This window comes from Pleuronectes platessa, chromosome 13, assembly GCF_947347685.1.
Source record: "Pleuronectes platessa chromosome 13, fPlePla1.1, whole genome shotgun sequence".
Taxonomy (NCBI): domain Eukaryota; kingdom Metazoa; phylum Chordata; class Actinopteri; order Pleuronectiformes; family Pleuronectidae; genus Pleuronectes; species Pleuronectes platessa.
Genome location: NC_070638.1, coordinates 25,129,303 through 25,201,391, shown reverse-complemented (window position 1 = coordinate 25,201,391; position 72,089 = coordinate 25,129,303). Strand labels below are relative to the sequence as shown.

The following is a 72,089-nucleotide window of genomic DNA, read 5'->3' as shown; positions in this document are numbered from 1 at the left end:
AACAGTTTGTAGCATAATGGAAGGTACATTTGTCTTCTGCACAAGAAGACATTACCATTACTGTCTTCTGCATAAGAAGGCGTTTCTTTTACAAGGGTAGGAAACGCAGCGCAAGTAGGTGTCTGAGATTTAACTATCGAAATGTATAGATCTGATCGAGGGGTTGATCGCTTTAATATAGAGGGCAGCACTCAAGGGACAGCCCTGCTTCATCCATCTTTCCACTTCAAAACTTTTTGTATGTACCCTGTTAACATTTATACATATTAATTGGTTGATTGGTTTGGTATACAGATATATTATCATATCGATGAAACTGTCAGGAAAACCATAAGCGCTTAATAATCTCTGGAAATATAGTCAAATGGTCTTTATTTGATCCAGTCCAATGATATAAAAACTTTTTTCTCCTTTAGGTTTGTGTATTATTTATCTTAAGATGTAAATGTTGTCCTACATAATATGACCTTTAATAACGCATGTTTGCTCTTTATCTATCATTTCATCAAATATATGATTTACTATATTCATAATTATCTTAGCAAAAATGTTATAATCAGTATTCATCATAGTCAGATGTCTGTAATTATCAATATCAGACATATCACCTATTTTAACCACTAAACACTTTGTAGACCATTGTTATACATGGACGTTAGCAGGTTTATGACATCAACTAGATAAAAATCATATTACTCAGTTGGCAGGCGAGCTGTAATGAGGGGACGTTCTCTAAGAAGGAGTTCACAGTTACTTGCTTCATAAATCCCTAATAGCATCTCTTTTCATATAGTCTTAAAATACAAAACAATATTTCCAGCTTTGTGTATAATATATTTAATAAAGTTGCTTTGAAGTTGTGTAATGATGTATAAAATGATGTTTTAATAGTGTAAATGAGTTTCCTCTTTTATCCATTTTTGATTTTATTAAATAAGTTGTGATTAAAGTTATCTATTTAATTCGTAACATTTTTTTTAATCATTTCTTCAGTGTCCATAGATCTATCTATCATTTGTTTTAGATTAGAAAGTAAGAACAAGGTTGAATGATGGCATTTTGTTTAATTTAAAGGAATTGTCTCTAAATCTGTCTGCAATTTCAGTCTTTACTCCAACAGGCAACATAATTAGCATGAGAGATTTTTACTTTCTGTGAAAATGGGCCGTAGAAATTAAAGTTGTAGAGATCAACTGAAATATTTATGTCAGCTGAAACCTGAATATAATGAATGACAAAATATTTGGTCATTTAAGGACCTATTGGGGCATTATAAATGTTGGACCGAGCAAGGCTATCAGACATGATAATATCTTGCCATGAGAAGGGTCTCCATGGTAATAGGAGGCCTATATAATGACCATCCCCTTTGCTTATTTACCAAAAATGTTGGACCGAGCAATGCTAGTTTTTACACCAGTAGCATCTATGGTTAATAAGCAAAGAGGCTGGTCACTACATGGACCTACTATTACCAGATGATAGTTTCTCATGAAATATTACATGTATACATTTTTCTTGAGGATCCCAAGCAATCCCAAATTTATATCTAAGAAAACCATAGTGGACCAAGTAGGAAAGAGACCAAATCAAAAGTGTCTGGTTGGAAGATGGAACTACAGTGGAAGATTACATAAGAAACAGTGATCAAAATTTAGACTTCTCACAAATAAAAACTCAAGACCGGCAACTGATGAACAAGAGGCAATTACTGTACTAGTCTTTACAAGTCTCAACAAGACTCAAAACATCACACATTTCAATTTCAATAATTGCACCAGGGGCAACGAGCCCGCATATAATGAGCCACATGGGTATTTTTGCCTGAACGTGTGACATCCTGTTGTCGTTTGATTCAGGCTTAATTTAAATGAAAATGTTGGAACAAAAACATGTTAGCATGCTATTAAAAAATGTTTCTTACTATTATATTTTGCATAGCTTGTGACTGTGTGCCTGGGAGGAGCACACTGGTCTTTGTGTATTGTACTTTTGAGTCGATTATGAATGTCGAGGATTGCGGAGATACATGTACAAACAGTATGGAGGAATGTTGTGGTTGTTTGTTGTTGTTTTATTACATCTGAAGAAGAGGTCGCCTTGGCTGAAACACTGTTTACCCCTGAAAATGTTTTTTGGACTTAAACACTTCACCCACCCCTCCATTGGCATAGTGTTGAGTAGATAATGACAGAATTTTCATTTTTCGTTGAACTATCCCTTAAAACTCCTGAGGATATATGGTTTAAAGTTTTTCAGTTTGTTTCACTATTTACGAACTACAACCTAATCATCAGTAATATTTGATGTTGTACAGCAAACAGGAACTGTTAATAGCAACTTTGACAAGTAATTTTACGGAATGAAAACAAATAGCTTAAAAGGGATTCATGTTTTGCCCAGTGGAGCATGTGTGAAAGGCAAACTGTCAGGACCCAATTCTGTGGAGTTCCTCTGCAGGTCATGTCTGAAAATGGCTTCATTGAGCTTTCAGTTGCTGGTAACTGGATTGTGTTACTGTCGGACTGAGTCAGGCCAATTTAACTGCTGTTTTCAGTCCTTATACTTATAAGTTTATCAGCTGCTGGCTGCAGACTCATATTTACCAAACAGACATAAAAGTCATCAATCTCTTCATCTGATTTGAACAGAAAGTGATATCTTTTTGATATACAGAGAATATGAAAAACTCAGCAGATACTTGTCAACTGAAAAATAAAGTAGCATTACTCAACAGTCTTTCACTTTGGCTGATAGACATCCAAGAATCAAATTGAATCTGCCTGTAGCCACCTACCTCTCCACAAGCCTCCTCCAGTTCCTCCACTAACTGAGCCCTCAACAAACCCTCTGAGGCTGACTGAACGCTTTCACATGTAGAATGCAGTATATTTCCATTCAAGTGTCTATAAATGCTGTAAATAGAGCAGACAACCTCCTGTCCCTGCACGTCACAGGCCATTTTAAGACTCTCTCCCTCACTTGATGGCAATTGAAGGTGCATTCACAGCACAGAGGGAAGACCAGTGTCGCCCTATTTTTATGAGGAAGTTCGGCTGATAAAAGTCATGATTTGCTACAAATTATTTATTTCACCTTTTCACCTTAATATCAAGAGTTACTGCTGAATGGTCGATTCAGAGTCTCCTAGTTTTTCTTTTGAAGGCGTACAACTTGTTTTTTCTTCTCATCTCTTTGTATTTATTTTGTCATTATACTGTAGGATGGCTTGTTGCCGCCATCTAGTGTTACAAATGTACTACTACACTACTACAACTTCAAGGCAGGTTGCACTAGTCTAGGTCTACACATTTGATTTGATCCATAAATCAACACACAACAAACATACATATAAAAAAATATTAAGTTGAGGACAAACAAACTGTAATGTATGATACGTTAGCATACCTATCGTAAAAACAGTAAAAGTTCATATTTTTGTATCAAAGACTGCTGTGTTATGGACATACATGTTAGTCATGACATACAGTCCCTGACAAAAGGCTTGTCGCTTGGGTACAAGTTGACCTTAAGTGCCCCTCAAATATATTTGTAATAAAAAAATGTTTACAAGAAATGGCTAATTTCAATCCCAACAGCTTTTGAAATAATATTTTGGTGCCAAACCAAACTGCTGAAAAGCATTCTTACGTTCACAACTTGGTAAAGCCCACTGAGTCCGTTTTTGCAAGGACAAAATTCTTGTCCCCTTGTCATATGATGCACCCAATCCTAGATTACAGCCTCACCTGTGATCAATAATTTATCAATCAATTAGTGGGTGTGTATAAAAAGAACCCCAGTACACCAGACCTTTACATCAACTGCAACTTGACCTCTGACTAAGATTCACCCTGAGACCAAAGCGTTAATTATCAAGAGGCTGAAGACCAGATCCACTGCTGAGGTGGCTGACACCTTCAATGTGTCTCAGCGTCAAGTACAAAGAATAAGAAAAGTATTTGAAGAGACTGGAGATGTTTTTGACAAACCCAGGTCCGGCAGACCCCGCAAGACAACTGCTCGGGAGGACCGTTTGTTGGCTCGAAAATCCATGGCCAGCCCCTTTTCCACTGCGGCAGAGCTCCACCAGGCCTGGTCACCTCAAGTCCCCGTGTCAAAGAGGACAGTTTCTAGAACTCTGTCTCGAAATGGCCTCCATGGTCGAATCAGTGCCCAGAAGCCAGCACTAAACAAAAGGCAATTAAAAAAACGTGTGGCATTTGCCAAGGCCCACAGCCTGCTAAAAGGATGGACGCTGGAAAAGTGGCAGAAGGTGGATTTCTCAGATTAATCTTTGGTTGAATTACATCACAGCCGCCGCAAATATTGCAGGAGACCTACTGGAGCCTGCATGGATCCGAGATTCACCCAGAAAACCGTTAAGTTTGGTGGCGGAAAAATCATGGTCTGGGGTTACATCCAGTACGGGGGTGTGCGAGAGATTTGCAGGGTGGAAGGCAATATCAATAGCCTAAAATATCAAGAAGTATTAGCTACCTCTTACATTCCCAACCATAAAAGGGGTCACATTTTGCAGCAGAATGGTGCTCCCTTGCATACTTCCATCTCTACATCAAAGTTCCTCAAGGCGAAGAAGATCAAGGTGCTCCAGGACTGGCCAGCCCAGTCACCAGACATGAACATCATTGAGCATGTCTGGGGTAGAATGAAAGAGGAAGCATGGAAGACGAAACCAAAGAATCTTGATGAACTCGGGGAGGCATGTAAGACTGCTTTCTTTGCTATTCCTGATGACTTCATCAATAAATTGTATGAATCATTGTCGAACCGCATGGATGCAGTCCTTCAAGCTCATGGAAGTCATATACAAGATATTAAATATGGATCTCACAGCACCATTACTTATTTCACTGATGTTATGCGACATATTTTTATATTTGAAATAAGCTATTTGCTCAATTTTCACATTACTCTCTGTAGGTGACAAAACTTTTGTCTTGCCAAAATCTGACCTTTCTGTGTTCATTAAATGATCAATCTTTCTTCAGTGAAGCCAATTTATTTTATATATTAAACATAATTTGGGAGGGTTTTAGATTTCATATGAGCCATTTCTAAAACCAATGGATTAATTAAAAGTCAGGTTATAAGCTGTTGTTTCTACAAAATGGATAAATGACAAGACTTTTGTCAGGGACTGTACATTATCATTATAGATAGTAATGAATGATAGTAATAAATGAATGAATACATAATACATTGTTTAACTGGAATTAAAGTCGAGAAAACAACAGACACACTTGAAAATTCAAAAACAAGGAATCATGGAATTTCTTTCTTTACTTTTTAATGAGTTTTAAAGGGGAGATATTATGAAAATTCCACTTTTGTAGTGCTTCTACACGTTCATTTGGGGTATCTGACATGTCTACCGTCCCAAAAACTCGGGAAAAATACAACTCCCGCGATTTGTTGTGGTTCCTCTATGTCAGAAACGATACGCTAGAGTGCGTCGAATGGGATTACGACCGAAATAAACGTCATAGTCCCACCATGCCCATTTAGGGAGTCTCGCTACTTAGCCTTGGACGAGCGAGCTACTGCAACCGGCTCCACCGGCCCGGTTAGCTCGCGAGCTGACGCTAACCGGGGAGCCGGGTTTGAGAGCTCATGAGCTAACCGGGTCGGTGGAGCCCGGCTAGCGTTAGCTCGCTAGCCAGGCTCAACGCAGCCAGGCTCAGCGGGGGTGAGGGGGGTGGGGCACTCAAAACAGATCAATCTGAGGAGGGCTATTTTAGACAGGGTAAAAAGGGTGCTGTTTAAAATTATCCTTGTGGTATTTTGACCAAAATATGTTACAGACATTTCATTAAGACCCCAAGGAACCATATCAACTGTGGTAAAATGGGCATAATATGTCCCCTTTAAGACCCCAAGGAACCATATCAACTTGTGGTAAAATGGGCATAATATGTCCCCTTTTAACAAAAACTGCTCAACGCACAGATCCCCCACCCCAGCCATACAACTTATCCAAACACAAAGTATAAATAAGTTACTCAAACCTAAACAGACGTTTAATATGTCAATTAATAAAATTTGTACAAAACAAAATGTTTCCGGTCCGTTTCATGCATGTGGGTTACCAGTCATCAGAACCCATATCACCATCATTCAATCAAACAAATCACAGATTTCTAAATAGGGCTAAACAAGGTGCAACATCCTTTGCACCTTCGGCTATACAAATAAAATTTGATTGATTGATCGATTTGCCCTTAACCCTCCATAATAGCAAGTAAAAGGACAAGTGACCAAATATTCATAAACAGCTTGTCTTTACTATTTAAGCCAGTAACATTTCAATGGCGGAAGGAGGAAAAAATCTTCCTCTACCAAAGGGTAATATTTGGCCGGGTGGGTTTAATCCTATTGTGCAAAATGCAGTTTCAAGCAATTAAAGAGAGCTTCTCAAGAAGTTTGTAGTGCAGTGTAGGTAAATGTAATTTGCATATAGGGAAAGCCTAAGAGAAAAACACAAGGGGGTTTATTTATCTTTTCCTTAAATATTAAACTACTTACCAGACAAATAAATGTCAAGAATCGGAATAATACAAACCCTGCAGTAGAACATCTACAACATCTTTGTTACACATTCCAAATGTACAAGGAATTATGTAAGACGAATGGCTTGCCTAACCAAGCCCTACCGTTTACCACACCTGTGTTGTCATGGATCGGTTGATAGTTTAGTCAGTTGATAGAGCTGCCTAAAAGTTGGAGAAGGACTGTAGATGATGAATATTTGACCGTCATGACCATTTATGGTGAAACCCACAAGGAGAGGGATCCCCAAAGTTTTCCATGCCAAGGACCCCCATATAGCATTTGGCTCTGGCGGGGAATCCCCTTTTGCAAACTTTCTAAAATTACTTAAACATTATGATGGCAAATAACAATAATCTGATGGTTCATAAGATTTGTTGGCAAGGAATTTGAGGCAGATACAGATTTGGGCACATCACGGCCGTAATTACTTGACGCGGGAAGCTGAGTCATCACAAATCAGGAAAACATATGATATGCGTAATAGAGGATCCAATCTTGATGGCGGATCATGATCTTGCTGGCTGCTGACCATAGACTATGATTGCAGCAGGACTGCTTGACATATAGTATTGAAGTTATCCTTCAAAATGTTTACCCTCATCAATGCTGCTAAAAACTTTAATCTTGATGATGTTTTCCTACACCTGACATCTATTGCACTTCTGTCCGTCCTGGGAGAGGGATCCCTCACATGTGGCTCTCTCTAAGGTTTCTACGTATTTTTACCCTGTTAAAAGGGTTTTTAGTCGTTTTTCCTTACTCTTGCTGAGGGTTAAGGACAGAGGATGACACACCATGGTAAAGCCCTATGAGACGAAATGTGATTTGTGAATATGGGCTATACAAATAAAATTTGATTGATTGTTTGATTGAAATGTTGTTTATGTTGAATATACAAACAGTCCCTGGCAACCCAGAGACAACGGACAGCTCCATGGCCGGGAGAAAATGCAAAGCCTGGACGCAGAGTCAACAAGTCCGGGGCAGAACCAAGGGAGCCGAGCACAGCTCCACTATGTCCACTCACAGTCTTTTCATACATGTTTGGACCATAGACTGTATATAAAGATGGAAGTAGTGTCCTTGACGTCACCTGTTGGTTTTTGAAGAGTGAAGATAAGGCTCTCAGTGGGCGTTTCACCCAGCGCCATCTTGCTGGTGCTGACTCCTCCTTGCCGGTGCTGATAAATGTGCATAGAGGTGGAGTGAGAGTGGAGCTGAGGTGGGCTTTAGGGACGACTGACAACTGAGCCCACAGAGATCAACGTTACCTGGTTAACTCATGCTAAGGAGCTAGGCTACATGCTACCTGCTGCTGCTAACCGGCCAGCGCTGCGGTCTGTATGCATCTGGATGGTCACGGTCTTCACAATGAACTTAACAATGGGTAAGTTACCCTGAAACTTTACAACAACAAAACCTATTGATCTCTCTATTATTATAATCAAACTACCTATTCTTACATGCCTCAAGTGGTTTTTAATATGTAATTGTTTCAATTTACTCGTTATTTCATCTAATGAACACATTGAAGCAAGTTTACTATCTGAGTCTGAGTTTTCACATCACTTTAGTAGAGCTGTGTGTTCATTTGATTGTAATTAGGGCCTGAGCACCGACAGTGGGAGGCCCTTTTGAAATTGTTAGGATTCTTATTATTATTCTCTGCCAAATTAATTGGCTTTTTGAAGGCTTTAACATGCTCAAATCATCACCAAAATTTTCAGGAAATTCTAAATCTTGAGCAGGAGTAATTTGAAATGGGCGTGGAGAAATGGCTCAACAGCGCCACCTTTACACAGCCCCTGAGGTCAGTTTGACCGATCTTCACGAAAAATGTATCCACAGGTGTATGTTCATGCTCATCACGTTTAGACGCACAAAAAAGTCTCTAGGAGCATTATGAAAAACGCAACAGGAAGCATGTCATTTTGCATTTAAAGTGGCCATTTAGGCCATATTCCAAATTTTTACTTTGACGTACTTGTCCCAGGGCATCAACTTCAAATTGAGATGAGCGTCATCACAACAAGATCAAAACTGACTCAAAGATACATTTTTTGTCACACCGTGTGACCGTGGCATGGTGTAAAAGTTTGATTACACGCCAAAAACACGAGGTTCTGCATCTCGGACATACATTGTCCAATCGAGTCCAAACTGGACATGTAAGACATGAGTCCCGGTCTGATGACATCTACACAGAAATCATCAAGACGCCCCCTGGTGGCAACAGGAAATGTCTTGTTTTCTAATCGTCTTACACTAGACGAAAAGCAGAATTTCAGTCAAAGGAAATCTTTTGTAAATCACCTAATCCCCTGCAGTTTGTGCCTATTTACAGAACGTGAGTTCTGCGTTCTTCTGCGACGATAACCTTAGTGGAGCGGAGTAAACAAACTGCATGGAGGGGGTCTGGAGAACACGGGGAAAGTTGTGGAGCCGCGGAGCGAAGGTGTGATCTAATTAGCATATGACTCCGGAGCGAAGCCGCTGCTAAGAGTCTCTCGATTCACCATTGGAGGAAACCAAAGACCCTTGAAACGAAAAGTCACTCGTGATTGGCTGCTAGAAGTGTTGCTATTGGTTGTAGTTTTTACTAATAATATATATAATAATATATATTATAATTAATTAGTAAGCCTTTACCAAAAGCACTGCAGTTAATTAAGACATATACATTCATTCATCAATCAATCAATCAAATTGTATTCTCATAGGGCTTTAACAGGGTGTGACATCCTCTGTCCTTAACCCTCAGCAAGAGTAAGGAAAAACTACTAAAAACCCTTTTGACAGGGTAAAAATACGTAGAAACCTCAGAGAGAGCCACATGTGAGGGATCCCTCTCCCTGGACGGACAGAAGTGCAATAGATGCCACGTGTTCATGTGATGCTTGATGTTATATGTGAACATATTATACAGGGAAAAAAACATGAACGAGGTATATGTTTAGTCAAAGCTTTATTTACATACAGCACAAATATTGTACAAACACAACTTGCCTAGCCAGTGAAAAACTAATCAGGTGAAGCTTGAAATGTCTCTTTGCAGCCTCTGGGTCATACGTTCTTTGGGGGACTCTGTCTGAATCTGCCCCAGTGTGTAGACGTCTGTGGTGTGTAGCTGTGAGATCCAGTGTAGCTTCTAGTCTAATTTGAAGTGTGGTACACAGGTCGGTGAGCTCCTGGCTTTGGAAGGATGGATCCAATTCATCTGTCCCGCTTCAATCAGCTGTAAACACAATCAGTACAATTAGCACAGTTCAAAGACAAAGCTCTGTAGCGGGGTCTCACCTTAATTTAGGACTGTGCGCCCGTCTTCTCCGCCTCGACTCCTCCACACCGGGCCCTTCTTCCCCCCTTCTTCCTGTTGAGCGGATTGCTGGTAGATGTGTGGTTAACACATCCACTGTGCATTTAACCAGCACAGTTGAAAAAGTGTACATTACACGGTCTGACCGTGGTGTGCTGTGAAATAATTCACCAAAAAAGAAGGATTTATTTTAACTCTCTCACATTCACAGTCCCGCCCTGATCAGATCTATTTGTCAATATTAATTCATCATTACAGCTCCACCTGCTGGCGACAGGAAGTGACATGTTTAATACTTTGATGCACTGCTCCTGGCTGCTTTACAATACACAGCTCATAAGAGCTCAGTCAAGTCATAGGTTCATGGTCAGAATTGTGACATTTCCTCAAACCGTAAATGTTGAGGTGCGCCGATGGATCATCCTTCGCCAAAGGAGAAGATGTTGTCATAACTTCAGTGTGCATTGTCCTATCACCACCAAACTTCTGTCTCATGATCAGAGTTCAAGCCTGAACAGCTCTATATGTCAATATTTCCTCACTGTCATAATGCCACCTATTGATTCACCATAAAACAGGGAGTTCTTTGTAAATCCTATTATCCAACCGGCTCCGAACTACTGACCTTTGATCACATTCCTGACCTGAACAGCTCCATTAATTAATATTAGTTCAGGGTCATAGCGCCACCTAATGATCAGTGTGAAAATGAAGTTGTGGTATCATTGTCCAATTGACACAAAATTGCTCACTCTACATCAGAGCCCCTACTTGAACAGATCTATTAGTCTATATGTAATAATAGTGATGGATCCTACTGGTAAGCTTTGTTTTACAACCATCATTCGATTTACATAACATTTTCACAGTGTGATGTGCAATTGATAGCTTGGACCGTAATGAGCAATTGGCAGGCAAGGATTGACATCGCTTGACCTGTCCATAAAGTGATAATTATTCATGATTTTAAACCTTTATATAATTTAAACGAGTGAACTCATTCTGAATAAAGATTAAACGGTAGCAAGTCAGAGACGACAGCAGAGAGTGTGTGTCTCACACACACACACACACAAATTAAGTTTTCTCTTCTTATTCTCTTCTGCTGACAATGATTCGCTGACGGAAAATACTGTCAATGATATGAATGTCTTTAATATTTATCCAAGGCAGCAGGGTTCATCTACACGGCCGAATATATTATTGTATTGTCATATCATATATAGCAGTTTTCTTGCTGTCTTTTGCGATATGTCTACGACCATAAATGGACATCAACATATGGAAGGGGTTTGACCATTTTCTTTCAAACTGTCTTAATAGTGGATTCAACAGACTCTGGCTCTAGCACAAGATGGCATTGTTCATATTTAAGCCATACACATTATATTTATCATATTCATAATTATTGAACATAACCAATAATGACAGAGGTGGCAGATCAGAAAGTACTGAAATTAGCTATTTTAAGAAAGCATTTGCAAAGGTATTGATTTGTTTATTATTTATTATTGAAATTAGGACTTGTTAATGGTGGACTCATTAAACGTGTTTTTTTTAATCCAGTTCGAGTAGAGAAGATAAGTTTGTGGAATTTGTGTATGCCAGTTGCATTCTGGTGTAGTGTTCAATATGTACAATAGGACTACAAAGTATTAACATTAGGTTAAATTGAAAGTGAATGCAAAGAAATCCAAGTGTACTTTTTACGTGGGGATAAGGATGTCAAACATATACACTTTTTCAGTGAAACTCATGACAGCAGATCTGCTATTACCCAGTTTGTAGTATTTCCCCTTTTAGTTTTAGAGTGAGATACTGAAGGTCTGAAACATGACATAGTGTGTGTATTTGGAAAAACAAAATGTGACCATCAAAGCTGGCTGCTGAAGAGAGTAAAAAGGCTCTAGCTTTATATAGAGACGTTTAGTCAGTACTGAATTTAAATGACCAAGAAAGATCGTTGGAAGGTTTGAGCAGAAAACTGAGTTACTCTGAGCTGTACACAAATTATTCGGGGGAGTTGAAATGTTGCTTTTCTTAACTTTTTGTCAGTGCAGACAGCAAAGAATACAGTTACTTTTGTTATGATGTTTGTTGTATTTACAGGTGTGACTATTGTTAATCAACTTAGTAATGTAGTTTAAAGTAATATGTGAGTTCAGATCAGACCACTGGAGGTGAGCTCCACAATTTATCTGAACATCCAGTGAGAACATACCTCTGTCTGCCAGACCATATCCAGTGCTGCCACCTCTTTTGGCACAGGACACTGATTTGTAGATTGTGTCATGCTATTACAAGACCTCAAACAGAGCAAGCCACTGTGTCAGCCCTAAATGAATATTAGACTTTAATGGGATTTAAGTCTGAGTTTTATTTGCTAAAGCAGATTCGAATTGTAATTGTGAAATAAGTTTCTAAAAAGCAAGTGTCCTCTGATCTACATCTGTTGCAACATTTTCTATTTCAACCAGCCAAAGTCCTAACATTGCCTTATCTAGAGAATTCAATATTTATTTGGCATGGAAGAAGATCCAGAGATCCAGAGAGGTTTCATCTTTGCTGCAATAATATTTAGAGTCAGGGGTGTGTTTGTGCACACTAAATAATGGTCACCTAATGTGAGCATACAACTCACATAACGAGCTGTTACTACGTTAGTTTAAACAAGCCAACATTACCCATGTTGTGCGGAGCAGTTGATGCTGTTAAATAATAAAGAAAATTATGATAATATTAATATTGAGTTGCCTCTAAGTTTCTGTAGTTGTTACATCAGAGATAAAAAAATTATAACCATGGATTAAAATAATTATACCTTTATATACCTTTTAGTCAAAAGCAAGACTCAGACGAGGAAAATTCAAAAGTCAAAGCTTTTTACTCAAACACTTAAGAGCGGTACACAAAAGAGCAGTCTGAACACAGGCAAAGATTTCCAAGGGGTAAACTTAAGGCTAAACAATTATCAAAAGTCAGATTCGGTACAGGTTGTTACAAGACTACCAGTAGGAAAAACCTGCTGGCCATTTACACAGGAGTAAACTACATTGTGGCAACGAAAAAAGGGAAGGACACAGACTAAATATACACAAGGGAAAGGATTTCACACAGTGGGACAACCAAGAACAGGTTAGGGTGGGGAAGGTAATCAACAGGAGGTAAACCTGACAGGACGTTGGATCTGAAATGAGAGACACAAGCTGCCAAAATCCAACAGCAAAGCACAGAGTGAATAATAAAACATAACGTAATCATCTCAAATACATCTCAGGAAATCAGCTCTTGTACAAACTCATGCAAATTCACAGTAGTCAATTAAAATTGTATATATGTAACCAAATATCACAAATCACAATTTTTACTCAAGGGGTTTAACAATCCATACTGCATACAAAACTACCTGTCCTTTGATACTTCACAATCCAAGAAGAAAACATTCCCAAAAACACTTTGGATGTGGTAGATGGAGGAATGTCGTTGCTGGAACTCTGTGTGATGTTGAATGAATCTAAGGGAGCTATTTTATAATGTAAAAGTTAAGTATGAAAACAAGTTAAAGTGCAGTGTATAGTATGTCACAGAGTTATCCCACAACAGGTAGCGGCTCTTATCAGACCTTTTATCAAGACAGGTGTGAGACTAAACAACAATGTCACGCACACACATTCTAATTTCAAGATTAACACTACGCAGCAAAGGTTATTTATAAATAATTTGTGTGAAGGACTAATATCTGGCCCAAACTGCTCCTGCCCCCACCCTCCTTTCATTTGTTTAGAGTTTCAGTTCCATAAACATCTTCTCAGAGACAGAAAGAAGCTAACATTTAAAATCCCAACAGGAAACTTTGGGAAGAGCAACAGGGATGCGATCCTTCGTCTGGGATAAATTATATAAGATGCACAGGAGGAGGGTTGGTGTGCTGTCGGGGGTAGAGTGGTCGTACTCTAAAAAGAGGGTCGGGCAGCTTGATCCTAAAGTCTGCCCCATTCCGCATGTCAAAGTGTCCTTGGTCAAAAAAACTGAACACCAAAATTGCCCCATCTCACTGGGGAAGTGTTGCACATGGATAGATGTACTGCATGACTGTGAGTGTGGGAATGGGTGAATGGCAAAACTACAGTACTGTAAAGTGCATTGAATGGAAAAGTAAATGTTAAATGGTTAAATGGATTTGTATTAACAGTATATAGTGCTTTTCTAGTCTTGATGCACTCAAAGTGCTTTACAGTACAGTTTGCCATTCACCCATTCACACACTTAATCTATTAGTAGCACTTTCTTTTTGTTCTATGAGGGGATGTTCAGGGTTCAGCATCTTGCCCAAGGACACTTCAGCATGCAGATGGGGAAGACTGGGGATCGAACAGCTGACCTTCTGGAGGACAACCGCGCTAACCCTCAGCCACAGCCGCCCCCAAAGTACTGTATAAATACAGACTATTTACCATTTACAGAACAGGTTTAGTGAATACAAAATCAGGAGCGACACACATCCCTGAGAAGGATACAAATACAGAGGGGGAAAGACTGAAGGAAGGGGGCTGGAAATCCTGGAGGATGAAGATCAATATCTTAGAGGGAGGAAATGGAGGGACTCTGAGGCTCTGGGAAAGAAAATGCTGTCTGTGCCAAAACATCTGAAGTACCTGGCGCTCTGCATTGATGGTAAGAGCATCTGGCCTACCCCTCTAAAGTAAGCATATGAGCTACAGCCGGCTATTGCAGTCTGACAGCCAAACATATTCAGACTACCCATCGGGACAAATAGGCTATTTGAGCAGCCCACATAATTGCTGTCTGCCTACTTCGATTGGTTACCAGCAAACAGTGTGCACAGTTACAAAAAGAGGAAGGGCAGAGCGGAAAAATGCAAAAGAGAAAAATAAATATTTCACTGTCGTGGCAATTCTACAATCCCACTCTGACAACGAGGAGGAGAGACAAATTTATTGCAGTATTGTAATGCTCTGAGCATTAAAGTGTGACAATTCTGTAGAGATTTGTTTCTTGTTCCTCGTTGTCAGTGGGATTGCAGAATTGCCAAAACATCGACAAGGTTGGTTTATTATATGCAACACCGATGGGAAGCAGTTCTTTCTCTTTATACATTTGGCTCCTTCCCCCCCTTCTGGTTGAGGATTAGGGTTTCTAAGCCAAAGCTTGGGATCTTTTGATGACCTCAAGGCAACAATACCTTAGTTTAGACAATCAGGCCTAGATGCATTCAGTTGTACAGGATACAGCATGATCATGGTTACATTGTATAAGATTCAATGATGATCAACCAATGGGGGAAATTACATGATTACATACTGCATGATCAAAATGTTACATTCCCCTCACAATCCCCCCTTTTGATCATGTTTGATCAACCATAAAAGTAAACACTTAGAGGGAGGGGAATTCAAGGGGGCAAAGTGATCCACTTACTTTTTCCAGTTTAGAACTACCATAACAACACATGTTGTATTAGTTAAAATCCTGACAGCTAGATTGACAACCACACATTCCAAAACTAATATCGGACTTGTAACAGAATCATGGGGATTGGGCAATTAAGCAGATTTATGATTATAATGATTCATGTGATCTCTTGCACACCCTAGCTTACCTGCACATTGTTTCTCTGTCCATTTAGCAGGGACAGGGATATTGTTTTTCTCTCCGTATTCAAATGCCAGTTCACTGCACTTAACTGGAGCAAGGCCATGGAACTGGTCAGCTAGTTGTTTCAAGTGTTTGGCAAGCTCCTCCTCCATCTCATCTGTGAATATTCTCTTTGCCTCAGCTACTGCACCCCAGGCTACTGATTTTACTTCCCCTTTCTCTTTTTTCTTTATGAATCTTTTGAGGGTTGTCTTGTCGATTTTTCTATCCCTTCCAGCCTCAGGACTTCTTTCCTTGCATGACCTCAGCGGCTGCACTCTCCATCTCTGCGAGGGGTGTTTGGCCCCAGGTTGTCTTCCTGGTGTAGTTTCTTGGCATGATGGCTTTTCTACAATGTTTATGATATTACAAAATAAAACATATGTAATGTAATATTACACTAAAATATGTTTAAGACTAAACTTAACTTGTGCTTCATGTCTCACTTTACCCCACAGCCAACATTTGAAAAAACAACATCTCTTAGCAACTCAGGCTAATATTCAGGTTGCATCAATCACATGGTGTTATATGTTGGAAGATCATCAACATGTATGATACACGTTTTCTACCTGAATCAATTTGTTTTGACACAAGAGTGGTTTAAGTTTAAAGCAAGAAAATTTACTTTTACATGCAAAAAACAAATTTTTGTGAAAAAACAATTACCACAGCACCAGCACCAACTTCCTGGGGCGCACATCTGCGCACATCGTCCTGCGGCGCAAATCGTCCTGTGGCGCACATCATCCTGTGGCGCACATCATCCTGTGGCGCACATCGTCCTGTGGCGCACTTCATCCTGCAGCGCACATCATCCTGCGGCGCACATGCTCATGCAACATTATCCTGCGGCACACATCATCGTGCGCCGCACATCCACCTGCGGCGCACATCGTCCTGTGGCGCACTTCATCCTGCAGCGCACATCATCCTGGGGCACATCATCATGGGGCGCACATCGGCGCACATCGTCCTGCAGCGCACATCGTCCTGCGGTGCACATCATCCTGCAGTGCACATCATTCTGCAGCGCACATGGTCCTGTGGCGCACTTCATCCTGGCGCACATCATCCTGCGGCGCACATGATCCTGCGGCGCACATCATCCTGGGGCGCACATCGACGCACATCGTCTTGCGGCACATCATCCTGCGGTGCACATCATCCTGCAGCGCACATCATCATGCAGCACACATCATGCAGCACACATCATCCTGGGGCGCACATCGTCCTGCGGCACACATCATCCTGCAGCGCACATCGTCCTGCGGCACATCATCCTGTGGCACACTTCATCCTGCGGAGCCGAACATCATCCTGCGGCACACATCATCCTGCGGCGCACATCATCACGCACATCATCCTGAGGCGCACATCATCCTGCAGCGCACATGATCCTGCAGCGCACATCATCCTGGGGCTCACATCGGCGCACATCGTCCTGCGGCGCACATCATCCTGCAGCGCACATCATCACCGCACATCATCCTGAGGCGCACATCATCCTGCAGTGCACATGATCCGGGAGCGCACATCATCCTGGGGCTCACATCGGCGCACATCGTCCTGCGGCGCACATCATCCTGCGGCGCACATCGTCCTGTGGCCGTGCGGCGCACATCATCCTGCTGCCCACTTCATCATGCGGCGCACATCATCCTGCGGTGAAAATCATAATCACGGCACATCATCGTGCGGCGCACATCATCCTGGGGCTCACATCGGTGCACATCGTCCTGCGGTGCACATTGTCCTGCGGTGCACATCATCCTGCGGCGCACATTGTCCTGCGGCCGTGCGGCGCACATCATCCTGCTTCGCACTTCATCCTGCCGCGCACATCAGCCTGCGGTGAACATCATCCTGCGGCGCACATCATCCTGCGGCGCAAATCATCATCACGGCACATCATCTGGCGGCGCACATCATCCTGCGGCGCACATCATTGTGAAGCGCACATCATCCTGCGGCGCACATCGGCGCACATCATCCTGCGGCGCACATCGTCCTGTGGCGCACTTCATCCTGCGGCATACATCATCCTGCGGCGCACATCATCCTACGCACATCATCCTGCAGCGCACATCATCCTGCGGCGCACATCGGCGCACATCGTCCTGCGTTGCACATCGTCCTGCAGCGCACATCCGTTTTTGACCTCAAGCTCAAGCGCACTTGGGTTATGCAGCAGGACAATGATCCGAAACACACCAGCATGTCCACCTCTGAATGGCAAAAAAAAGCCCAAATGAAGGATTTGGAGTGGCCTAGTCAAAGTCAGGACTTAAATCCGATTGAGATGCTGTGGCATTAAACAAGCCGTTTATACTAAAAAACCCTACAATGTGGCTGAATTATAACTACTCTGCACAGAAGAGTGGGCCAAAATTCCTCCACAGCAATATGAAAATCTCATTGCCAGTTATCGCAAATGCTTGATTGCAGCTGTTACCGCCAAGGGTGGCACAAGCAGTTATTAAGTTTTGGGGGCAATTACTTTTCACAAAGGACCAGGTAGGTCTGGATAGCTTTTTTCCCTTAATAAGTGAAATCATGATTTAAAAACTGCATTTTGTATTTACTTTGGTTATCTTTGTCTAATATTACAATTTGTTTGATGATCTGAATAATTAAAGTGTGACAAATATGCCAAAAAATAAAAAATCTGGAAGGGGGCTAATACTTTTTCACAGCACTGTATATGCTTTTTATATTTCATGTTATGTCTGTTAATTTCTCTCCAAAGAGGATTAGAAGAATTTAATCTCTCTCTGAAACCTAGTTAATTTTCAGCTAAAATAAAGTTCTCAGTCACCACCATTGTTCATGTTATTCTCTTTGTAACAACACGGGGTTGTGTGTGTGCACACACACATATATATATATATGACATTGCTGATCACTGCTTAACCTCTTCAAGAATGAAAAGGTTATGAATAAATTTGTTTTAGTTTGCTAGAAGTCATTAAAAATCAGGAAAGTTGTGTAATTTAAAAGCAAGCATTTTATAGCCTATATAGAAAGTGAACCATTGTTTTGGGGATATATTGACGTAGGTAATGATTGGATTTGTATTTTGAATTTAAAGATATACTCTATACTACAAATAATTAGCCAATGGTGTTCTCCTATCCGGGTAACGTCTGTAGCTCTCATGCATTTACTTTGAAAGTCAAACAGGAAGCCTTGTTCAGTTTGACCACGGATAACTTTGCAGACACTACGGTTTGGGGAGAGTGGTCTGTTGCTCAGCCGCGGAGCGACCGGCCGCCTCTCAACCCTCCTTCACCCCTCTCAGAGGAACCGCACCGCTCTGCCGATGCGCCCAGCAGCCGCCGTCCCTCCCCGCTCCCTCACACCTGTACGCAGAGCTCGTCTCTTCACCGGGGCTTCGCTCTCAAAACTTTCCCCCAGCACACTCTGTATTTCACTGTAAGACCTCAATTAGCACTCTCAACTCCCTTCTGAATGACGGGCGGTCGGTTCGACTTTGACGATGGCGGCACATACTGTGGAGGCTGGGAGGACGGCAAAGCCCACGGCCACGGTGTGTGCACGGGACCCAAGGGCCAGGGCGAGTACTCTGGCTCCTGGTCCAACGGCTTCGAAGTGGTTGGCGTGTACACCTGGCCCAGCGGGAACGTGTTCCAGGGCTACTGGGCGCAGGGCAGGCGCCATGGACTTGGTGTAGAGACCAAAGGGAGGTGGATTTACCGGGGAGAGTGGACTCACGGGTTCAAGGGCCGGTACGGGGTCCGGCAGAGCCAGAACACACCGGCCAGGTATGAAGGCACCTGGAGTAACGGACTGCAGGATGGCTACGGCGTGGAGACGTACGGTGATGGAGGTGAGAGGGGGACGGGTTCGCTGTTTGGTTATTAATAATAATATAATCCAACCACTTTGGAAAGTCGTCCTAAATTAATTTGATCCACCTCACGTCCATGCCTCATTATTGTGATTGAAGCAAATGTTTAAGGTTTTACTCGATGGAAACACAGGAAACAGCTGTTGTGGAACTTTGACTAAAATTTCATTTGGATCACACTCTGACCTAATGGAACACACACCAACATAAGTGACCTGGCTGTGACACACATCTCAGTATGAAGTTCGAAATGACTATATAGAAGTTGTGTGAGTATATATGGTAAACTGAGAAACTCTTTGAGACACTCATTCCTTATACCCACCGTGCATAGTGCAGGGGATGAAGCAGTCTGTGCCTCTAATGGATCAACATCAGATAACGCACACACAGAACCTCTTCTAAACACGCTTGGAACCATTCAGATGAAAATGGTTTAGTACACCACATAGTGAAAAAGGAGACATGATTCTCTTCTCTGCCATCTTTATTTATTTATTGATGATTTATTATTTTATCATTAAGTCAAAATGTTTTTCATCAGTATGTATAGAAAGGGATTGTGGAGATACCTTTATGACACTGAATGATTTCAGGCCACAACATTTGTTTATTATCTGATCTGAATATGTGCACAAACATGAGCTAGATCTTAATTACTTTTTCATCGGTTAACGATGCATTATGGGACATTTTGATTATACTGTGGAGATGGCGGAAATTGCGACTGTACTGCAAAATAGCAAATACACATGAGATACACAGTGCACTATGATTAGTGAAGGACAGATTATTATTTAGGCTGTGGTTAGTTTCCCCTTGATCTAATGTCTGTACACTAGGTATGTGTGATGTTTTGTGAATGGTTGCAGTGGACGCCCTGCCATTCAGTGCCATGCATTTTATTCAGCAGACCTAATTATTCGTTGTTCAACAGCTGGTTACTTATATGTGACATAGTTATGAGTCTCAGCTTGTAGCAGGATGATGAAATGTTAGGTTGTATCAGTAGTAGAGCTTGAACCCTGCATTATGAATGATTAACCACACTATATCAACATGTATTTCAATTGTATTTATAATACAAATAAAATGAATGATTTGAATCCCTTATAATATACAGCAAATAGCCAGCAAACAATGACACATTGAAGGTGAACCAGCACATCAAAGTGGATGTAGTTCCAGTTATTGTAATGTTTTATGAGAGTTAGTTTCATCTGATGGTTAAACCGGACAAAGTGACTGACACCAACAGGTGGTCGGCCATGTTCAGGAGGTGGAGGGGCTCAGTTTACCCTGTGAGCTGTGCAGCTATGTCATCATATTCACTCATGATTTATTAGATCTGTAGTAATATCACACACTCGTTCTTCCTTTACACAGCACACCTTTATTTTATGAAAGAGTTGTTTTTCATTCTGAGTAACTCTTGTATGATTTGTTAAGGAAGCACGACATGAAGGAAAATATAATGTCAGCGCATAAACAGCAGAATCTCTTTTTTGCTAGTTCTTTCTCTTATCTTGTTGACTGATGTGTTGATGCCCTTGGTTTTCCACTTAAATATATAGTAATATAATAGTAGTAACAATAGTCCCTGTCTGCAGCAACTTGAGCAGTAGCACATAGCTGCAGCGATACAGATGTAATTTTGACTATAATAATAGGAACATGGAAATCTCAGTTTTAGAGTTATAGATAAATTAAAATGAATAATTACTTCCCACTGAAAACTCAGCTGAAGTAAAATCAGTTGTATTCCCTGCCCAGTGAGTTTTCATTAGTAGGCCTACAGTCTATACATTTTTAAATTTCATAGTCTGCTCCATTCTTCAGTGTCTTCAGCATCACTGGTGAGTTGGTTTTTTGTAGAGTAGACAGAATAATACTGACCACTATGTCTTCATTTACAGAGTATAGCAAACTGTTCACATTATTAGATTATTTGTGTTTAATTACATGTTCTTTATTAAATCTGACCTAACATATTGTCTGTTTGATGACAACATTTGTATGCTGATGCTGTTGAGAAGTCTAGCTCATTTAGTCCAAAGTATAAATGTGTGTTGAGCGTCAGGTCAAGTTCTGTCAGTTAGTCTTGTTAATGATATCCACAGTGCAGTGTTGAACAGGGCTCTGAGTTGTGCTCACACATAGTGGTGCGTATCTCTCCCTTATACAACGATACAATCAGAAAGATGTGTTTCAATAGGATTCAGTTTGGTGCTATACAAAGCAATCTCATACAATTCTTTGTCTAGATATATTATAATTTATATTATAAATGAGAACAGGATCATTCTATTAAAGAATGACCTACTTTAAGTAGCTATTTTATACAAGACCGGTGAATCCCAAGTATTTTTTTGTTGCTTCATGACAGTGTAAAGAAATGGAAGCTGGGATAAATGTATTCAGAACCACATGTTAATAAGACGGATAGACAAACATACTGGAAGAATAAACATTTTTGACAAAATTAACATTAAGTGAAGTTTGTCTGGCATACCCATGATCAGCTTTATAACTTTGGCAGGTAGTGAGGGTGAAATATGAAAAAAAAGAAAGAAGCCCAAGCACATTTAAGCTCTCCTCATTATGCTAATTGTGTTAGCATCTACAAATGTCCTCTTTGCCTTACATGTTTCACGTGGTGAGTGTTAATGTTTTTGTCATTGTAACACTGTTCTTATTACAGACCATACATGAGGCCGAAATTTCTATCAGTCTCATAAATCTTAAGCGCTTCCCGCCTTTTGATTTTAGACTTGATGGCTTACTGTAAACCAAGGTCCACTGGACCCTTTACTTACAGTCTGCATTAGTGGCATATCAATTCATGACTTGTTTATACCGTACACAAGGCATGGGGATTTACAAGGCAGGTAGGACCCAACAAAGTATGTAATACAGTTGCATCATGGGAAATGTAGTATTCAACATTTTTGCATCTCAAGCTTTACACCATGCGGAACACGTTATCATATCTTATACCTCAGTCTTTTTTTACATTTGTCTGACATGAATTCCCTATCTTTATGGAAGTTCCCGTTAAATCTGGTGCCAGACTGAAAGCTAACCAGACTAATGGGTTACATGAAGCACAATAATACTAGAATTTCACCTAATCACAATAGAAGTTTACTTCTGCATTCCATTTTGTTTTTCATTACCTGTTTTTGTTCAGTCCTTTTACTTGAGTAAAACATGTACTCTCACCTTCATATATCATATTAGTGTTCTTCCTTCTGTAACAAGAAAAGGGTGTGCGGAGCTACTTTTACCCACTGCTGGTTATATGAAACCATTAGGGGCCTCTCTCTCTCCCACTCGCTCTATCTTTAGTTCTGCCCTGCACCTTGTTGTGGCAAGAATTTATCCATCTCACTGTCAAATTGTTCTTAGCAAGTGCATCATGATTTTGTATTACTGTTTATCATTGCTTCCACTGGTGACTTAAAAAGCAATGCAGATGTAGTTTGTCAGGTAATGTGTTAAGTACAGCAAAGTAACATCAGGTCCAGTGATTTGTTTTCAGTTCATTAGCAGGAGTTAATAGGGGTGACACACAGCAACTAAGTCAACTAATATATACACTCATGGAATTTTCATTAAAAATAGTGTAGTAAACTCATGAATAACACCCTTTCTGGCTGTAGTCACTTTCCTATAAGAAAGTACAGGAGCTTGGTTTCATATAAAGGCAGAAGAAACATACCAAATTACCTTAACTACACACGCTGATGCAGCAAATTCATCATCTTTTATATTAAAATTTTATTTGTATAGCCCATATTTACAATTTGTACTTTGCCTCATGGGGCTTATCAAGGTGTGACATCCTCTGCTTGTAACCCTCTACAAAAGGAAAGAAAAGCTACCAAAAAAGTTGAAACCTCAGTCAGAGTCACATGTGAGGGATCCCTCTCCCGGGAACGACATAGATGCTGCGTAGAGCAGAGCGCATCAACAAAATAATAATATTTACAACATTTATGAGAAAAGACTTTCTCCAACTGGAAAGGTTTATACATTTAGTATATATGCACAAGAAAAAGGCCAGACAGAGTGGCAATGGCAATTGTCACAATAGTGGTATTGCCAATAGTGGTAGTATATGCAAGCAGGAATATTGTATATCTAAGCAATCAAGATGTAATAATAATCCACGATCAGCTCGGGTAAACATGCCATTAAGCAGTATGTTACCTCATTACGGACTAAACTAAGTAAAAAAAATTGATCCATATTACTGTAATTTTCCACAATTTATTATTTATTTTTTCGAGAGGCTTTTCAGATGTCTTCAAAGGATTATTTCACAAGGCAAGATAGCTGCTCCAGTTATGTTTAGCCAATTGCACCCAACTGACTTCCCAGTGTCTCAAGTTACTTCCAACTTTTAAAATAGCACATTCTCACATTCTCCAGCTGAATTCATTTGGGCAAGAGGCTGAACTCTCCTTACCAGACCACGGAGCTGTTTCTCAAAATACATTTTTTAGACTCAGACACACTTTTGTTCAGGTGTATGGCTCCAGCTGTACTCTTACCGATTTACTCACTGAAGTATGTTAACTTTAGTATGATTACATAGCATTAACTCAAGTACATAATCAACCGATTAAAGTCTTTACAGCTTTTCTTATTAATTAAAATATTGACTACATATCACCAATATCACTTTACAATGATATACATTACAGGCTTATACTCCTTTGGTCATGGGACAGGAATACAGTAAAGTATGGCACTTTAGTGAGAGTATTAGCGCTGATATCTGTATAATTTTATTTCATATTCAGTAACAGGTGATACCTGACACAATGCACATTGACAGATTTATTGGAAAGTACCTATTCTGAACTTTCAATGAAATGTCCTTTTTTTATTATCTTGTTATCATAGCTAGCATTATCTGAGCATGGTGTATTGTGTGACTACGCTGTCAGAGCTCCAGTCAAATGATGGATAAGGAGAACCACTTAATCACTTAGAAATTGAGCCCAACAGAATTAATCACAGCGTTATATGAGTTATAAAGTGTTGTAGCGCTTTTCTAGTCTTGATGACCACTCAAAGTGCTTTACAGTACAGTTTTACATTCACCCATTCACACACACATTCATACAGTGCATCTATTCGCAGCACTTTGTTATTCTATGGGGGGGCCATTCGGGATTCAGCATCTTGCCCAAAGACACTCCGGCATGCAGATGGGTCAGACTGGGGATCGAACCGCCGACCTTCAGATTGGAGGACGACCACTCTACCCCTCAGCCACACCCATGTCTGTTGGAGTTGTTTTTCTTCCAAAATTCTAATAAATTTAGCAAGTTAAACTATCTATTTCTTAGCAAGCTCGAAACACTATGGAAAAATGGAATGTTGATTAGTTTGGTATAGATTACTACTCTTACCGATCCTGCTTATTGATTCAGTACTTCTACTTCTTCCACTAAACATCACAGATTATCATGTTGTTAAATCAAAGCCTAAAGTTGACTAGATAAAAGGTGCTAAATAATATTTGTTCGGAAATAATAGATAAGAAATAGATATTCTTAATTTTTCAGTTCTGACAACCAAACTGATGACTTATTAACAGTACAGCCTTTAAAAATTCAGCTGTGCAGGGTCTAGACCCATGTATTATTGTTGGACAAGGTGCAAGGAGATATTTTACACACTAATACACTACAACTACTAAGCCACGTAGCTAGCTCAAACAGAGATACAGGTTCAGACAAGAACACAGTTGTGGCTGCTCACTCAACTATAGTTAAAAAATGATTAAAAACTAAAAGAGTAAGCTGAAAACTACAGCTGCACAATATATCGAAAATGTATGAAATGTCATCGCAATATCAACATGCGCAATAAACGCATCTCAAGACTCTGCTTGAACTGCGATAAATGGTGTTCCATGTACTATGTATTCACGCTCTGCATGTCAATATATTTGGCCAATCAGATGGAGCCCTGCTGCCCTAGATAATAAATTAAAGATATTCAGATCATTGTTGGGTTTTTCCATTGTCAGAAAAAGAGAATAGAGAGAGAACAGAGAATTGCGAGGCGGCTCTGTCATATCTCGCTCTGCCTCCTCCCGATTAAGTTGTACTGTGGAAATATCCAGTGATCACATTTGCTGTAGCTATTGGCTGGTCTGGATCAGGTGCCGTATGTGGTGGAAGTTTACATTATAAACCATCCCCTTCACATAAAAAAACAGTAATTGAAGTGTGCAGATTGAGGGAGAGGAGACAGCAGACTACGTAGGTTCAGTACAGTGATTGAGCAGTTACATCTAAATGATCTATAGAATTATGGCAGAAGAATTATTAAATAAAATAATAATTTCCTCTCTGATTTAGTGCATCTCCAAGCACACATTTTGAGAGCTGTGAAGAGGCTTTTATAAGGAATAGTGAGTTGCCAAGTTCAGGGTCTCATGATGAGCAGTCGACACAGACACACAGTCATTGCACCAAGATACAGAGACACTGAATGGACAGGTGTGTCTTAGCTTCACTTCCCAGAACTGTGTTTTAAGGTTATTTTTGGACTATCCAGGGTAGAAGGACTTAGAGGTGCAATGTCCTGTTTCCTACTGCCTCCACTGAAATTGACCCATCTTGAGGTTGCCAAAGATAAACGCTGACTACACACTAGTAAAAAAACATGACTAGGATTATTTTATAATCAATTTCTGCCAATAGATCCCTCTCACCTAAACCGTACACTCTGAACCTTTACTTTTTGGGATTTGAATTTGGTCTATTGACAGCAGCTTGAATATATATTTTTTGGGGAGTTTCTTTTTTTTTGTAGAAAGCAATAGAATAGCACATGAGCATACAAATAGTTCCAGTTTGCCAAAATGTAAATATACAGAGTATAAGCCAAAAAGTCATAGCATATGAGAGTGTCACAACTTCAGCCAGCTCATAACATTTTCATTGACTGACATGAGAGCATATATCACTGAATCCTTGGCAACAGTATCCTTCCTGTTTACTCTAGTTTTTGGGCTAATTTACAATAAAATCAATAACCATAAACGTGGCATATCTACTCCATCTAACTGTCCATCTTATGGGCTTACTTCTCAAATCCTAGTAGCCTTGCTGCCATCACACTGCACCTGACACCTTGTTATAATATTGCAATGAAACCAAATTCAGAGAGAAGTGTGGGATTTCTCTGCAGCTGCACAACAGACATACCCTTTCCCATCAGGAAAGCACAGCAGTGTATTAAATAAAGTTCAAAATAACTGTGTTCAGCTGAGCCCTGGCTTAATTTGACCCTTACATTTAGTGAAGCCACCATTAATGGGTTTACATAATTTGACGTTGTACTGCCATGACAAATTACATGATATAAAAATTGGACACTTAAGCAAATTCAGGGGATGTATATCTGATAAAACTTGCCCAAAAACATTAATGAACAAGAGAAGGTGGGAACAAAGAGTTAAAGTTAAAGCTGTTCAGTTGTTAATGTTTGTAGAGATTGTTGATATGTGAAATATAGTTATATATTTAGAAAAAAGAAAAAAGGGGAAACTCAAACTACCTCTTTATTTCCTTTTTCTAAAATTAGGCACTTTATTTGAAGATGCCTTTTTCAAACCCCTTTTTTATGTTCTATGTCAACAGTGATGGCTACCTGTTCCTTCCTGAACTTCATTAGTACACCGAGCAGGCTGTTATTAAGGTCAGGGCCTGTTAGCAGGACCTCTTTGAGTGACACTCTTTAGTATGGCGCATTGGAATAAACAACAACAGATAAGATACATTTATTGATCCCAAACACATGCACAATCACACAACATGCAGAGGAGGGAAATTTGTCTTGTGCTTTTGTCCCATCTGGTGAGCATCACAGGACACACAGAGCAGTGGGCAGCCATGCACAGCACCCGGGGAGCAGATGTTGGGGGAGTAAGGTGCCTTGCTCAGGGGCACTTAGACAGTGGGGGTAGGGAAAGTGCTCTTTAGACTTTGGAACAGATCCGGGTGTTGTCCTGGCAGGTATGTTGTATTGTCACTGCGAGGAATCGAATAAGCGACCTTCCAGTCCGATGTCCGTAACTTTCTGACCATAGTCCAATTATTCTGCCACTAGTCCACCGCGGATCTACAGTGCCTTGCGTAAGTATTAACCCCCTTTGGACTTTTCTATATTTTGTCATGGTATAACCACAGATTAAAATTTATTTCATCGTGAGTTTATGTAATGGACCAACACAAAATAGTGCATCATTTGGAAGTGGGGGGAAATATTACATGGATTTCACAATTATTTACAAATAAAAATCTGAAAAGTGTTGAGTGCATATGTATTCACCCCCTTTACTGTGAAACCCCTAACAAAGATCTGGTGCGACCAATTGCATTCACAAGTCCCATTTGCAAGTCACATAATTAGTAAATAGGGTCCACCTGTCTGCAATTTAATCTCAGTATAAATACACCTGTTCTGTGACGGACTCAGAGTTTGTTGGAGATCATTACTGAACAAACAGCATCATGAAGACCAAGGAGCTCACCAAACAGGTCAGGGATAAAGTTGTGGAGAAATATGAAGCAGGGTTAGGTTAGAAAAAAATATCCAGAGCTTTGAACATCTCTCTGAGCACCATAAAATCCATCATAAGAAAATGGAAAGAATATGGCACAACCGCAAACCTACCAAGAGGAGGCCGTCCACCCAAACTGAAGAGTCGGACAAGGAGAAAATTAATCAGAGAAGTAACCAGGAGGCCCATGGTTACTCTGGAGGAGTTGCAGAGATCCACAGCTGAGGTGGGAGAATCTGTCCACAGGACAACTATTAGTCGTCTACTCCACAAATCTGGCCTTTATGGAAGAGTGGCAAGAAGAAAGCCATTGTTGAAAGGGATCCATAAAAAATCCCGTTTGGAGTTTGCCAGAAGCCATGTGGGAGACACAGCAAACATGTGGAAGAAGGTGCTCTGGTCAGATGAGACCAAAATTGAACTTTTTGGCCTCAATGCAAAACGCTATGTGTGGCGAAAACCCAACACTGCCCATCACCCTGAGCACACCATCCCAACAGTGAAACATGGTGGTGGTAGCATCATGCTGTGGGGATGCTTCTCTTCAGCAGGTACAGGGAAACTGGTCAGAATAGAGGGAATAATGGATGGAGCCAAATACAGGGAAATCCTTGAAGAAAATCTGATGCAGTCTGCAAAAGACTTGAGACTGGGGCGGAGGTTCATCTTCCAGCAGGACAATGACCCTAAACATACAGCCAGAGCTACAAAGGAATGGTTTGGATTAAAGAATGTTAATGTCTTAAAATGGCCCAGTCAAAGCCCAGACCTCAATCCAATAGAGAATCTATGGCAAGACTTGAAGATTGCGGTTCACAGACGGTCTCCATCCAATCTGACTGAGCTTCATCTTTTTTGCCAAGAAGAATGGACAAACCTTTCCATCTCTAGATGTGCAAAGCTGGTAGAGACATACCCCAAAAGACTTGCAGCTGTAATTGCAGCGAAAGGGGGTTCTACCAAGTATTGACACAGGGGGGTGAATACTTATGCACCCAACAGATGTCAACTTTTTTGTTCTCATTATTGTTTGTGTCACAATAAAATTTATTTTGCACCTCCAAAGTACTATGCATGTTTTGTTGATCAAACGGGAAAAAGTTTATTTAAGTCTATTTGAATTCCAGTTAGTAACAGTACATAATGGGAAAAAGTCCAAGGGGGGTGAATACTTATGCAAGGCACTGTATATCTGGTTTCATAGGCTCATACATGCCAAACAGGGGCATATACCAGTACTCTTATCCTCGTGTCAGAGGTGGGGAAACCTAAGCGTGTCCTTTGTCGAGCATGTTTTCCATGAATTCTAGGAAATGGGCTTTCATCTGCTGCCGTTTTTTTCCAGTGTGCACCATAATGAGTCAAGACGGTCGTGTGCCTGTTTCTTATTGTTAGGCAGTCTCTGTCTCTGCGACCTGAAAGGCAGTTGTCCCATCCAGCTGTTCGAGCTGTCTTGATGGAACTCAGCTTCCATGATCTGGAGAAACTTCATGTCCTCCACCGATGGGGCAAGTTTATGGTCATCGGCAGTTCGAGTGAAGATGGTTTGTCCCAAGCTGTCACCATTATGGGTCGTTGAGCAGTAGGGGTGCAACGGATCAAAAAACTCACGGTTCGGATCGTTCCTCGGATCAGAGTCACGGATCGGATCATTTTTCGGATGAGCAAAAAAAAAAATAGACAAGACAAATAAACACAAGTTGTGTCTTTTTGTTTATTAACAATATAAAATCAACTTAAAGTGCACGATTAATATCTTCTTTTCAACATAATTAATGAAAAACAACTTACAGTGCAACATAAAAAGGCACATCTCCTTCCTTTAAACATGGACCAATGACCATCAATAAAAAACAACTTAAAGTGCAACATAAGAAGGCACATCATCTTCCTTGAAACAAGAGCTTTATGAGAGTGACATAAAGCCTACGTCCACATCATCAAAGAAGAATTAAAGAAAGAAAACAAAGCATACATGAGCTTATAATTTCAAATTCTTTTTCAAAAAGACAAGGGTGTCTACATTGTCTGGGGAGAGTGTGGACCTCTTTGCAGTCACTATGTCCCCTGCTGTTGAGAACACTCTCTCGGAAGGAACTGAAGAGCCTGGCACAGCGAGATAGCATCTTGCCATCTTAGCAATATGAGGGTATTTACACTCATTGCTTTCCCACCATGTCAGTGGATCACCATCCACTGCAATGCCGCTTGCTGCCAGGTAGAATGCCACCTCCTCTTTGATGATGTCAGCAGGAGTCTTGCTGTCCATGTCTTTGCTGGCAAAGGTCTCTCCAAAAAGCTCTGCCATTGCCGACTTCTTTTGTGGAGGAGATGTGTCCAAGTTTGCTCCTGTTGGCTCTGCAGCTTGACCCTGCAGAAAAGAATAGTTGATTAATTAAACCTATTATTTATTTTCATGTTTCATAGACATGAAAAATGTGGCAATAACATTTAATGAATGCCATTATTACTGAAAATAAAAAATGTATGTAGATTTAAATTTATCATTTTTAAATAATATTTTTTTTCTTTACCTCATCACAGTCTTCAGTGGCTAGACTGCTCACAAGCTCAGTGGTGAGGTCACTGTATGTCCTCTGGCGTAGGTCAGGGTCTATGTGAGACAGGGACTTGAACCTCGGATCCAGGGCAGTAGATCTGTGAAGGTAGTCCTGTAGAGTAGGGGGTGAAGTGTATCTGGGCTTCAGGTCCTCTCTAATGGCAGTCTTGACATCTTGAGTGATGGTGCTGTCTTCCACACTTGGAGCCATGGATTGTAGAATCCTTGTTTTCAGCGGCAGGATCATTGACACCGATGGCGAAGTTTCAGTGCTCAGCAGAGATGTAACAGTTTTAAGGGGTTTAAGCACCTGGAGGACCTCCTCTGCCACTCTCACATCATCATCAGAGAGGTTTATGATGTCTTTGACATTTTTCTTTAGGGTCTTGTCGGTCAATGCAGAGTATATAGCTGCCTGCTGCTCCAGATAACGCTCCAACATATCATAAGTGGAATTCCACCTTGTTTGGACATCATGTATGAGCTTATGAGTAGGCAGCTTTAGCATCTCTTGCCTTGTCTTAAGCACATGAGCAGCTGTTGTGCTTCTGTGGAAGTAGGAAACCACCTTCCTGATCCTCCCAAGGAGGCGGTCCATCCTATTGACTGAGATTCCCTTCTGTGATGCCAAATTCACTACATGTGCAAAGCACCCTATCTGTGGGCCCAGTCCTGCCTCATTCACTGCATTATTTGATTTTTGGCATTATCAGTTGTGACTGGGATATTAGTAGTGGGCCTCTTTATCTTCCATTCCTCCACTGCTTGTGTCAGTACCTGCGCAAGATGACTGCCTGTGTGACTTTCGTAGAGGGGGCGTGTCTGCAGCACCGGACTTTTCATCTCCCAGTCTGCTGTGATGAAGTGAGCGGTTATTGTCACATAGCTCACCGTTCCCCTTGACGTCCACCCGTCTGTTGTGAGTGCAACAGAGGGTGCTACAGATAGTTCATCCACAACTTTTTTCTTCTCCTGCTCATAAAGATCTGGCACAATCTTTTCGCTGAAGTGGGTGCGCGACGGAATGTCGTAACGTGGCTCGAGCACGTTCAACATGTATTTAAAACCCTCGTTTTGCACAACCGAATATGGCCTCATGTCTGCACCTATAAACACACAGCGTTTGTGATAGCTTTAGCCCGGTCGGTTTGTGCAGGAAGGGGCTGTTTAAATGCTGCGGTGATAAGCGGTTGTTGAGCCGCTTTCGGTTTCACTCCTGTCAGTGAAACACCGGGGTGATGTCGCTGCAAATGCGTGGCCATGCTAGATGTGTTTCCACTGTTGTATGGCTTTCTTATGCCACAGTGCCTACACACCGTCACGGTTTTATCCACTAACCTCTTTCCTTCATCATTAACTTTGACAGGGAAGCCAAAATGCTCCCAAACAGGGGATTTAAATGACGCGGGGTGTTCAAGCTCCTCCGTTCCTCCGCTCGCCATGACCACGCCGTGTGTGGACTGAACGTGCGCACAATTTTTTTTCTAAATCAATCCGCGGATCATGTGTGTGCCGAACCGAAATAATTGATCCGAACGGATCACAGATCAACGATGATCCGTTGCACCACTATTGAGCAGGAAGATGTGCAGTCTTAGGTGCTTGACTGAAAATCTCTTTTAATTTGATTTGGCCGTTGCATGGCTGCAGATGGCTGGCATGACCCTTCTCTAAAATGGATGTCTTGTAGTTGCTAACCTCAGGTGGTCTGTGGGCTCTTCCAAAGCATAAGAGGGTTTTAAAACAAGTTCATAGTATCATAACTCTGAGATTAGGGTTTCTACTTCAGATTGGGATTTTTATAGATGTCTTAATTTAGCATTAATTACCTTGACTCAGGCGGCCCACAATAGTCTCATTTGTTCATCCAAAATTTTCTTCACTGAAAATTCAACGATGACCCCGTATATCATAGTGGTACTGACCAAAATTTTACATTTTCTTCAGACAGACCTTGACATACCACCTATCTGTCACCTGTCACTACATGTATGACTACATTAGCTTAAGTAAATTGGTCTTTGTTGAGGACAACTTGAGGATATGCTTCACTGTCTGAGCATATTGTTGCATTTATTTTGTCCCCATTACACCGACCCACTGCAGAGGACATAAACTCCGAAGCTGGATTTCTATTTGGCACAAGTTGTTAATGACTTCTGTAGATGCTCTATAATGTGGGTTTAAAAATGTCCTGTGTTGATGTTACTAGCTAAATACGCAACTGTTGTATGACACATAATCTGGCTTTATCAAGGTTTGAAAGCATCCCCACAGTAACTGGAATTTACATTCATATAAACACTTGGTGGTACTGAGGGATGGTGGACTGCACACATACTGTTCTTATAGAGCTGGCGTTACACCCAGGTAACCTCCATCTCACCTTGTCTTAGTACTACTGGTAGGCTCTCATGTTTTTTATCCTGATTGGTGATAGAGAGAAGTGATCACACCTCTTTGTCTTCAATCTTTCTTTCACTAACAACCCTCATCCCATATTGACCACTCACTTTTTGTTGTTTCTCTGTAGCCCTGACAAGTGGCTCATCTTCACACACTGTGAATCCAAATCACCTGTCAATAATATCCAGTTCACTACTCTGTTGTTTTATTTGGACACTAGTAGAATTCTAGCAGCCTACTAGCTCAAGCAGAGTGAATATGAACTTGAATTAATATTTTTCTCTCTCCCTCTCTGTCTAAATACTTTTGTAAATGTACAATAACATTTCAGTTATATATACATATATATATATATGTGTGTGTGTGTAGTTTTTGTTTTATGTGTATTGACAAACCAAATAATTGTTGCAGCTGTAGCTATGTCTGTGTCGGTTTAAATATTTCGTCTTAGTATTTCTATTCAACTCAATAACATTTATTTGCATAGCACTAAATACATAACATAACATACGTTATCTCAAGGGACTTTACATATTTAGGCCAAGACCTTAACATTTTATGGAGAAACTGGAAAACTGACAGTGATTATTCAACCATCAGCAAAAACCATGCGTTCATGTATTCCATGTTTGCTTATATTCAATGACCTCTGTCAGTAACAATAATTGTATCTACTGCTTTATCTGATTTCTGTATTTCTGTATTTGACTGTTCACTCATGGTCTTTCTTTTTCTCTCCCACATGCTGTCCTTGTAGGTACTTATCAGGGTCAGTGGACTGGTGGAATGCGTCATGGCTACGGTGTACGTCAAAGTGTCCCATATGGTATGGCCTCTGTCATCCGCTCTCCTCTCAGAACCTCGCTTGCTTCTCTCCGCAGTGAGCAGAGTAATGGCACAGTATTGCGTGACAGCCTGTCTGACAGCCCTGCTGGCACACGTGGTGGCTTTGTACTCAACTTCCACTCAGATTGCGAAGGTTCAGAGAAGAAGAAGAGTCTTTTCCGACGTGGCTCCCTCTTCGGCAGCCTTCAGCGACTGCGAAAATCAGACTCGCGCTCGTCGATTTCCAGTAAGCGTAGCTCAGCACACAGTGACACCACCATGAGCCGCATCAGTTCAAGTGACGCCAACTCCACTATAAGCTTTGGAGACGGAGAGTTGGGCGATGATTACCTGACTCAGGAGGACAATGTGGATGCCCTCACCACTGAGTCCTACATGGGCGAGTGGAAGAACGACAAGCGCAGCGGCTTTGGTGTCTCTGAGCGCTCTAACGGCATGAAGTATGAAGGTGAGTGGTTGAACAATAAGCGCCATGGCTATGGCTGCACCATCTTCCCTAATGGCACCAAGGAAGAAGGGAAGTATAAGAACAACGTGCTGGCCAGGGGCATAAAGAAGCAGCTGATCCCACTGAAGAACGCCAAGACCAAACAGAAGGTGGATCGAGCCGTTGAAGGAGCAGTGAGAGCAGCAGCCATCGCCAAGACCAAAGTGGAGATTGCCATCTCCAGGTAAAATTCCCTTTGTAAAATAATATCAGAACACCACAACTAAATCCCATTTTACCTGTTTTTTATTTTGCATTGAACTCAGTTTTTGTGACTTTTCTGCCTTTATATTATGGGTGCTGTAGAGACCTGACAGAAAGTAAGGGGTGAGAATATTTGGAAAAATTTCGAATACAAAATGGACTCTTGAAACAACAACATTGAAACAACATCTTTTTAAACACAGTTCTCCTGTGCAATGAGTGAGTATTACTGTGGGCGTTTAGTTTGACCTCTTAATAAAGTGGTTTAGATAATCAGGTTTCTTTTCCTGTTGGAGACTTTGTTGTAGTGATTTCTTGAGTGCGATGCACTTATAACTGTTAAAAGTTGTTGTAATGTACCAGAATTCCCCCGTAAGGGATCTGTCACCAAGACTTACTTGAAGAGGCTCATATAGAATCAACTAACTTAGTGAGCTAACATGAGAAAATGTTCTAGGGGATTTTCCCTTGTTTCTTTTTTGCCTAGTTTCAAATAATAGTTTATATCATGATACTTTTGTGAAGCAGTTCCTCCTCAACAGCAGTGGATTTCTGAGGCGTCAGCTCTGGTGATATCATGGCTGTAGGACAGTATATGTATACACAGTATATATCATGGTAAAAACTAAATTATAGGGGTGCACCGATATGGAAATTCTTGGCCGATACCGATATTTAAAATAACAATCTGGCCGATAGCCGATACCGATACCGATATTTGTTTATTTTCTCAAATTGAATCAGATTTATGAAACAATCTTTGATTTAACTAAACTTTATTTAACAGAGACATATTATGCCCATTTTACCGCAAGTTGAAATGGTTCCTTGGGATCTTAATGAAATGACTGTAACATATTTTGGTCAAAATACCACAAGGGTAATTTAAAACAGTACCTTTTTACCCTGTCTAAAACGCCGTTAGGCGGCACCGGATGAGGAACTCGCGGTGCCGCACACTGAGCCTCCGGCGGCGCGGAGAGGAGGGCGACGGAGCGACTGCTCCCCCAGCCGCGGCACGTGCCCAGCGGTTTTACCAAAAATATGAACATCGGCCAATGATATCGGTGAAAGTCAAGTTTATTACCGATAAGCCGATATCAGTTAACGAGGCGAATATCGGCCGCTACCGATGTTCGGCCGATAAATCGGTGCATCCCTAGTAAATTATGTTACTGGTTTGCAGCAGGAAAGTTTTTGTTTTCATGTGGACATGTAAGAGAGCTCATTCTACTGTAGCTGCTACAGCAGATGAACACATCTGCAGCAGAGTCTGTTTTTTCTCTTTGTAAGAGGGTGTTTTCATAGTTTCAACGCAGTTAAACCAGATTCATTCGTTTTACCCCTTTATTACATTTTTTGGTGCAGGTGTGAACACAGTTATCACACAGTGTGGACTAAAATAACCACCTTAAGACCCATTAGAGTAGGTGGTCTTGGTCTGGTCTCATACAAACTGTGGTTCGCTTGTGGAAGGAACTCGATCCAGCCTTGATCTGACCCGACTAGCACATTTTCTCTGCAGTTTTGAGCTTAGAGGCTCCTGTCGGAATGATGTATCTTTACCTGTATTTTCTGTGTTTCTCCCACCCTAGACACATCTCATGGTCTCACATGGTTTGTCCTGATGCGTTATGGTTTGCTTGTATTTTTTCTATTTTAAAAGAAACCTAACCAAGAGAAAACTAAATAACTGAGTTAGAACAGGTCAAACAAACCATGGGTGTAAAAACACCCACAGTCTCCATTAGTCTTCCCTGTTGTGAAGATGGTTGGAAGAAACATCTCTAGGTCCAACAATGTTTGTATGATGTATGCAGATTGTCATTTATGAACATTTGATAATGGTTTCTCGTATTATTATGTTAGCCAGCAACCCGTTACACTATACATTAGCACTGGACACATTGCATTGCATGTGCATGCTGGGATTGAGACATTATTACATGCTCAGACAGTCCAGTGTAGTGAGAGTGGTTGTTTGAATTTAGGAAATGGAGAGACAGTCTTTGCTTGTTGTATTGAAGATAGTCAACATTGGTCAGAGCTTTCAGCTTGCATCACTTGTCCCATCATCTGGGCAAAGTAGAGAGAAAGTAGGAACAAAGTGAGGAAACATAGAGATAGGTCAAGAGAGTAGGTGTGTGTGTGTGTGTGTGTGTGTGTGTGTGTGTGTGTGTGTGTGTGTGTGTGTGTGTGTGTGTGTGTGTGTGTGTGTGTGTGTGCATCAAAAGTAAGTGCCTGTCTAAAAAAGGCCAGGGAGGAGGAAGCATACGGAATATTGTCTGACACTGCCCCAGCTACATAAGGAGAGTCAGGCAGTCAGTCAGTAGTGTAGTGTTCTGATTTCCGTTGATCAGTGTTGAGAACAATCTGAATTGTGTAGTTGACACAACTAACCTTGGAAATGGGGCTGCCTTAGTTTTGTTTCTGTTATGGCTCTGGGTTAGTTATGTGTGAATTTTACTATAAATACTTTACATAAAAATATTGAATGGGTGTAATCCGTTGTAGACATTTGAACGGAGCACACCATGCCTTCTAAATTGTGAGTGGGAAATACAGACTGAAAAATATTTGATAAATGCCTTATTCACTTGTATTGTTCCACTTGTAATACCCACGTTTAATGCACCTAATCTACATTGTCATCTCGAGGTTATGTTTACATTGTCATTTTTCTGTCTGTTAGCAGGATTACGGTCAAAATACGCAGCATATTATTTTGAGACTCTGAGGAAGGTTGGTGTATAGGCCGAGGAAGAAACCATTTGATTTTGGCGCAGATCCTCTCAAAAGGGTCGATCCAGCTATTTCTTTACATTTTCTATAACATTGGGAAATCAGGTGTTTTTTTGGTAATTTCAATGATTTCCAAATGAGTAAATGCTCTCTTTGAGAAAAATAATCTGCCATATTTAGAGGATATATTTTGGCCTTAGTGGTGGTATGCCATTCTAGTCATCATGTGTGACTGAATTGTAAACATGACATTTCCTGACAGCCAGAAGAAGCCAATGTGAGCCTCCTGGTCAATGCTCAGTTATAAAATCCTAGCTCCTCTCCTGACAGCACAGTCAGCTCAACACTCAGTTGCACTGGAGGCCCTTGGATGTTGTACAGTTGTCTGTTTCAAATGCTATAAAAATAAGAAAGTAAACTACACTCTGTCTTAGTAGTTTTTTTGTTTTTTAAGTGACAGTATTTTATTGTGTTCTTAAAAATTAATAGAAGTTCTTGTTGCAACCTGTTGTAAACAGCATTCACTTGTAATGGTCAGCTATTACTGGGCTCTATATTAAGCACTGCAGCAATAAAGTGAGATTAATAATCTCGGTCTATTTTATAAATCCTACATCAGTGGTGTTATTGTGTAACAATGTTACTTGCTGAGTTTGTATATTTTTGTATTTCTGCAGGACGTCCCATGCTCGTGCCAAAGCAGAGACTGCAGATCAGGCTGCACATTCAGCCAGTCAGGATTCAGACATTGCCAGAGCTGTAGCCAGAGAGCTCTCCCCAAGCTTCCATCAGCCAGGTACAGTTGAAGCAGTGATAGCATGGAGAAAAACTTTACCATCCAATCATGTGTGAAGACCCAAAATAAACACTGTAAGCGGACTACTTGATCACTATTACCGAATTATACCAACCCTGCCTAATTTTCGTCCAGGAAAAAGTCTGCATATATGCGCTTCTGTAACTTTCACCAGAAAAAAGCGATGGTGACGGGAATGAGCTCAATACCTAGGTAGGCTTCACATTATTTTTTTTATTTAGAAAAAACCCCCGATATATTTATTGGTTTTATAACGGGGGGGGGAGGACCAACCTCAACCCAGAGCATGTTGACCAGCTCTTGTTTTCGCACAGTAGTCTAAACATATTCAAGCACTAGCATTGCATAGCCTACATGCAAACAACAGTGAAGCATAGCCTACTTTTTATTTCAAAGTTTATATTTTAAGTAAACTTATATTCATTTTATTTAATTTACCTTTTATTTATTGTTTAAAAGTAGCCTAAGTGGCATACATTTTTCAATCTGTTTGTGTGCAGTTGACAGGGATTATACAATAATAGGGCACTATTATTTATTTTCTCTATTGGCTTAATATTTGAAATAAAACTTGTAAAGCTCTAAGTGAATTTGACTGTGTTGTATTAAAATGTATGATTCAACTGTTTTCCATGGTCCAGTATTTTAAAACACAAAATGCAAGAAATCGTAATATCGAATCGCAATACTTAGCGAATCGCAATACCCACAGAATCGCAATACCTATCGTATCGCCACCTAGGTATTGTCACGGTTTGAGGAAAGGAGATGGACCCAGTAGCAGAGGTATATCACAAAAGGTGTATTTAATCCAAAAAGAGACTAACTTAACAAAACGCAAAACAAACACTAAAGGAATTGAAACACTGAAAAGACATGAACTAGAACAAGAAGACAAAAACACAAGGAAGCTTACTAGACTCAGGAGAACAGGCCAAGGCATGACAGGCACACAGAACAAGAACCACAAAAACCAGGAGCAAAACAGACAATCCGACAAGGACAAAGGGAAAGACAGAGGCTTATATACACAGGGAAGGCAGGGGTAATTGGCCACAGGTGCAACACATGAGGAGTTAGACTAACAATCACCAAGACAGGAAGTGAAGACCGAAACAACCCACAAGGAACAGAGACTACAAAATAAAACAGGAAACAGAATGCACACATGAAAATAACTCAAACACAAAACAACAGATCTACAGTTAACAGAAAACACTTCTACAAAATCTTAACTGCCAGATCGTTACAGGTATTGTGATTGTATTAGATTCGGGAGGTCCCTGCCGATTCCCGTCCCTACTTTACATGAGTGCAGTGCCTAGAGCCGTCCACATAAAACCTGAAGGCTCTCACAGGAGACAAGTTGTGCCTCTCAGCCTCTACGGAAACACATGGTAGAGGATAAAAAGCCTCTATCTGAAGAAAAATTTCGTAGCCAAGATCTTTGATGTACAAGGCTATACATGATGCTTCAGGGTCTTTGACTCTCGTTGCCATATCTTGCCTTGTACCTGGGATAGCATATCCCTCCTACATGGAAGATGCACGATGCAAGGAACTCTGACATCCACAGTCTTTGTGGCTATTGGGAATTCAGCGCCATCAAGAGAACATGAGGATGCAGTAAACTCCCCTACTTAGGAAGGCCTGCAGTAGATGAAGTAGGAGATGTGCACACAGCCTTACACAAGGCCATGAAAGGGACAGAGTGTCCACAGGGGGCCATGAGTCAATGATAGCAGGGAACAGAGAGTGTTCTCCACTGTGCCAAAGAGGTCTTCCTCCACCTGATGAATGTGACCCCACCATTTGCAGGTGCAAGCCCCTTCGTGAGAGTAGGGGCCTCCCTGTGACAGCAGATGTGCAGCTGCATTCTGCAGTCCCAGAAGATAAAATGCCCACTGGACCACACATTTGGATTTAGACCTTTGGATCAAAAAGCAGCCTTTGAACTGTTGCATACAGAGATGGAAACTTCAACCTAGCCTGGCAATTGATGTATGACACCACGCCATGCTGTCTGTTCATACTATGACCTGCCTCCCCAGTATAGATGGGAGGAAGTGCCTCAGTCACATGGTTACAGTTTCACTGAAATTTAGTAAGACTGAAGATTTCCGTTGATAGACCCTTTCCATCCAATCAGGAACTGCAAATCTTTTATAGAATTGCCCTTTGACTGGAAACTGTACCTGCTGCCTAAGGGGCTTCTACAAAGTATTGAATTATACGTCTTAATACTTATTGTAAATAAGTGATTTTAACATTTAGATTAGATTGGGTGCAGGTCAATGAGCATAAAAAGCTTATTAATCCATCATCAACAATTAGCAAAAATACTGTTTTAAAAGCAATGTTATATTGTGATGAAGAATATAATATTGTATTTCTTATTTTTTTTACTACTGAGATAGACAGGGGCGTATGGGTAAAACCTCAATGTCATCTGAATTTATTCAGATGGTAAAATGCATGTGACAGTAACATTATGATCTAAACAGTTGGTCTACAGACAGATTTCCCTGTCCTAGTCTGACCCACTGTACTACAAGCAATTGTGTTCATGGTTTTCCTGTGACATAAGGAATTATTACTGACATTTCTGGTGTGTTCACCCTCAGAATGGTTTAGATTTTTAGTAACCTGTACATTTACTTTGTTTACAATCTGTCTGATCGTCTGACTGCACATTTTTCTGGACATTCGGACTTTGTTGTAACAATGATTCCTTGTTCCCAAATCTACTTTGATGAGCACATCATTTTCAATCAGGTAGTCTTGATACATATAAACACAAAAAGAAAATGTGTAATAAACAAACCAGAATCATCCTTAAATGCTGAGCTCTTTGCCTGTCAGAAATAACCTGCTTTAGTAATTCTTCTCTCATATATTCCAGGCCCTGACTACATACGACAAAAGTACAATGAGCCAGTAGAGGTGAAAGAGGTTCCGGTGGCGGACAAGAAAGAAAAATCTCCATCAGGGAGCCCCCATTTCTACCGGAAAGGAACAACACCCAACCAGTCTCCATCTCCGAGCCCAGGCCCAAGCCCCACTCCTTCACCGGCTGTTGTCAAGAAGACCTTTTATAGCAGTAAGACCACCATCCCTGCAAAGCCTGCTGGGAAAGAGAACAAAACCCCTGCAGCTGAGTCTTTGACAGCAGGTGAGGAACTTGGGTTGTTGTAAATGTAAAAGATTTATATTTAGTCTCTATGCCTCGAAGATCTCTGAAGGACTCCTGTGTAGGGACTAAAGGGATGCTTTAAGCACACTGCCTTTATAGATATAGGGAACGTCCACACTGATATTTTGTTTGGTTTGCATCTGATGTCCACACTACACCAGAGACTATTGGAAATAATGACAGATGCCTACGCTCTCTTCCTGATTGGGTCTTGTCAGTCACTTACTCACTGTTTCTTAGTCCTCATCATCAGTCCAAAAAAAGAAATCCAATCCCCAAAAATCAACTTCCTCCTAACACCAGCACACACATAACCACCGATGTGAAGTCAAGACAGTCTATTATTAGTCCCTTTATGGGATGTAACAGCTGCAAAGATGGAATAGTAGAATAGACACTTAGTACAGGTCATAAATAAGTAAAACATATAATATATACAAAAGGAATTATAGAAAATTGAAATATATACAATGTAAACAAAATATTAACAGCGTAGCAGTATTGCAGAAATATGATATTGGAATTGCACGGATAGAAAAATTGTTATTGCACAGTTTAATTAGTTATAATATTTATATTTATGGTATGTGTGGTCTACTGGGAGCAGGGTTGGTTCAACAGTCTTAACAGTGGCAAGAAGGAACGACCTGCAATACCTCTCCTTCAGACAGTTTGGGTTGTACTGCAGGGGGTGGGGCTGTTTCTCCGAAAGAGCTTAGGTTATATCCATACTACTACATTTGGAGTTGAAAATGTGGCTTTCAAAATATATTAAACTAAATTAGATTCCTGTCCACACAAGCAATTTGGTTCCGAATCAGTTTTAATCCCTGTTCATACTAACATTCCATATTGCAAATGTATATCACGTGATCACTCACGTACATTTGGCATACGTGTCGGTGCAAACAGCAACACTATACGCAATGGGAGAATCTTGGGGTTCAACCTCTTAACCCAGAGTCAGACAAAAGCAGCTGTAGGTGGATTAATGGACAGCACAACAAATACATGTAGGGGAGAGCGGGGTAATGTGAGACATCAGGTAATGTGAGACAGCCCCTGTATCTAGGCAACGGAACACATTTGTGGTCATGTGACCATTATATTTTCAAGCCCCTCCCATTCCCTCCTTGCCATGAAGGAGAAGTTGGTGCTGGTGCTGTGGTAAGTAGGTTTTTCACAAAAAAAATTGATTCAGGTAGAAAAACTTATATCATTGTCCCTGCCAATTGGACAGAGAAACAATGTGCAGGTAAGCTAGGGTGTGCAAGAGATTACATGAATCATTATAATCATAAATCTGCTTAATTGCCCAATCTCCATGATTCTGTTACAAGTCCGATATTAGTTTTGGAATGTGTGATTGCTTACCTGTTGCCGACCCCGTCGATCCCCGACCTGCCTACCTCGTCTCTGCCCTGGACATTACCTCAGCCTTCTGTCTTCGACCACGAGTTTCGCCTATTCCCTCCTGGTTACGCTCCTGCTCGGCTCTGTGACTACACAGCTCACCACTGGACCTGTCTACCAGCTAGGTAACCCATCAGCTGTGACTTTACCTTCTGTCAGCGACACCAGGCTCGCTCCTGCTCAGATCTCGCAGATGATCACTGTGAGCAAAGACTTTTCACCCTGCCACTGCTTGAACTGTTAAAGACTGCAGTGAACAATAAAAGTCATTACCGACTGGTATTTCGTCTGCCTGTGCTGCTTTTGGGTCCTGACCATATCCGTGACAGTACAATCTGGCCAGACATGGACCCAGCACACACGCCGATGGATTGCCTGGAGAATGTAGAGGCGATGCTCCAGCACCACGGGGTGCTGTTGCTTTCAAACTCAGCAGAGGTTCAACTAGCGGTGGCTAAGCAGTAGCAGGCGTTTACCTTGCTAGCTTCGCAGGTCCAACAGCTCGCCTCAGCTTTTGCTCAAGCTGTCCCTCTGCCTCCAGAACCAGTCCAGCCTCCACCAGCCCCGGCTGACTCTGCCTCTGCTTCTGCCTCTGCTTTCGTCTCGGAGCCTCGTCAGGGGGTTCCTGAACGCTTCGCCGGGGACGCGGAGGGCTGCCGCTCGTTCCTCAAGAACTGTTCCATCCTGTTCGCCCTCCAGCCCCACACCTTCGCTTCTGAGGACGCCCGGGTGGCGTTCACCGTGAATCATCTGACGGGTCGCGCTCGGCTGTGGGGAACAGCCGAGTGGGAGCATCGCACTCCAGCGTGCTCCTCTTTCCAAGCCTTCGCCGCTGAGCTCCGCAAAGTGTTCAGAGAAGCTTCCCGAGGTCCGGACGCTTCAGGAGGGCTTCTGGGTCTGAACCAAGGGTCTCGTTCAGTGGCCGATTACTCCATCCACTTCCGCACCCAGGCTAGCTCCAGCGAGTGGAACCAGGCTGCCCAGTGCGACGCATTCCTGATGGGGCTCGCTGACTACATTAAGGACGAACTGATTTCATATGAACTCCCCTCCACTCTCGACGGCATCATCGAGCTGGCGTCCCGCATCGACCGTCGCATTCAAGTGAGACAGCGGGAGAGACATCAGTGGCTCGCGGGTCGACGCCAGCCCGCCCCGTCACCAGCGGCTTCCGGGGTCTCGATGCTTTCTGGCAGCCGGTCTTCAGGGGAGCCTGAACCCATGCAGGTGGGTCGGGCCAGTCTAACTCTAGAAGAGAGGAGGAGACGCCGCGAGGGGAACCTCTGCCTGTATTGTGGCCAAGCGGGACACTTTATTTCCAGATGTCCGCTAAAAGGTCGGGCTCACCAGGAAGAAAGGAGTTCCTGGTGAGTCATACATCTAGCTCCTCCTCCAGCCCACGATCCCTGTGCCAGGTCCGCCTGCTACTGCCTGAGGGATCCCAGACCCTCGCCACCCTCATTGACTCTGGCTCTGATGCCAACATTATGGATTCTAACCTAGCTCTGCAGCTGGGTGTCGGTCAGATTCCCCTGCCAGCTCCAGTCTCCACCAACGCGCTGGATGGCCGACTTCTGGGAAGTCGGCCACCTGACAGCGCCTATACGGATGTTAATCTCCAGGAACCACCATGAAACACTCCAGTTTCACATCATGCACTCTCCTCGTCATCCTCTCCTTCTGGGGTTCCCATGGCTCCGACGTCACAATCCACACCTTGATTGGACCACAGGGGCGATCCTGGGGTGGAGTTCTTCATGTCACCAGCTCTGCCTCTAGCAAGCCGCCGCACCCCGATCTTCTACCGGAACCAGTTCTTCAACCGATGTGCTGGGGGTCCCGGCTGAGTATCTGGACTTCAGGGAGGTCTTCAGTAAGGCCAAGGCAACCTCCCTTCCCCCACATCGGCCCTATGACTACGCCATCAACTTCCAGCCCGGTGCCACGCCGCCCAGAGGACGCCTGTATTCCCTGTCCGTTCCTGAGAGGGGGGCGATGGAGACATACATCAATGACGGTCTAGCGGCGGGCATCCTCCGCCCTTCGTCGTCTTCGGCTGGAGCCGATTTCTTCTTTGTGGAGAAGAAAGACAAGACACTCCGCCCCTGCATTGATTATCGTGGATTAACACTAGGGTGTGCAAGAGATCACATGAATCATAATAATCATAAATGTGCTTAATTGACCAATCCCCATGATTCTGTTACTAGTCCGATATTAGTTTTGGAATATGTGGTTGTCAATCTAGCTATCCTAGTCAGGATTTTAACTATTACAACATGTGTTGTTATGGTAGTTTTAAAGTGGAAAAAGTAAGTGGATCACTTTACCCCCTGGATTTCTCTGGTCTGTCTCACTGTACCCCAGCTTAGGGGTAAAGTGAGACACAAGACCACTTTTTAAAAAACAATCATATTTTCACTGCCCTTTGTCCTGACGACATTCTGATAATTTCCATTAATAGGAAACATCCTGAATTAATGGGAAATGTGTACATTTTACTGATATATCATTTTAGCTCGCCTAGAGGGGAGCAAATGTAAAAAATTTCCCACATTACCCCTGCTCTCCCCTACTGCTTCTTTGTTTAACTAGCTCTCTTCTCTTTTCCTTCCCTCTACTCGGCAGGCTTAACAAAAGCTGCATCAAAACTTTCTCTCAGACAGGAAGTAAGGCAACAGGAGGCTCCTACAGTAGTCAAACCAGCTGTTACCACAGCAGCCAGCATTTACCCCAGCAATGGGCAGATTCACTCCCAGTACCATGGTTACTATGTCAAGGCAGATGTCAAGAGTCCACCACCCGAAGATCCAATTGGTGTAGAGGATGACCTTCACCCATCAAGCCTTGGTCAGTTTCCACCACCTGCCAAACAGATTCAGACACCAGCACTAAAATCCCTGCCAGCCCAGAGTCCTTCACCAGCTCCCCCAAAAGAGAGCACCAAAGCAACAGAACCTCTCAAGCCAAAAAGACTGGAATCAACCAAACCAAGGAGCCTTGCAGAGACCAAGAAAGCCAGCATGGAAATAGCTCCTGAAATTGTAGAGGAGGAATCGGTGAGTTAGATTACCATAATGTTTGATTTAGATTCTAACATTTTTTCCCCATCAATCCCCAGCTGCTCCCTCATGGCACATGGACTGGAAAGCTTGTAAATTAGAGCCACTCAGGAAGTAGGCTACCTAACCTCTCAGTGTTGGGTCCTTGTGATATCAATTAAGACTGAGATTAGTTTCTACAAACTGGCAGTTTATAAAAAAAAAGCAACCTAAACAACCTCTGTTCCCATACAGTGCTGTGAAAAAGTATTTTCCCCCTGTTAAATGTAATATAAGCCAAGTAAAAACTAAATTTAGCTTTTAAATTATGATTTCATTTATTGAAGGAAAAAAAGTTATCCAAATCTACTTGGCCCAACATGAAGGTAATAACCACCTCAGTCTCTAAATCAAGCAGTTAACCAAATTTAATTGGTAATTGAGTTCACTGTTACTGGTCACACCCAGGCCTGATTACTGCCAGATTTGTTTAATCTAAATGTCACTTAAATAGAACCTTTCTTACTGTGATTTTGGCTTATATGAGGCAGAGAACTAAAGGCCAAATTATAGTACTGTAACCGCGGCTGGCCACGCAGCTGCATCGACGGACTCGTTTTGGTTTATGGTTCCCCAAGGGTTGCGCGTGTTAATTTCCCGCCAGAACACTAGGCGGAGTAACGTGTTTTGTCAAAGACAAAACACACAAAGAAGAGACGTCTTCTTCTTCATCGACTGTATATTTACATCGCCACTGCGGCTCCTCATAGCCTTTTTCTGGCGGACAAATCCGCCAGTCAGTGACGGGTTATACAAGTGGTCATACTTTCGGGTCTCTTCTGCCAAGTGCTCTTCTATTTGGTCGTTATTCGTTCTTCTAAATCTTCCGTGATTTCTGCCGGTATTATGGGGCATGAAACCGGAAACTAGACTCCGGACGGGATGTAGTAAGCAGACCAATTACAAGCCTTGCGGGCTGCGTGAGGCTCGCGTCGCTTTGTCGTATAGTTAGAAAAATTGGCGGACGCACGCAAGCCGCAAGAGGGGGCACGCAAGCACGAAAGGGAGTGTTGCCTGTCTTGCGTCTGCGAAAAATCCTACTATAAATTGGCCTTAAGGAAATTTAGAACAGACGCAAAACAGTCTTTGAAATCTTTCAGTCTGGTAAGGGTCACAAAGCCTTTGCCAAGCCTCTGGTACTCCGGGTGAGAGCTATGATGTACAGATGAAAAAAACGTGGAATAGTGGTGACAGATTAGTCAAACGTAGAAAGTATTTTTGGATTGCACAGCATTCCACAATAAAGACATCATACCAAGGGTCAGGTGTGACGGGTTGCTGATGCTTTGTTGCTTCAGGACCTGAATGACATGCCATCATCGATGGAACCAATCCTGCTCTCCACCAGAAAATCCTGAAGGAGAATGTCTAATCATCAGTTCATGACCTAAAGCTTGTGCAGTTGTGTTCTGTAGCAGTCCATTTTTTTAAGCACAAAATCAAGTCTGCCTCTGAATGGCTAAATTCAGTAGTTAGTAACCCCATCTTATTATTGATTTAGGAATTTTCACTCCTGCAGATCACTTCAAGTTCATAATGTTTTCTTCACTTTTGTCTGTGGGTTCGTGGTCAGAAAGCTCAGTTTTAGCTTAATCTGTCCACAGCACCTGTTTCTTAAACCACACTGGTGTATCGAGATGTCGCTCTGCAGACTTCGGACATTGACTTTTGCGATGAGGTGACTGCAGTTGTGTTGGGTTTGTCTTTCTGTCCAGCAGACCTGCAGATTTATCTTGTTGATCTTCCAGATCTTGTCTTGACCTCCACAGTTTCCCTTGAATATAATTTCTAAATGACAATTTGCACAGTGAAGCACCTGACAAATGCTAATATGAACTCTTGACCTGTCTCTCAAGTCCTAATGAGTCAGAGTCTAACAAGTTAATTAAGTTCTGAGACTTTTTACCCCTTTTGAACATGCCACAAATGTTCTTAAATCTTTTCTTATTTTCTAAGTTTGTAAAATAAAATATATAAATGTTATCAGTACATTACCATTTGAATAAAGACTTATTTGTAATGTCAGTTTGCTGCAGGGGTTCGATGTACTTATATGCAAATGTATCAGAAGACATAATGTAAACTTTTCTTGTATTTTCCACAGGGCCCTAACTCCATCTTGGTGGCTCTTGTGATGCTGTTGAATGTAGGTCTAGCAATCATTTTTGTCCATTTCCTCACCTGACCAAATCTCCACTCAGGTAAGAACTGATATCAACTATTTTCAAAAAGAATCTGAAACTTTTGGTCTTCAGTTTATAATACATATATTAGACTGTGTTGATAAATTTAGTTTACATTCATTTTTCTAATCTAGCTCATTCAAAGACATATTTACTAGACCTTAATTTATATTTTCACTAACACACCGGTAAATCTCTGGACACATGACGTACCTACATCATCCATTCTAAAGGGGTGATGCACATGAGCTAAAGTGGCTTTATGACTCTCCTGTGGAACTCGATTGTGCGTGAGCCAGGCACTGATTGATATGTGGTTGAATAGGATCTGTATGTCCTGTCCCGAGCTATGCAACACAAGGGAGAGGCAGGTTTCAAATACAGGATCCATTTAAATCAGTTATTATTTTCACCCATACCCATGTTACAATTTTTGATGGCTACAGGAAGTGTCTAAGTACAGATCTGTCTGTACATTTTTGAATACGAGACAGAAAATGGGGTGAGAGGGGTTGTGAGATGCACGGTAAATGGTCCAGACACCCAGGCGTCATATCAGGGACTGCTTGAGGGATATGCACCATAACCATTCGGTGTTTCCCTAAACAGTTTTTGATTTAAGTTAAACAACCATTTCTGAAAAATTTAACCGTAATGCTTGAGATTTCATCTCATTTTCAACTGGTTGATTGGTGCATTTTCTAGTCCAACCAAATTCTTATTGGTCAGACAATTGTCATATGAACACAGAGAAAAGCTTTATATCGTTAACCTCCCAGGATTCATGTAGATTTTACATTGGGGAGAGAGACAGAGCACCTTTGAAAAGATGGGGGTTCACTAATTTGAACTGGCCCAACCTAATAACTAGATTTAATTTATTAAAAATTTACTGAGCATTACCTCAGAGTTGTCTAAGCGATGGATAACAGAAGTGGAATGTGTGGTTGCATTTTGTAATGAAACAAATTGTTGGTGAGAGTAAAACTTTTCATATCACAGCTCAACAACCAACATGACACATCCTCTAGAAACAGTGGGATAACCTTTCTGTGTTAAGATGCTCTATCATTTCTGAGTTTCAGCTTTGATGCTTTGAACACAAGCATATCAGAACTGGCAATGTATTTGGTGAAATTATTTTAATATGCAGCCAATACTTACACAATTATAAATGGTAAATGGTTTTGGTAAATGGTTTTGTATTTATATAGTGCTTTTCTAGTCTTGATGACCACTCAAAGCGCTCTACAGTACAGTTTTACATTAACCCATTCACACACACATTCATACAGTGCATCTATTCGCAGCACTTTGTTATTCTATACGGGGTTCAGCATCTTGCCCAAGGACACTTCGGCATGCAGATGGGTCAGACTGTGTTATCATAATTTATTTTGATTAGCAAGACCACTAGGTAGAGTGCACTTAATGCACTTTGGCTGATATAGTTATTGTTGAAGAGTAGGTAATGTTTCAGTGGAAACATTGAAGATTATTTTTGGTTGACTTCAACCCTACTTAATGCAATGCATGCTGGCAAGTACGCAAATAAGTTTAACAATGTTACATAACTTACATTATTGGGTTACATAAACAATCTATCAGACATTTCGTCAACTGAAATGATTTAACATTTTAAAGGTGAGGCTGACAAAGTGAACTTAAAGAAAAGAAGGGTTAATTAATCAGTTTTTTTTTATTTATTTAATCCTTCTCACCAGGTGACGATATATAACACATAAGACAAATAATGTGCATTTTTATCGAATAACAGCATTGAGTTAGTTAGTGTAACACAAGTATGGGAAACATGTAAGATCTAAATATTATTTAATTTTAACATAAGCCTGTTTTGATGTGTTTACATTACATAGATTTTCGATTTTCAACACTTTGTGTTAAAGGAAAAAAGGACTAAGATCAGGATTAACTGATATGCTTAATATAAATGCTTGTGGTATCCAGAAGCAACTGTCATACAGTGGAGAGATCCTACACAGTGGCTGTTTTATTCAGGGCCCACAAACATACTTACGGGTGTTTTAACCTCAATCCTGTACTGTAGATAATATGATATTTATCATAAATGCCGATGTTTGCAGGGTAACACACTAATTAATTTGTCAGCCTAATTCCTTCCAATAGCTGGTTGGGGTTGTTGGAGAGAATAGTACATCTGCTTTAACTGTCGTAACATACACTCGTAACAATTTAACAGTTTAAAAATGCAAAAAGAAGAAATGGGAACAAGAGCCCAAAAGTTGTGAGCAGGCAATTTATTGAAAACAACAATTTAACTGAAGTAGGCTGTTCATCAGCTGATCAAAAGTTTAAGACCACAGCTCAAAAAAAAAAAAAAACTCCTAAAACAGAAATTAAAGTGTCAAAAACTGACTCAGTAATGAGTAGCTCCACCATTATTGTTGATCACTTCAAAAATTCGTTTTGGCATGCTTGATGCAAGTGTTTCCAAAAGGCTAGTGCGAATGTTGCGCCAAGTGGTGAAGATGGCTTCACGAAGGGCATCCACTGTCTGGAACTGAAGTCCATTTTTGTAAACTTCCCTTGCCATCCATCGCCAAATGTTCTCAATTGGATTAAGATCAGGGGAACACGCAGGATGGTCCAAAAGAGTGATGTTATTCTCCTGGAAAAAGGTCTTGGTCAAACGGGCATTGTGAATTGGAGCGTTGTCCTGCTGAAAAACCCAGTCGTTACCACACAGACGAGGGCCCTCAGTCATGAGGGATGCCCGCAGCAACATCTCCACATAGCCAGCTGCTGTTTGACGCCCCTGCACAACCTGGAGCTCCATTGTTCCATTGAAGGAAAAAGCACCCCAGATCATGATGGCGCCCCCTCCACTGTGCCGCGTAGAAAACATCTCAGGTGGCATCTCCTTGTCATGCCAGTAACGTTGGAAGCCATCAGGACCATCAAGGTTAAATTTTTTCTCGTCAGAGAATAAAACTTTCTTCCACCTTTGAATGTCCCATGTTTGGTGCTCCCTTGCAAAGTCTAAACGGGCAATTTTGTGTCGTTGAAGGAGACGTGGCCTTTGAAGACGTTTCTTGTTTTTGAAGCCCTTCCTTCGCAGATGGCGTCTGATGGTTATTGGGCTGCAGTCAGCACCAGTAATGGCCTTAATTTGGGATGAGGATCGTCCCGTGTCTTGACGGACAGCCATTCGGATCCTCCGGCTCAGCGCCGGTGAGATTTTTTTGGGTCTACCACTTGATTTTTTTGTTCCATAACCCTGAGGATCTTTTAAGAAATGCAAAATGACTGTCTTACTGCGTCCAACCTCAGCAGCGATGGCACGTTGTGAGAGGCCTTGTTTATGCAGTTCAACAATCCTACCACGTTCAAAGACGGTGAGCTTTTTTGCCTTTGCCATCAAGAGATCTTCACAGTGTGATTACTTGACAGGAAATGACAAGGAATCCAAATTTTTGCACAGATTTTGGCTTTTAAAGGCTGTGGTCTTAAACTTTTGATCAGCTGATGAACAGCCTATTTGAGTTAAATTGTTGTTTTCAATAAATTGCCTGCTCACAACTTTTGGTCTCTTGTTCCCATTTCTTCTTTTTGCATTTTGAAGCTCTACTTAGAACCTTCCTAAGATCCAACAGTGCAAAATGCAAATTCATGCAATTGTTTTAACTGTTCGTAACATTTTGATCAGGAGTGTATTTGCAGAGAAATCTAGAGCTGGACAGGATAATACACAACTTTTAAGCTATGATTGGACAGTTGCTATTCTGAGGAGATATTCAGCTGTTAACTGACTCTGTGAGTTAAAAGTGAAGGACTGTTTTTAATATAAGCCCCATTGTACTAAATTGATTATTTTGGCCACAATGTGCGTTTAATGTGTTTTATAAAAATTCACATAATGTTTTTAGTTCCACTACAATTTCTGAGGTGTTACTTCACTGATCTATTACCTTCACCTACCCACAACTAAACAACTAAATAAGTTGTTGTTCTCCTTTTAAGATTCCAGGTTTTTTTTATCTGAAGAATTTTGATTCTCTTTCACAGCAGGTTATTTGAATATACCTGCCTAGTCTCAGTATGGCTGCAAACCTATTACGCGAATAACATTTACCATAATACCAGGTTTCCCTAACCCTCAACTTTTCTGACCCTGCAGTGGACTCATCCAAACTAGTCGCCGAGCTGCTAACCCTCCACCAGCCACAGGGGCATTTCAAATAGACAACAACAGTCAGAACAGCAAACACGGGTAGAACGGAGGTCTGAAAATAGACTAGTGAAGAAGAAGGAGGAAGAGAAGAAGTGGAGCAGAAAAACACATGAAGAAGAAAGAGATAGGGGGAGATGAAACCTCCTTCACCACCACCACCACCACTACCACCACCCTACACCCCACCCAGCCCTCTCTCTCTGGATGGACTGACTGACTGGGTTTAGTGCCCTAGTCCAACCTGATTGGACTGGCGATGATTTGGGACTCCACTCCAGAGTGCAGTGAAAGTTGAAGCAAGCAGTTGCTGGTTGGAAATGGGCCCTTTAGCCCCAACTATGGATTCTCTAACAGGCTTAGAAATTACAGGAGACCTGGAGAGTAAAGCGGATTAGAGCAAGTGTAAGGCCTGGCATCTTTTCTGCTTATAAATGTGTGCTTCGGTTTTTCTAGCTCCATTTCCATCCAGCTGTTCAGCAAATATGGAGGTTTTTAAATGCTGCAATAAAACGTTTGTGACTAGTCCATCTGCGTTGAACACAATTTGTTTCCTAAATGATCCTCCAGAAGAACTGAGAGCATCTTCACTGTGTTGATTATGCCTGTTAATTATTGGTAACTGTTGTTCTGATGTTGGTGATATGTTATGTTTCTATTTTATTTATCTACCATCATGCAGAACACCTACAATTTAGAGAGACAACAGGCTGTCAGATACATCACAATAAACATTAAGGACCTGTAGTACACTTTAATTCAACTGTTGACCAGGTCAGGTACACCAAGCCTTTATTATTGCATCAACCAATGCTACATGGTGTGTTGTTGAAGAAAAGCATTTTCTGCTTGTAGTGAGCATGAAGCATTTTGTGTAGATTTTTTTCTTATCTGTCTTTGCTTAGAATCAACTCTCCTGTTATGTAGATATCTACACATAACTGCTGGATGGAAACCAGGCTTGTGTGTTTCTCAGTGTATTTTACATGTTTTTCTATCTGCTTCTGCTGGGTGTGTGTGTGTTTGTGCGCGTGTCTGTTTGTGAACGTGGGTGTGCACGCTGGCCATTGGTGGACTGGAAATGTTCGGAGATGCACTTTGAGCCGATGGAATCCGACAGCTGCCTTACCATTTTACAGAGTGACGTGCTGGTGGGTGAGAAGGGTCCGGGCAGGAATGTGAAGCGCTTGGCTGAATCTAGCTCTGTCTGGTCCTGGGAGAGTGGCTCCATTTCTACAAGTCTGTGTATCGATCTGTTCATATCTGTTTTTATCTCTTTCTGTGGGTCTCTCAGTGCTTGCCTGCCATATTTTATACCACATCAGGTGCACATAAGATGATCAGATGAAACATGACTACAACATCATAGTTTTTAAAGGGATAATTGCAATTCAAAAAATTGAACATTATTCTCTGTCTTTCATTTTTGGAATGGATGATTTGGAAGATTGCTTTTGATACAATTACTGTTTGTGTCTGTCTTCACTTGTAATTATTGCTCAACCAGGTATTCATGTTTCTGTGTTTTAATATCTTTTGGCACAGTCTTCATCCCTCCTGAGCTTAATTTAACACTGGTTTCTGTATCCTGTTTATAACAGTGTTGCGTGTGACAGTTGTATGTGCCCTTCTGTTTTCTAAGGACGTTTTTTTAATAAATGAATGAGGGTTAGTACAGTTTAATACATTTATATTTCAATTTAATACCTTAATGAGTGAAATTCATCTAGTTCTTATTTCAGGCGTGAGTAATATAAATAAATTTTCAACTATGAACTGAATTCCTGGTAGGAATGCAGTGTGGATTAGTGTTAGTGACTGCAGTGAAGCTCTTTCACTTAGTGCAGTACATGAACAATGTGAGTCAACAGTTATACAGAAGCTGTCATTTCTTCTGTACGTCTTCTAAGAATTAGAATCAGATCTGCTTTGGTCTAAATCTTCTGTCAAGGGTCAAAATCAACTCTCAGTCTTGTTAGAGGTCTGTCTTGTTCTTGCTGCTGGACAGACACACCAGGCAGTTACATACATAGCTCTTGTTTGGAGTTGTAAAATGAAATGAGATGAAGACTGCGTGTGACCATAATGTTTTTTTTCTCCGCTGAAGTTTGCTGACAGGCTACTCTTCTTTTATCATCCTAGTTGATTCTCTGACCATTCTGAGTTTTTTTGTACCATTGTGGTTTATAATGCATTGTTTTGCCATTCATTTGTGCAAAACTAAACTACTAGCACAGAAACCTGTGGTTTTAATTACAGAGACCATCAGAAGAATCCTTAGCTTAAAATGTTTTCCTTCATAATGTTTGTAAGAAAACATAGAGGCATCTGACTCAAAATCTATAAATCATTTATTTATTTACATAATACATAGTCTAATGTGGAAACATGTGTTTGCAGCTTTAATCAAGTAAGTTTGCTGATTAAGCTGAATAGTAATGTCTTTGTCTACAATCTCTATTTGATGCTTATGAAGAAAAGATTTTTAATATTTACTCAAATTGACAGCGTGGTACTGTTCTGTTTAACTGTGGAGTTGTGATAAACGTTTCCACTATTGTTCAGTATACTGAAACAAACATTTTATCTTTTGGGTTTGTTAGTTACAATTATTTACCATAAAGTTATTTAATAATAACTGGAAAATATGAAGAAATTGAAAATAATGTGGAAAATAAAGCATGATAGCAGGCGTTTCCCTGCCCCCAAGACTTTCAATATCATACTGTTTACAGTTGGTATATTACCAACCTTTGACTAATACATTTAGGATTTGGTTCTGTAGAGTAATTAGGTGGTTTGTCATTCATATTTAGATAAAGATGACATTTGTACATTGGGTGGATGATGTAGAGCTCTCTGCTCTCTTGTATGTGGTATCCTGTTTGAATTTGAACTGGCAGGATGAAGATTCTGAGTTACTTCAAGGTATGCATTGGTTTCAGATAACTGTGCTGCTCTTATTCACCATTATCAGCTGGAGTATCAGTGCCTGTTGAAATAGTACAGCAGCTGTTTGTTCCAGTTTTATTTAAATAATGAATGCCTTACGGTATGGTTTAACACTGTAGAAGCATAGTGTGACATTAGTTTTCAGTTTGTGTATGCTAACTTCTAAACGGTCTGGGCTTGGAGGCCAACAGTGTAACTAAGATCAGTAATATACTTTCATATGTTCTGAATGTATTCAAAACTGCTGGTGTGTGAATGCTGGTTTCAAAATGAACTATTTACCCCTCTCTTAATATGCATGATGTCTTTTAAAATATTTTTTATTTTTGATGAAAGTTTTAGATAGAAACATTTTAAATTTTAATGAAGTTTACAGTTGGGAAAGAAAAAGCATTGTCTTAAATATGTTTCCACCCTGATGGCTGGATTAAGCGTCAAGTTTTTGTTATAATATGGAAACTTAGTTCAGTAGTTTTGTTGCCCAAACCAAAGCAGAGAAAGAGTGAAAATAAGAAGTTTGATGCAATCAAACCCAAATCTCCAAGGTTCATGTGTTTAACCCAATCGCCCGCCACATCTTACTGAATATATGTACTTTGTCAGTATTTTTGAAATACACCTAACAAAAGTGTTTTGCTGCTTAAACCCAACCAAACAGTGAGTAAAAAGTGAAAACATGTAAGCATATTAAGCAGAAAAACTGAAAATATTGAACATAAAAATACACTAGCACCAATGAAGGAACTCCATTCTTACCATGTTCTCGACTAGTATCGCTGTGGTAGCAGACATACCTCTAAAAGATGGAGATATAGAGAGCAGTGACTGCGGGAGGCCCAGCTCAATGGCTTCATATTGTTTGACACAGACCAGGGAATCTGACCTCCACCAAGTGCAGCATAAGTGCAGCGAAGAACATTACTGACTTTTTGTGAGAGTCACAGCTATGTCGTAGACCAGCAGTGTCAACACCAGTGTCGCCACAGTCCTGCTGTTGTGTCATAGATAACATTTGAGTCCTCAGTATCTTGATCAGCTCTGAATATAGTCAATTCGCCCTTGAGTTGTGTCACTGCAGAGAATTGAATGCTGTAAATGTAAAATGTCATATGCTTTGCTAATGCTATGAGCAGTTATGTGTGAGGGGTAAATAGACTCCAGTGAACTATTGTTCTGCATAATACTTAGTGCAGCAGCTGACTGTTTTCGTTCCTATTCATTTAAAAAAAAAAAATTGATGGGGATTTAATGTACTTTCTGTTCGTCAGGGTGAACCCTATAAATGATGGTACAAACACTTTACATCTGGTCTTATCAGAAGACACAAAGACAGTTTGATGTAATTAAAAAAATATTTTTTGGATTTCCACACATCTCATGGCTAAAAAAAACTTAAGAGAGTCCCCACTTGAGAGTCAGAAAATTTGCAGCTTTTCATCAAACATTATTCATGTGTATTTAAATAAAAAACTTTTTTTAAAGGGAATACACTAAATTAAGTCTTGTGAGTTGCCGAAATGATGAATAGAGAAAAAGTTAATATGCAAAACTTTGGTTGATTTTGCGTTGGAATCTTACTTGGAGTTTTACTTGAATTCGTTGCACTGTAGTGAAAAAGGAGTAGCCTGAACAGTAAGGGTGTAGCATCGAATGCTTGACTGTTATCAGCGTCTGCAGTTGTGTGACAATTGGGAAACACATACAGTGTACAGAAGGTGAAACGACAGCTTGAAATGCACTGTGGACAGTTTGTGTTGACAAATGCAAATTGTACTGTACTATTGTAACTGGTAGATGATTGTTTGGCTTATTGGTATGGTAGCAGGTGAGTGATTTAACTTTATGATAGTAAAGCTCATAGTTCCAAGGTATGAAAGTCTGAAAAACTGCATTAGACCCACTCTCCAGCAAATTCATTCAAATGTATTACCTTATTTCTCACCCATCCACACCAATCAACACCTCTCTTGAAAGCAGATTTATTAAGAGCTGAACATGATCACTTTCATGAGGTGGATTTGATGTTCAAGTGTTGCTATTGACTGCAGTTTAGCCAGGTGTATAACCGAGTGTTTATACTCACACATGTGACAAAAATCATTAACATAATGTTCCACTTAAAAAAGGAAAAAGCAAGCAGCAAAGCAGCCCCATAGCACAACTGAGTAACCTCCATGTTGTAACTGTTTTCAGTTTGTTTTTCTTCCGACAGTAATTTGTTGTACATTGATTCTTGAGGTCAGCTTGTATCTCTTTGGAAGTTTCCCATGGTTTATTTTCCACATCCATGGAAATTGGCTATGGTCCCAGCCCTTATCCTTCCAAGCACTCATTAGCTATACCACTTCTTTCTCTCATCCAGCTGACAATGGGTGAGAGGTGGGGTTTGCACCCTGGACCGGTCACCATTCTATCACAGGGCTTGCCAGCAGGTTCAAACTCAGGACCTTCTTACTGCAAGGCAGTAATGCTATCCACTGCACCATTGCTAATGTTGGCTGCCCCTAATTAACTAACTGCTTCGATATGGCCTCTTGATCATTCTTGGCATTATTTAAGTTAATTCTCAAAGCGGTGCGCATAATAACACCAAGAAGCATATTGAGGTCTTCTCTTCATTTAAATGGTAAATGGTTTGTATTTATATAGCACTTTTCTAGCCTTGATGACCACTCAAAGCGCTTTACAGTACAGTTTTACATTCACCCATTCATTCATACAGTGCATCTATTCGCAGCACTTTGTTATTCTATGGGGGGCCATTCAGGGTTCAGCATCTTGCCCAAGGACACTTAGGGATGCAGATGGGTCAGACTGGGGATCGAACTGCCGACCTTCAGGATGGAGGACGACCACTCTACCCCTCAGCCACAGCCGCCCCATAAATAGGCTAATGACTGGTAGTAAGACTGAGGGGAAGTGTGATATCAATTGAAGAAAATTATGCTTGAAATATCACCACAATCCACTAATTAATCACCAATAAGATATACCATCATTTCATCCAGGGCATTTTAGAAGATCCTTGTAGAATGCGCAGAAATGCAGCTCTACTCAAAGCTCCTTTGATTCTTTCTTTACCAAACTAAAGGCCTGCAGGTGAGCACCACTAAAGAGTTTGAGTTTCAATATTTCAAAAAGAACAGAGCATTGTTGAGGTGCACAAGTACCAACACATTCGGTTACATATGTTTACACATATATATATATATATATATATATATATATGGGATCTTTTAAATAACAAACTTATTTGGCTTAGGTTTTATTGTGAGTTATTTCACTAGCTTCAGCAGTTCAGTGAACCCTTCCTGCCAGTATTCACCAAACATCCTGAACCACATATCTCGAGAAGATACAGAGATACATTTTTGAAGGACCACTTATTGTTCCAATTAAACTTTTAGTTTGTCGCAATAGACAATTTCACTCTAGCAAAAATGCAGTTATCTACATACAGTTGTTGATTCAAAACTAACAAAAAATCCGTCGAGGGTCCTCAGAGTTATGTATTTGAATGCTCCAGCAAAAATATGCTGTGTCCAAAGAGGTGGACACTGACAACCAGCAGTGCGCTAGAATGTCTGCTGTTGAACTCATGTTGCTTCTGATGATAAATGTGCTTATTATCCCAGCAACTTTCCCTTAGATATATAATTCTGTCTCATAGTATGAACTGTTATTCATTGATAGCGTTTCAAATTAACATGCATCACCTTATCGTGATAACTTGACCGCACAAACAGACCGTGGGGTTTTTAATACAGTGCCATTTTAACCTTGAATGCTCATCTAAAAGAAATGTTTGGGTTAACTCTGGGCCTCGATTAGTGTAGTTGATCATATGCAGCTTGCCCTTAGGTAGGCCTATGGTGACCCTCATACATAAAATGTAAGTGATTTTGATAGGATTTTTCCTTACCTTGCTGGATAGTGGGTGGAACGTTTTAAGATGAGGAAATAGTAACATCGTCTACAGTGTAATTTTAAGAGAAGAAACAACGTTGTTTGAGGAAACAGGTTGTCAGAGTATGAAAGAGAAAGCAAGAATTTGAACACTGGTCGGATATGTCTTTGATGAAATGCTGTATTTCAAGAGAACAGGGAAGAGAAGGTTAGAGATTCTTGGACATATCAGTGATGTGTTTTGTTGGCTGAAATATAATTTGTTGAACATTTTTAATTGTAACTGGGTTATTGATTTTTGAGACCAGTAAGCCGGATGCTAGGTTTATGTATGTTGGTCAAATATGTGTTGAGTTTTTCATCAAATTTAGGTTGAGCCTTTAACGTTCAGCAAAATCTACCTAAAGTGCCATCAGTGATTTGCCCCAACAGGACAATCTATTATGACTCTTGTCTGAAATGATGATGACAATCTGTAATTTGTTCTCTATGTAGAATTTCTACATCACTGTATAATGTCTATGGTCTGAGAGTCTTTTCAAAACTGTTCATGACTGTACTTTAAGTATTTGGCTTGATTGTTAAATCCAACTATCATTTTGAGTGTTGATGCTGATGCAATATACATACTGCTAGCCATTATTTAACACTACAACAATGTATTAATTTATTTTTTCTGTTTTTTTTTTGACGGTTGTTTTTATGGAGATGAATTAAAAAATAGGTTTACATTTCAATCAAATGTATGTGTATCCTTTGTCCCCTGCTCTCACACTCTTTACAAGACACAAATAATGCATTATAACTATCACTGTGCTAATCACCATGGTAAGTGTGACAAACATATAATCATCTGTAACCCTTGTGATCGAAGTATTACAGTCTCACTGAGTGAAGTCAGACAATGACTATGAAGAACAGAGGGGCATTCCCTGTTCACATTTAGAGATGCTCTAACTCTAAAGTGTGAAAGTTGGCTCAACTCTCCTACGACCAAAATAGTCCTGATGGCTCACAGCTGCTGGCCTGCCTGGAGACTGTAGCACAACACTGAGGGTTTGAAGAGGTGGAGCTTTGACAGAAAGCGTGATCATAACATTATTTTAATAAGGAACTGTTGATTTCTGACGCAGTCAGACTACAGGTGTGGATTCAAGCTGCAGTATGAAGGAAATGTTGCAGAGATGATGTGTTTTTATCAAAATTGTTTTAATATGAACATATCCGACAAGCAATTACAATATTGTGATGTGTTTATTATGGTTTTAATAAGAACAGTGATAAGGTTAGGGAAAGATTGTGGTCTTTGTTAAATACAGAAACAGTCGGCGGTGAATGTCACAGGATAAGTTTACTTTATTGACATTTAACCAAGCTTTGATCTTTCCCCAACTTTATCCAACGTCATCTTGTTGCCTAATTATAACCTAACACAACATGGTCTCTGGTGTCAGACTCCTGAGCTTTCTACTCTTTCTTTCTTTCTTTTTTAGGATCCCCATTAGCATCAGCAATTAGAATTAGATATTCTTCCTGGGGTCCATCACACACACTAAAAGTCATACACATTACATAAACAACAAACAAACACAGCCACATAAACAAACAAAAACAGCTCATCTCATGAAATCCTTTAAGTTTATACAGAAGATAAAATAAATAGTAATATTTTTAACAGTTCATCTGTGGTAAATTTGATGATTTGGAAAGACACACACCACCTGTCCATACAAGGTCTCACAGCTGACCAAGCCATGACGTCTGGTTTCCTGAATCATTTAATTTACCCCAGATGGGATTTTTCAACATGATATCTCATCTTTTTTTTTATTAAATTGCAAAAAATGTCAAAACTGTGTGTAGATTGATGAGGAAATTACTTTTTAGTTTATTTGAGTACAAGGCTACATTATTGAAATCGATTGAAGGAAAATTATCTTGAATGAATCAGTGTTATTAAAGAAATCAAGCTAGAGACTTTGATGGTTCGTGTTTCAGTCATTCAAAATATCCTGACGGTATTTATACAGCAACAGATTTGTTTCTGTTGAAAAAAGGCATTTTTAAAATGACTATCTTTGTCAAACCTGAAGAAAACAAATCCATGACATATGAATTGCTTGGCTCAATTGACCCAAGATATTTGAGCGTGGCCCCAGACATTCATATGTCTGAATTAAACTTTCTTGTCTGAGCCAACGCCCCAGTCTTTTCTGGTCTGACTGTCCTGTCACAAGAGGATTAGGGTGAATTTAGTCCCCGTTCAACAGTTTGGGTGGTACAGTATTTCAGTGTAAGATTTGCAAAGGTCAAATGGCATCACTTCCAGGGTGATACCATGTGTGTGAAAGGGAGACAGCGTCAAACCTCAACCATCTCCTGATGCACACACTCTCTCCTATTTCACAGTTCACCCCTTATGACATTATATACCACATCCCTTTAGAACACAACATGTGAGAAGCATTTCAATCTGATCCTAAAAAGAAACCCGGAATCTGCACCCATCAGTACCAAAATTCAATTGATTCTTCCATGACCCATCCTTCCACCAAGTTATGTGGTAATCTGTCCAGTAGTTTTCTGTTTACCACAGCAGCAACACAATGCCACTCAGTCATATCCCTGCTGTATCCCAGAGTTTCTCCAGGGGACATGTATGTGTGAACGCAAAGGTCCAAAGGAGAGCCTCCAGAGATTCTACAGAATTCACTGCATCAAGTGGGGGAGTTGATGATGAAGAAATGCAAAAAACTCAATCAAATCACACGTGGAAGACATCAACAAAGACATCAAGAGCAATTGTGGTGATAAGAGCTGACGGCAGTGTCGATGTGCTGTCTGAAAACGGTTCATGTCTTTCTTCACCTCCACCTCACTTGCATCATGTAATGCTCAGGATGTATTTTAGAACCCCAGTGCAGAGACAGAACAGTGAGCACAGGTCAAAATGGAGAGTTCGAGGGTGTTTCTTTTTCTAAAATGCTGGATCTGAGATGTGGTAGCTGAGGGAGCATATATCAACAGGAGGTCTTCAGCGAGGAGGGAAGGCAGGAGGATCGAGGGGTGAATCCTGGAGGAGACGAGGAGAAAACATGGTGAGAACAGTGTATAACAACAGGAGAAGGTACTCTGATTAATTACGCAGAGGGGCCGAGGACGAATAACTACCACGGTAGTGAAGAGGACGAACTGGTGATGACTGGAAGCACGACCAGGGTAGATGTCCTGTTGCTAATCAGCGGATGAGCTGCAGGTTCGGTGATGAGCTGTCCCTGGCTGTGCCTCCGCCGAGTCATCAGGGTAAGATGGCACACACCTGCGGAGGAGAGAGAGACAAGGTAAGGGGAGAGAAACTGGGCGGCACAGAGGAGCTGTGACAGATCACATCCATTTTTGTGTCCGAAAAGCTGTACTTTAATTTGATTCACCATAAAATGCATTGATGATCAGGGTCATTTCACATTCATTAACTTATGATAGATGCTGATTTATTAAAGTGAACAACAACAACTCCATGCACACAAATGTAAGTCGTGGAGTTCAACAAGGTTCTCTTTCTTAGCATTTGTTTCGATATCTCACTATGGGTTATGCCCTTTGCGCATATTCACAGTAGCACTCCAATTCGCCAGCCCTGAGTGGCAAGTCGTTGCGGAGGCCCCAAGGTCCCGCTACAAGAGGAAGAAATTATCCCAAGCTAAACAGGCTGTGAGACAGCTTTTCCTGTTATTCCCGGAGCTCCTGGAGAAAGTCACTGTCTCCTGGAGGGAAACCCCTTATCAAGCAAAACCAAAATTCAAGGTGCGTCATCCCTGGATTTTGAAGGGATGGACAAATATGCCATGGCCTGCATGCTGCCCACGGAGCTCCTGGTGGTAGCTAACATTCACCCATGGCTGTCGGCTGCTTCATCCAGGGCCCCGACCCTCACCCATGAAGCCGATCGCTTCCAATCTGCCATGACTGAGCATACCAAGAGGAGCTTCTTGACGACATAGCCTGCATGGGTAAAGATCACCTGCTCGTCCAGCGTAGCACTGTACAGGTGGAGGGGAAGTGCATGTTGATGTTGTTGTTACAAGAGAGGGCAAGAGGGCTGAATCTGATCAATCTGTCAGATAAGGAAAAGGAGGTCATCCTGGACATGCCTATTGTGGGGATGCAGCACCCCACCTCTGGTGAAACATCTCGTTCCCCTCGTGCCGATTCAGTCAGTCCGCGCATGCGCAGTAGTACTTGGATGCACAGGCCATTGTCCATGGGTAGGAAACAGCATTGTACAGCAATAGCGCGCTTCACTCCCCCCTAGCTTTAACTTTAGAAAGTTGGAAAGCATTCACAGCGTCAGAATGGGTATTGAGAACACTGGCCAAGGGCTACAGGCTTCAATTCGCCACAATACCCCCCCCCCCATTTCAACAGTCTCATCGCTTGGAGAGTGGGCCTGGGTGTTACGGGAAGAAATATCTGATCTATTAAACAAAATTGACATACGACAGTGCCACGCAAGCAGAGGCTGGACGGTTTCTATTCAAGGTATTTCCTGATCCCAAAGAAAGGGTGTAACTGCTTACATCTCCACCTGGACCTCCCCATTCGTATCTCCGTAGATTCAAGTTTGAAATGCTAACACACACAGCGGTGATACGGTTGATACAGCCGGGAGATCAATCAATCTGAAACGCGCATAGACAGACAACATCTCTACATTTAAGTTTACATTAACCCTAACCCTCTTCAGTTATATCATATAGATAGTACTAAAATAACCAGCAGGGTAAATAAATGTGAGCAAATACATAAAGCAACTATCAGCATATAGCAGGCTCCTGTTCACTTGTGCTATCAAACATTTTATCTACTACTATTAAACTCTTACTATTCACATTATCACATAATTATTGGCCTCAGGATTAATAACGCACAGTGTCCCTCCACTAACTACAGCTGTTGCATCTTTCATCCATGTTTTTTTTCGCCGGGTGACTCCTGCCTGCTCCTCCGCCAGCGCAAAAACATGAGGAATGTCGATAGAGTGACATCAAAGTCGCAATGAAATTCAATACGTGTCACATGACTGTTCAGACTGAGGTTGCATTTAAAAACGTGATCTGTAACTGATTAACTGCCACATATTGGGGGGAAGTAATATACGTAGTCCAAATTTAGTAGCATGGAGATAGTTTTGGGGAAAATGTGACACACATTATCCGAGGCATTCTACATAGTAAGGTCGATACCTGAAAAAATATTGAGAATAAACATTTGTCAATGCTGCTCCCTATATCAAACTGATTTTGTATTGATACACCTCTCCATTTATGTAAGACACTGTCTCTCCTGATGAATGTTGTAAATATTGTTATATATTATTGCTCTCTTACACAAAATAACTATTGCACTTCTTTCCATTGAGAGGGATCCTTCAAACTCTCTGATGTTTGCACCTTGTTATTCTCCTGTTGAAACAGTTTTCCTTATTATTGCGGAGTGTTAAGAACAGAGAATGATACACCTTGCTGAGGCCTATGAAGCAATTTATGTTTTGTGAATTTGGGCTGTACAAATAAGATTTGATTGACGATTGATTGATAGTCTGTCAGTAGTATCCTTCATTGCAGAGTACATGGCAACAGTTCATGACCAGGATAACTAATGTTTTTTTTATTTTGCTACATGTGTCAAAATACTTAAGTGGTAACATTTTCCAAATCTGCTGTGACTTGCTTTGACATTTTCATTTTATGAACAACTGATAGTTTACATATTGTACATATTTAATGATTCTACACTAGAATTTAAACTTCTATTCAGTAGACTTGAACAATGCTTGGCTGCACGAAATGACTGTGGACACAGAAGGTTTAATAATGCTGTCTGGATTCATGATGGTAAAGGAAACATATGTGCTATGTTGCCTTCTGATGGCTGAAAAACAAATCAATTAAAGTCAGATTCTTGTAGTGGAGCCATCAATCAACAAAGGCCTCAGAAATAATCCTCCAATAAATCCTATCTACACAGATGAAGAGAAAAGTTGGGGCGACGTCTGAATATGAGTGTGTCAGAGAGCAAAGGAAGATACATATAAAGATATTAAAATATGATCGAAGAACATTGGAATTGGCTGTAGACAAAAAAGCAAACCATAAAAATAACTGCGGAAAATGATACTTCAGGAGGAACACATTCAAATATATAAAAATACACAAGATAAAACACATCATACATATACACATATCATGCAAATTTCATACACAACATACATGCAGACATAAAAAGTAGGAAGTATAAAGTGCTTAGATCGCATATGGTTATTGCAAAGTCTACCAAAGTTATTGTCCAGTTCCCATAGTTAAGAAGGTTAAGGGTGTAGTAAGCAGTTTTCATTTCCAAAAGCTCAAAAGGCTGTGAAAGAAAAGCACTGAGGGTGCTGTAATGTAATAGGCTTGTGTGCCATGTGGGCACCTGTAGATTGTAGATGTTAAGTAATGCAGAAGCAGAGACAGATAGTGACAATGTTGTTATTGGCTATAGGCTGCCCATGGCCAGTAAAGAAAATAAATGTTCGAATAAACAATGAAGAAATTGTCCAGCTACATTACCTCCAGGATCAAGAATGTGTTTACAATATACACATTCTCTGCAGACTCCCTGCAGAGTACTTTATGTTTCAGCAGTTTTACAATGAGAGCAGGTGTTATAATGTAAATGTATCAATATTAGTCATAATCTGAATATTGGCTATTTTAAAAGGAAAACACTCGAAAACAAATCGGTGATAAAGTTGAATATCTCAGGGTATATCACAGGTCATCCACGATTAAATGATACACTTCGTAATATAGGCAAGCACCCACCTGGACTATGTGAATACTGCAAACAACCGGAAACTGTCACTTATGTTCTGATAGAATGTAACAAATATAATGAACAAAGAATGGAATTAATATCAGGATTACAAGATGAAAAGCTAAATATTACATCAGAAAATTTACTTGGAATGACATTAAGGAATATACGTCATATTCTAATGAACTATACTTAAGAGAAACAGGACAAAAGACAATAATTTAAATACATTTTTTGTGTAGTTTTGTTTGCTCCCAATCTACCGCTCCACACTCCAGTCCAAAAGGTGGAGGTAATACACCTATAAACTGGTTTGCCAACCGCCCGTAAACACCAGAAGAAGAAGAAGAAGACGAAGAAGAACAAGAACAAGAACAAGAAGCAAAAGCAGAAGCAGAAGAAGAAGTCATCAGTGACTCAGACCTCAGCTGTTCGTACTGTTTGAGGACCTGTCATGTCCACACTCCATAGTCTGAATGTTTTCATCAGCCAGCGGCTCAGTGCGGCGGTGGAGGAGATCATTGGCCGATTAGAGACAGTGATAAGCGAGTATGAAGAGGATATGAAGTGCCGGCAGCTCAGGCTCACTGCCCAGCGACAAACCGTAGGTTTGTGTAATAATAATAATAATAATAATAATAATAATAGGGTCGGTGATGAGCCAAGGAAACGTTCACTCACACACTGTTGCTCACATGGCACATGCTAAACGTGTCCCCTGGGTTCAGACATGCTCCCTGATTAAGTTTAATAAAAACCAGCGGGTAGTGTGTGATTATGTTTGAAGCAGCAGGACTGTAAAGAAACCTCACCAGTAATTCACAAAATCTGTCTGCCAGCACTGCAGCCAGTAACATGGTGTCACTGTCTCAAGGCAGAGATATTCATACATTAAACTGACTAGAAACCTTCTTCTTCCTGTTTTTCTTTGTTTATCGTCTGTGCTAGATTTACTGCACTGTTTGACTGCAGTTTCCAAAGTTTACTGCATGGTTGGTCTTTTTTTCTCTTCCCCTTAATGATCCCCTCATGCTCTTTTCTGTGATAGTTCTTCATATTCTTTACGAGATTGCCAGTTTTGTATTTAGCAACACTTGTGCTATTATCTGGCTAACATTACACTACCAGAAATCACTTCAGCTGTGGTTCAGGGGATAGAGCCACCAATGTTGGTGGTACGATCCAAGTCTTCCCCATTCTGCATGCTGAAGTGTCTTTGGGCAAAGTATTGAACCCCAAATTGCCCCTGACGGCTGTGCCCAAAGATGCACTTTATGATTGTATGTGTGTTAAAGGCAAAAACACTGTAATATAAAGTGCTTTGAGTGGTCATCGAGACTAGAAAAGGGTTTCATGAATGCAGACCATTTGTCATTCACTTCTTCTTCGCCACTCTAAATGCAGAAATTGCCAGTGATAGTACAGCGCAAAGCTCTGCTGTTTTGGAGCCACGAATATAAGCTATTTTGTTTGGGTGAAACATGTGGTATCCGATCAATTCATTGATTTGTGTACTAGCCAACACCTGTCCATTTTTAGCAGTATCGGAGGACTGACTGACAGTAGTAGTGCGTTTTTTTAATACTGAAAAGCAGCTCTGCTAATATTCTTTCTATGGTGAGCAGTTACATGGATTAAGTTTTAAAGCTTAAATGTAACTTTGTTGTTGTGTATTTCAATGTTTTGTGCAGGTGTGCAGCAACATTTGGTGATTAAAGAAGAGGTTCTGTCTGAGCAGCAAGAGTGGATCTCCAGCCTGGACAAGCAAGCCCCAAAGTGGGCACACGTTAAAGAGGAAAAAAAGGATCTCTGGACCAGTCTGCAAGTCAGGAGTCAACAGCAAGGACTGCAGGAGGAAAATATCATCAAGTTCCCTTTCACGCATTTCAATTTGAGGAATGAAGATGAAGAGGAATCTCAGTCCTCTGCGTTTTGGCACAGACAAACTGAGGATAACCAAGAGGCTGAGCCGACGAAACCTGATGTAGAGGGTGATCGAGGAGCAGAAGCTAATAGGATCTTAGAGTCTGGTTTAATATGCCTCTCTGGATTTGGCGATAAGACCCTATACTCTTCTGAATCTCAGACTGATGACAGTGATGATGACTTGAAGGAGATTAGGAAACCTCAAATAGATTTGAATACTGTGAAAACTAACGTTCCAGTCTGTGATATGGGACACAATATCGACAATAAATTGTTTAGCTGCTCAAAATGTGAGAAAAGATTTGGACAGAAGCACCATCTGCAGACACATATGAGGTGTCATACCGGAGAGAAACCCTTTACTTGTTTGATCTGTGGGACCAAAAGAAGTGCGATAGATGTCACGTTAAACAGAGCAAATCAACTAAATAAAATATGAAAAAAGACAGTGTCTTACTTTAAAAAGTGAGGTGTATCAATGTTAAACATCACTTCAAAGACAGAAAGGAAGAAAGAGAAGCTCAATGTGTCATGTGTCCCTAACAAGCTCAGCCTTCAGCGACATATGAGTTGGTCCAAATCAGTCATGAGCCGGTCTCTAACTATAAGCTCTATCAAAAAGAAAGGTTTGAAGCCGACTCTTAAACGTAGAGATGAACTGAAACTGGTAGATGATTCCAAAGGAAAGGAGCTAGACACCTAAAGTCATGGCTTTGAGCTTTTTAAGGTGTGACGGGGCTATATTAATTAGAGCGTTAGGATGAGACATTTAATTCTATTCTAAATTTAACAGGAAGCCAGTGTCGTGAATAGGGTTGCAAAGGGGCGGAAACTTTCCGGTAAATTTCCGGAAACTCGCTGGAAACTTTCCATTGGAATATTCAGCTCGGGAATTTGGGGAATTTAAAAAAAATATATATATATACGCAAATTAAACGCTGAGCAAAAAAAACATCATTCAAAACTCTATATTAAAGATGTATGGAATGCAGCACATGCTGCTCGGTGAATTTCAACTCTGCACTGTGCATTTCTCCACCACTTGTGCAGATAATTCCCAGCATCCTGCACACTACAGCAGGGCTATTGAGGCCTGCTGTAGTGTGCAGGACTAGTTAGGTAAGTTTCAATGATATTACTGGGGAAATATATTAACATGCTGATTGAGGATTGTTCATCTGTTCATCTAGCCTATTTCTATTCATTTATCCATCAATTGTAAAATATTTTTAAAGACGATTCCAATTGTTTGGCCAACTATTTATATCTCTAGCATTGCATTAGTGTTTTTTTACAAGCTTTTTTCTCATCTTATTCTACAGAACAATTCCACGTGCACTATCTCGTGTGGAGACATTTCACCCCAGCCAATGTAGAAGGAAAGGCTGTGTACATTTGCAAATACGATGCAAAGACCTATGTTAAGAAGATCCAGAAGCATATAGTCTAGTGCCCAAAGTTTCATCAGGGCTCAAATCAGTGTATGACAAAACAAATGTTTATATTTATGTCTGTATAAGACAAGGTAAATACAGTTAGTATAAATTACCCACACAATTTCCCGTTAATTCCTGTTAATTCCTGTTAGTTCCCGTATATTCCCGTATATTCCCTTTAATTCCCATGGAAAGTTTCCAACTTTGAATATTCCCGGAATTTTGCAACCCTAGTTGTGAAGCCTATACAGGCGACGTGATTTCTTTTTGGGGTTCTTGTCAGGACACATGCTGCAGCATTTTGGACAAGCTGTCTTTAAGAACTTACTGGTGGAGCCTGATAATAGGAAATTACAAGAGTCAAGTCTGGAGGTGATGAACACATTAGCTCTCTCAGCTTTCTTCCTTCCACAGAGCTGCTGCCTACTCGATGTTTTTGATATGGGCTCCATCCTGAGAAAGCTTTAGAGTCACTGATATCACATTCTTTTCTCACATTCTGAATATTATCTGAGGCACATTTCCTGTAGCAGCAGCGTTTATACACACATTTATACACCGTTGCCACATGATAATAAAAGCCCTATGAGGAGCATGTCTTTTTCAAGTAGTCACAATTTGTCTTCACTGCACCAAAATGTTCAGTGTTGATTTATAATAGGAGTGATCAAATGAAAGAAAAAACAAACCGCAACAGAAAATGTATGTGAAGAATGTGTCTAGTATCTTCATTGATCCTAGTCTCACATTAAGATAGGAGAAGGATGATAAGACAGGACCCATCTGAGTGGTGAATTAAAGCCAGTGGGTTGATGGAAACCATCGAACAAGTCTCGCTGGACATAATGGAGGTTATTTTGGTGATGGCAAGCAAAGCTTCAGCGATATTTAATGTATGACATCTAGTGCTTGAGGATTACGTGCAGAAAGACGATTGGTCAGATATATTGGCGCAAGACGTCTGTATGAGCCACTTATTGAGGACGATTAAGAGCCTGACTGCTGCTTTGACTGCCCAAATTTACCAATGCTGTCTGGCCAAACGTATTACTGCTGAGTTTTAGTTGGACTAGATTGCTGTATATCAACCATTGTCTTATATGTTGATCCAAAGTCCATTATATAATGTTGCTGATTGACTGATACACACACCTTGCATGCAATGTGGTCTGCGTGAAATTATGTTGACACTCAAACAGTGTGGGATTGGTTTTTTTCTTGGCAGTGTAAGTTGCCGTGCAACTGGTGATCATAGTGTGCTCATGTGATGGTTAATATCGGGGTCTGCAATAGAATCTCCCTGCTGTAACTCTGCCTATGTAACTGTAGTACTTATTGGCTTTGACTCATAATCATTTCTCAGGTCCTCCATACCAGTCATACCCTTTTTGAATAAACAATTAAATGTGAACTGAATGAAAGACTCCCTAAAGTTGTATTGTGTCCACACTCAAGCCATTGGGGTCTATTATGATTCAGAGGCTGATGTAGAGAAATATCTGTCTGTGCACACAGTCTGTTGAGTCGCACCTTTGAATGTGTATATATTCTTAGTTTTGTATAGTATTGCATTTTTTATATAGACTTTTTTTATAGGAAGCTCTTTTTACCTTGTTCTTATTATTATTTTTATTTAACTATTGCACTACTGAGTTGACTGGTTTATTCTTGTCCAACACCTTTCATTGTATTGTTGACACTATGTTACAGCATATGACAAATAAAACTTGGCCATGTGGGGACTTTGCTGTCCATCAATGTGTAGACATGTAGTCTGGAGTGTGTGTCCACAGGTAGCCTGTGCAGGGACTTGCACAGACATTTTGAGGGGCAGGGTCTTGAAGTGCGTCCTCAATTCTCATAATTTAACAAAAAATGTCAACTTAAAGTTGAATATAGTAGAACGTCTCTGACTTACTTAACTATTTATTTTATTACCCTCACACTCACGCAATTGTTAAACACTCAACAGTTCACACATAGACAATGATCTTCTTTGGTTCTCACAAGAGCAGACAACAACAAATTTAAGGAAACAACGATGCTTCTATGAGATGAATTGTAATTTGTGAATATGGGCTATACAAATAAAATTTGATTGAAAATTTGATTGATTGATTCTTGATGTATTTCAATGTATCACATCCACAATTTATGTTGCTGTAGATCACCGCACTTCACACACAGGCGCTTTATGAAAATGACGAATCTGCCACCGGCTCAGCAAACGACCTTCAACAGCTGGAAAAAGGTAAACATATCGCCAGTTGATATGGCCGCCAGTTAAACTGAAACACCGAAAAAGGAAAGTGGTGCTAACACGTTGGTCTCAATCTTTCAAGATGTCCACGCTTCAATCGTTGAAAACGTTTATTAACCAGCGGCTCGCAGTGGCTGTGGACGACATATTCGGTCTGCTGGAAACAACCATATCCAACTATGAAGAAGAGATAGACCGACAGCGCAGACTGCTGGAGGACGAGAGGTCTGAGTTCCTGACGAACAGATCAGGTTAGTCTGCATACAGGGACTCACTATCGTCAACACAGTCTTCTGTGTGTGTATATATATTTATATGTATATATATATGTCTGTCTCTGTGTATGCATGTACATATATGCATGCATACATATGTATACATACTCACATTCATATGTGCCTGACCTGGTATGGTCAAACTCTTGCCCTTTTCTCATTTCAGTTTTTTAGAGCTATAACTATTCTACACAGGTAGTAGAATTTGCCTTAAAAAAAAATTAACTCACCAACTAAAACGTATGTGTAGACTCACTGTTAGTGGGGGTCCTCATCAATGTTTAATTCCATCCGTGAGGCAGTCTGGTAACT

General features: G+C 40.8%; 3 protein-coding genes across 3 annotated transcripts; 2 read left to right on the top strand and 1 right to left on the bottom strand.

Annotated features, from left to right (window-relative positions):
* The first annotated feature begins 18,818 nt into the window (after window positions 1-18,818).
* On the top strand, window positions 18,819-59,851 carry LOC128454864 (junctophilin-1). The gene is made up of 7 exons (XM_053438431.1): window positions 18,819-19,394; window positions 33,729-34,488; window positions 37,928-38,046; window positions 40,970-41,239; window positions 45,302-45,732; window positions 47,879-47,975; window positions 52,117-59,851. The coding sequence occupies exons 1-6, from the start codon at window positions 19,016-19,018 to the stop codon at window positions 47,957-47,959; spliced, it is 2,040 nt and encodes a 679-aa protein (XP_053294406.1). The 5' UTR covers window positions 18,819-19,015; the 3' UTR covers window positions 47,960-47,975; window positions 52,117-59,851.
* On the bottom strand, window positions 29,755-31,015 carry LOC128454866 (zinc finger BED domain-containing protein 4-like). The gene is made up of 2 exons (XM_053438432.1): window positions 30,540-31,015; window positions 29,755-30,376 (listed from the first exon to the last, which is right to left on the bottom strand). The coding sequence occupies exons 1-2, from the start codon at window positions 31,005-31,007 to the stop codon at window positions 29,987-29,989; spliced, it is 858 nt and encodes a 285-aa protein (XP_053294407.1). The 5' UTR covers window positions 31,008-31,015; the 3' UTR covers window positions 29,755-29,986.
* A 6,385-nt stretch (window positions 59,852-66,236) lies between the features above and the next one.
* LOC128454605 (zinc finger and BTB domain-containing protein 41) lies at window positions 66,237-68,252 on the top strand. Its single transcript, XM_053438037.1, has 2 exons — window positions 66,237-66,488; window positions 67,572-68,252. Exons 1-2 carry the CDS (start codon window positions 66,335-66,337, stop codon window positions 68,243-68,245), a joined length of 828 nt encoding a protein of 275 aa, XP_053294012.1. The 5' UTR covers window positions 66,237-66,334; the 3' UTR covers window positions 68,246-68,252.
* The last annotated feature ends 3,837 nt before the right edge of the window (window positions 68,253-72,089 follow it).

Excerpts from the sequence above, each read along its gene's own strand:
- LOC128454864 (XM_053438431.1), top strand. The coding sequence starts at position 19,016 with ATGACGGGCGGTCGGTTCGACTTTGACGATGGCGGCACATACTGTGGA. Across the intron at positions 19,395-33,728 it reads GGAGACGTACGGTGATGGAG|GTACTTATCAGGGTCAGTGG; the intron begins GTGAGAGGGGGA and ends CTGTCCTTGTAG. Across the intron at positions 34,489-37,927 it reads GTGGAGATTGCCATCTCCAG|GACGTCCCATGCTCGTGCCA; the intron begins GTAAAATTCCCT and ends GTATTTCTGCAG.
- LOC128454866 (XM_053438432.1), bottom strand. The coding sequence starts at position 31,007 with ATGTTGGAGCGTTATCTGGAGCAGCAGGCAGCTATATACTCTGCATTG. Across the intron at positions 30,377-30,539 it reads CCACTGAAGACTGTGATGAG|GGTCAAGCTGCAGAGCCAAC; the intron begins GTAAAGAAAAAA and ends TCTTTTCTGCAG.
- LOC128454605 (XM_053438037.1), top strand. The coding sequence starts at position 66,335 with ATGTCCACACTCCATAGTCTGAATGTTTTCATCAGCCAGCGGCTCAGT. Across the intron at positions 66,489-67,571 it reads TGCCCAGCGACAAACCGTAG|GTGTGCAGCAACATTTGGTG; the intron begins GTTTGTGTAATA and ends TGTTTTGTGCAG.